The sequence below is a fragment of the Staurois parvus genome, unplaced genomic scaffold, assembly GCF_062004578.1.
Source record: "Staurois parvus isolate SC_StPar_1 unplaced genomic scaffold, SC_StPar_1.0 ptg001068l, whole genome shotgun sequence".
In the NCBI taxonomy this organism is placed as follows: Eukaryota; Metazoa; Chordata; class Amphibia; order Anura; family Ranidae; genus Staurois; species Staurois parvus.
In genome coordinates, this window is record NW_028318864.1 from 358,927 (window position 1) to 418,350 (window position 59,424).

The window sequence follows — 59,424 nt, forward strand, 5'->3', positions numbered from 1 at the left end:
CTTCTGTCAAGGTGATTGATTAAACAAGTTGTGTAATGGCTGAAAGAGTCCTTAGATCTGGTGAGTGAACTGGAAGTGTCTGAAGGAGTCATTAGATCTTGTAGATTAGCTGGAAGGGATGCCACTTAGGTTCAATCTGTTGAAGAGGTTGAATCTGTTTTCCAGCTCTCCTCCATATAACACAAGACTTCAGTCGGTTTGCTCCTCTGACTGTAGTCCACAGCTAAGAGACATCCGAACATTCTTTGCAGACATGTGGGCAGTTTGTTCCATGATGCTGGGGGGTCATCACAATGATTATTATTTTGCCAGGCAACAAATCTGCTGAATCTTTTGTCTTAAACTGTGGCCACCTTCCAGGGAAATTTTCCTGTGATCAGGCAGTAGAGGAGCACTCCAAAACTCCATACATCCAGAGTGGAGTCTACAGCCAGTTCTTCCTGTCCAGTGAGTTCACACATCTCAGGGGCCCTGTAGGAGGTGCTGCCAGACTTGGATCTAATCACTGTTCCTTTCATACCAGTAAGGCCAAAGTCAGTGATTTTCACACGACACTCCTGGTCAAATACCAAAATGTTTTTACATTTTATGTCCATGTGCACCAGTCCTTTCTCGGCAATAAATTCCAGAGCACTGGAAATCTGCATGGCACATCTTTTCACACTGTCTTCTGGAAGTCCAACCTGGAATATAGAAAAAAAAAGTTATTACCCTGAAATAGAATGATCCAGAAAATTGCTAAAATTCAGAATCAGCTGGAATCAGACTTACATTGAGTACAATTATAGAGGACAGGTCACCAATTGGTGCCGCCTCTAGGCCAAATACGAAGTGGTCTTGGGTCTTGAAGGCCATGCCAAAACTCCTGATGATGTTGGGATGAGGAGAAAGGTAGGAGGACACACTGAACTCTATCAGAAATTGCCTTTTACTTGTTCTTTTCCATCATTTTCAAAGCCATCTTCTGATCTGTAAATAGGACATGATTAGATTGATATTAAGCACAGCATTTGTGTACATTTATATTTAAATCATGTTATGGATATGGAGAGATGTATAAAATTAAAACATCCTGTATAACTGGCACTTACTTGTTTCTTTGTCCTCCACCAGCAGCACTGAACCGTGTCCTCCACTTCCAAGTTCCTTTATGAGGTGGAATCTCTCCTGTAAGTCTATCTCCTGTAGACCTTGTGATGATGAGGAGACAAGTCCTTTCAGAAGAATCTTCACATCGTGGGCAGCAGAAGCCATTTTGATCTGGAGAAGACAGAACAGTTTTTAGCCCTTATTCAAATAACATCTCAACCCCCCCAAATAATATGTAAAATATCCTTCTCATAATACAACCAAACACACCACATAATAAAACATATACTAAAATATTGACTTAAAGTCTTCATTTGTACCAACTATATGTACAGGCTGGTAGGGAATGAGATGAAAAATAGGATTGATAGTAAAAGCTCCAATTAAATTCTGATTTTCATAAACACAACTGAGGGCCGATATAAAACTACAACATTACTATATACAGCTCAGTTATATTTGTGTATTGATTGACAAGTGTCATTCTATAATAGTGAGGAAGTAACAAAACATTCCTTATAATAGTACGAATATAATGACTTACCTTAGGAAATGTTGGGATCACTCTTCAATGTATCCTGCAAAGTGTTCCTCTGTTATCAGGCTCCACTGATTTCCAGGTGAGATCTTCAGCTATTCTCCAATGTCACCATAAATCTGGTGTTGAAGAGGAGTGAAAGAGGGAAGAGAAGGTCACCTTTAAATGGGAGTTTAAATGGGGGGGGGGGTGGTTGTAAAGTTGAAGCATTCTGTTTGGCTGCCTGGGAATTTACATAAGTTGTACAAGTAAGCCAACCTTGTGTTTGCCAATTTGCATTTGAACTGATCACTTGTAGACTGTAATCAGAATGTGAGAATGAATACAAAGAAACAAGGAAGACTTGAGGTTCAGGAGTATCAGCGTTTGCTGGGCTATAGATGATCACTTTATATACAGTATTCCATTCTACTGGAATATGAAATGACATTTTTCATTTTGCTGTGGAGCTCCTGGTGAGAAGGTTCGGTGTGTGAAGGTGTACTCAGGTTCTGTGACTTTCCGGCCACAGCAAAATCCTAGAAGGTGGAAAAGACATAAGCAGGAATCTTCTGGTATCGGATTTTTAGATATATTGTTAGTTTAGGATAACTACAAAGTGAATGGTAACATTTATCAAAGCAAAGGATCTTAGTAAGTTTAACCGCTTCCCGACCGCCCTATAGTAGAAATAGCGCTACAGGGCGGCACGTGCGTAAAATCAAATACCACCAAAAGAAAGCTCAATTCATGGGAAAAAAAGGACGCTGAGAGTGTTTTACTATGGGGCTGTGTGTGCGTCACTGTAATCACACGAGCTGACAGGGAGGAGAACTGTTAGTAAACAAAACCGTTCTCCTTCCCGGCGGAGATTCTCGGTAATCATGGGGTTCCGGCGAGTAATCACCAGCCAGGACCTGGTGATTGACAGCCATGGTCCCTACCTGGAAATGCAAAATCATGTGTGTGTGTATGTGTATATATATATATATAATGTGAATATGTTCACCCATGCTGCCTTGTAACAGTAACTTCTACAGGGCGGTCAGGAAGCAGTTAAACTGGGTGTTTAATTTCTTCCCTCTGTAAAATACATAACATGGGACCCATCCAATGATTTTTATTATGTGGCCCTGCTCAGAATTTGCAATAGACGGCTCTTGCTAGGGCCCGCATTTACGGCAAATTGCAGTCCATGCCTTTTATTTCCTTTACTCATTTCGGCTTCATCCATAGGAATGATTCGGGTCATGCTCATAAGTTTACATACCCCTGACAGAATTTGTTAGATACAGACCATTTATAAGATATGCATTCATGATCAGGCCAAAAACACCACCAATGTAGTTCACAGAAACCACTTCCCATCCGTGAAGACACCACAGGAACAAAACACAATCCCTGTGTCTATGGAACACGTTCCTTCTGTTTGGCCCCCAACCACCATACACTAACTCGGGGACAAGGTCAGCCAACCACAGACACATACTGATCCATAGATACCCGGTCACTACAAGCTGACCAAACCAAATGAGGACACCTAGAGTCATGACTGCTTTATACGCCTCCACATCTACACTAATATACCTTTTAGGTCAGCAATTTCTTCCATATCCACTGGAAAAGGATCATTTAGATCTGTATCTCTCTCTTCCCAATACTCCTCACATCCCTCACCCCTCCCTACAACATAGGCACAGATAGAAGCAGATGTGATAATATGTCCCAACCTCTCGGCTATGGCAGCCTGACCATTGAAAATTGAAATAGTTTGCATTGTGCATAATCTGTAATGTTTCCCTTTTTCCCCGGGGTGGGACTAGGACCACTTTGTGTAAACCTATGATGTGATTTTGTTCAGTTTTCGCTTTTGCTATCAATTCTTTGTTTTGTGTCACCTTCAGATTTGTAATTCTTAATTTTTAAGACTTTCCTCCTGGGAGGCCTTAACAATAATAATACTTTAACAATACCAGGTAAAAACCCTTTACATTTACTCTTTTTTTTTTTTTTCATTCTCCGATGCCCTAATATTTGGTTAATAAGTTTTCCTGCAACCACGGGTTTCAGGAAAGAAAATCGCTTGATTCCCATATTAACACAATCAGTGTTGATGGGAGAATCCCTTCCATGGAGCTATTGTGTTCTCTCGGTGGGGATAGGGGGTGGGGGAGTCATCCCCACTAGGAGAACACAGTGATTTCTGCTAGCGGCTATATTAGCCTCTAGCAATGATCACATGGAAAACCCGACAGGTTGGTTGTACCCAATTTGATCAATCAATCAACTTAGGTACATTCAGCCTGTCTATACATAGGTTACATTTTGGCCTTGAACCATCTGAGATTCGAACCTTCTATGGCCGGCTTTAGTTACAAAGCTTTCCATGCTAGATATGGCAGCCGTTTCCAGCAGATGGTGCCCAAAGTTTCCAAGTAATTACCTTAAAACTTTTCAAAGCTCCACTAACAAGTTGAGAAAATGCAAGAAAATAAGTGATAGAAAAATAAATGACACAATGACAAGCCATTAGTCTGAGACTACAATATTCAGTACACCCAAGGTGTTGGAGCACAGAAATTTACCATAACAATAAGATCTACCCTGAATGGTTTCAGCCGACACCCAACAGACAATACACAGAGGAGGAACTGAAGGCAATGGTGATGGGATTTGGTAATTACAGTAAACAAACAATAATAGAGGTGAACACCCAGACACTCAGCAGAAACAATTGACAATGACAATGGCTACCATTTCCCCCAACAACAATGTTTTGTATTGTATACCAAAAGAACCCTAAAAATACTCCATACTCTGGTCCACTGACCACACACAGCTTTATACACTAGAAAGTTTTTACAATGTACAGAGAAAAAAATAAAGCTATAATTTATCTGCAACATCTGTATTCACTTTATTCATTTTCTACAAAGTTCCACTTTTCCAAAAATGAGGATGCTAAAATGTGTGCATTACCAAACATCCTCCCTGCTACATTTAGCTTTAATTTCATACAAATACAATGCATGTCAATAAAACAAATCACAATAAACTAAAACAAGTTTTTAAAAAATAAAAATCTATCAATTCATGATTTTTTTTACCTTTTATAATAATAACATAAACCAAAAAATATAAAATCAATTTCCTCTTCAGTTTACTATTATCCCTATTAAATTGACCAGCTTCAAATATTTCTTCCAATATCCTTTTCCTGAATATGGCAATCCAGCAATCTAGTAATATAGAAGGTAATTATCAAGCATGTTCTACTATCCAACCTAATGCAGAGTAGCTGGTTATTTCCTGCATTTCCTCCACATTTGGTCTATGATTCCCTATGCCTTGCTCAATAAAGTACTGGAAGTATGGGGCACACTGGTGAGGCCACCTCCTTACCTTTACTATGGCACCCCAAAAACACTTCATTACCCTTAGGAGAGAAGAAAATCTGGATTTTACCAACATCAGGGGGTTTATTAACCTTTTCAGTTAAAATAATTTGACCCCCAATGTGATCTGGACTTGTCACAATGGAGTACTCTCTACTTTCGGTTTTGTGACCTTAAAGTGAACATTTAAAGTAAAGTAGATTGTGGAGACAAAATACAACAAATACAAACCAAACATGACAATAAAGACATACATTTCACCATCTCAGGGAAAGTTCCTTCATCTCCCCAATGAACATATATGTGATGAGCGCAGTGCTGAGTCTGAGCAGTTCCACATTACTAAAAATGACTAGTGATGAAGCCCCATAGCAGAAAAATGTATTTTGGCCTCAAACTTTATATGTAAATACTCTGCTTGTAAAAGATTAGTATTTATCGTAAGAATCTGCAGAAGATTTTTGAAGCTTTTAGTGATGGAACATCTTTGTTAAAACCTTTAAAGAATAACTTTCCTTTCAGGGTCCAATCACAGCTCAGCATTCCAGCCTTTGTCAGTTCATATATATTGCCCCCTTTATAGTCTCAGGTGGGTGGAATTCTGTGTTGATTTTAGATTGTACATTTATGATTTATATATGGATGCATGTTTATATTTCATTTATTTAGACAGATATTTTATACATAAACTTTTCATGGCTAAATTGGGTCAATGTGATATTTTGCATTTTTGTAAATTTATGTTGAGCAATTTAATAAAAATATATTATTGAAAGAATATTAAGACATTTTATACATTATCTCTATAAAGCTTAGCATCTAGAAACTGTTTCCTTGGTTAATTAAATCATTTAAAATTAGTTTCAGAGTAATTTTCCCGCCCTCATCACACTGGCACAGCATAAACAATCCCCATTCATATGGACCTACCTGCTCCACCCTTCAGGAGCCCATTCCAAAGTCACCAATCATATGTTAATGAGCAGCTCCTCTGTGTTGGCCAATCAGAATCTCATTTAACAAATTCCTTTTTCTCCTCACATATATACCAGACCTCCAGTTCTTACTTTCAGTGACTCTCATTTTGCTTGTAGCAAAAGTGATTCATTTCCTCCATTGACTGCTTCCCGCCAGAATTACTTTTCAGAAGACCACATAGATTTCCTCCGTGAAGACCGACTTGGAGACCATCTATACCTTCATTTCCCAAAGTAAGTCATATAGAACTTCATAGTTTTATAATCCTCAGTTTTATCCTTTTCTAGGGTTTTTCTACTATTAGAAGATGTACTTAGCAGAAAGTTAGATAGTAAAACTGTTTAATGTTCTCTATTTTTCACACTTACCTGTTATTTATTGTCACACAAATAGGCCTTTTATTTTACAGATTTATATATTGATTAAATCTCCACATTATCTTGCAGTCATTTATTTTTAAAATATATTCAGCCTTAAGCTTTACATTCAGATGTTCATTCTTCTTGTACCCTTGAAATAAAATGAAACAATTCCATCCTCGGTTGTGTGATAGATGGTAGATTAGCAGTTGCATGTTAAATACAAATTCAAAATCAAAAGTATCACATTTTGCAGTCCTGTAATTTTGCCATTCCAGTCTGTCTTTTTCATACATGGAAGTGTTTTCCTAATTCTCTCTTTCATCATATTTTACAATGACAACCTAACAATACAGATTTCTTAGCAGAAAGTTAAATAGAAAAAAACCTGTTTTTAATTCTCCCAAAATTGTAATTATTTTTTTCTTTTTCACTTTCCTGTTATTGCCTTACAAAAGGGATTAAATCATTGTCTTTTGTTTAGAGATCCATAGATTGATGGAATATCCACATTAACTTGCAATATGTTGTTTTTACAATCTACCCAACCTCATGCATTACATTCAGATGTTCTTTCTTCATGTTCCCTTGAAATAAAATGAAACAATTCCATCCTAGGTTGTCTGGTAGGTTGTAGATTAGTAGTTGCATGCTAAACAATTCAGTACCAAAAGTTTTTTTTCTTTCCTAAGTTTCAAATTTTGCCGTACCTGTCTGTCTTTTTGTACACTCCATTGTTTTCCTATATTTCTCATTCATCATATTTTACAATGACAACCCAGCAATACAAATGTTGTACCAAACAGGTTAAATAAAAGAATGTTTTAATGTTCCCTGAATTTAGATGATTTTCTCTTTATTTCCCTTGCCTGTTATTACCCTACAAGAAGGATTAAATGATTGCTTTTTGTTGAGCAATCCATAGATCGATGGAATATCCACATTGTTCTGCAATATTGTATTTCTACAATCTACCCAACCTCATGCATTACATTCACATGTTCTTTCTTCATCTTCCCTTGAAATAAAATGAAACCGTTCCATCCGAGGTTGTCTGAGAGATTGTAGATTAGTAGTTGTGTGTTAAACAACAATTCACCATCAAACGTTACTACACCATTCCTGTCTGTCTTTTTGTACATGCAACTTTGTTTCCCCCCTAATTTTCTTTGTTTTTCCAAATTCACCAATAAAAACCTGTTTTAGCAGTAAGTTAAATAGACAAACGTTTTTATGTTCCCTCAATTAGATTTTTTATATTTTATTTAATTTACCTGTTATTGCCCTACAAGTACAAATACATTATTTTCTTTTGTTTAGAGGTCTGTGTATTGATTATTTTTTTAGAATATAACCAACCTCATACATACATTGAGATTTTCTTTCTTCATGTATCCTAGAAGTAAAATTATACAGGTCTTCTTAGGTCATCCTAGATTGTCTGTTAGGCAATTTTCAGTTTGGTTTGAAAGCATAATCCTGCAAAAACATTCTTGTCTTTGTAGTAATCGGGTTCCAAATTCCACTGTTCCCATTTGTCATATTTAGTACATGTGGGGTTCTATTTTCTCTTCCACTATATTGTTACAATGACATGCTTACATAACATTGACTAGAATGTTGGCAACTCTGACCAGCAACTCAATACGATGGCTGTAGCTAGAGGCCAACTCCAGCCAATCCCATTTATTTGCTTGATTTATAAATGAGTTATAACTTCTGTCAGGTTTTTATTACCACCTGGGTCCTTATTGGGAAGATCCACTAGTGACCCAATACTGGGACACACATGGCAATAAACACCTGACAAAGATATGAGTCTGAGTGCCCAAAATATCTTGTCCTATGACATGCTCAGATCTTTTGTTGTACTTTGTGCTTCACATTTAAATATACTGTGTGTGTGTATATATATATATTTATTTTCTGTTTATCTTCATGCCTTGCTAGTCTGGCTAGAGTATTCTATGGCAATCTTTTTCAACCAGGGTGCCCAGGTACCCTGGGGTGCCTTCTGGGTTCTTCAGCGATGCCTCGGTAGAATTGCCCCAAAAACTGTAAACAAGACAGTAAGTGGATCAGTCCTGCATTTTTGTTACACAAACCACAAATTTGTATTGTGCAGCATTACAACCTTGGGTTCTGTGGGGTCCAGCCGCTGACATCCTAACAACGGATGATGTAATTGGTTGAAAAGGAGGACATCAGTCACCTGAATTGTAAAGGGTGCTTTAACTGAGAAAAGGTTGAGAAACACTGTTCTATGGTGTATGCATAGCAAGACCAGTATAGGTCCATGATGAGGGACCCCTTGTATTTTCCTGTTACTATATAATGCTAGAATGCAGTTTTTCATTGTCCAGTTATACCTGACTCTGGAATATTTCCTATTGTGAATTGATGTTGGTCACCTTTGGAAATAGCCACCAAATCTTCTTTCAGTTTATGTATCTGTTATTAATCTTTAATAAAAAGATCATGGGACAAAAAAAATTACAAAACCTAATAAAGGTTTTCATTCTCCCCCCACTTGTGCCTCTTAAAGGGGTTTTGCTGACCACACACATGAAGTGAGGGAAGATCGGATGTCAGAGATGGCAATAAAAAGATGTTCTAACCCTTTTCGGTTTTTGTCCAAATTCTTTGGTTGGATTTGTGCTTGAAGTCTCAGGAAGTCACATATCTTTAGTAAATAATTTTACTGTATTACAGCAAAGTAAAATCAGGGACTTCCTAGGATGGCATCTAAGGACAGAAAGTCAACACCCAGCTATAAAAGATATTTTCATAAATGTTAGTCATATCATGCAAAAGTTTAAAGATTCACACATGATGTTCAATACAAAAACTTTTGTATGATGTGACTAATACATTTGGAATTTGTATCCCTATGTTTTGAATTGATATCCCTGGCTGCCATCCTAGGAGGTCCCCGGTTGTTACCTTGTTGTAGACATTTGTTGGTTTGGAATGATGGCACTCTCGGTCCTTTGCCCAGTGCCATTCTACATCACTCCTTTCTCTCTTTGGAATCTATAAAATAATTGGACTTCTTACATATAACTTGTATGTATCAGAGTAAGGGTTCGTGTCCATAGAATCAGTTTGATGTCCATTTGAGACCCTTCTAAAATAATTTATAATACTGTATATTGACAGGTGAATTTGATTGGCTTCAAGTGGGTTTTGCATTACCATAGACTTATATAGGAAAGCAATATCCACTTGCTGTGAATAAAAGCTCATCAACATAAGCCCAACATGTATTTAATAAGAATTGTAAGCATATATCAGCTTTAAAATGTAAAATAACTGTCTTTAGTTACAATACTACCCCTCCCCCCACCTCTAATGAAGGTGACTATTAATAACAGTAACTGGGTGATATCCAGAGAGATGATTAATGCCGCTTACTAATGATTAGTGCCAAATGAAACTCATTTGTATGTTTTGATGTTGTGATTCCAGAATGGCTTCTAGCATTGTAGAAGTAACCAAGAACACTGCAAGGAAACTTCTTGAGCTCATCGCCGAAACCTCCGAAATCCTGAGGATGATGGAAGTCACAGACCACTTCCACCCCATCAAAGAGCTCGGGACAGGATCGTATGGAAAGGTTCTCTTGGCCAAACATCGGGGTTCAGGTAAATTTGTAGCCTAATTCATGTAAAGAGAATGATTTACAGAATCAGTTGTGCTTCTGAATGAGTGGAAATAAACTAAGGAGAAGAGTAACTAGCAGGTAAAGGTTCTTCGGTTGCATGGTGCAACAAGGGGGATCATACTGTAGATATTGCATCATCAGAGGAGGGGAGACTATAATGAGCAAGTCTGCCATAATATACAAGACTGATATTTACATATTCTAGTTAATGCTCTGGGCACCCTCTGCAGATTTAGTTCTATTTAGAGATCAGATATCTAAAGGATCTTTACTTCTAATCTGAGATATGAGTGTGACATCCAAGATCTAAGAATCAACAGAATGCTTCGGCTGCAGAACATTTCCAAACCTTTGAGCAGCATTTTTTAAGTTTCTAATTTTTCCAAGCCCCCCTTGCTTCCAGTTTTTGAGTGATGATTATGGATCTTAATAAGTCAGAGCTTTTAGATTTGCAGAAACTTTTAACTAACTTTAGTAGGTTTTTAGTAAGCTTCATAATTTCTCTAATGTTAGGTTTATGATACTCATTGTCTTTTTTTGTCTTTCAACAGATGAGTTGGTGGCTATGAAACTCAGCAAGACTGTACAAGAGGTAAGGTGGGTTCAATATGTTGGGTAACATTGTGCTATATTTGTGTCTAGTGACTAATTTTATCTTTTTTTTCTACAGGTTGGTTTAAATGAAGATCTTGTAAAGGGTTTTGTTCCACAGGTAGCGAGTGCCTTAGACTTTATGCACAGCAGAGGAATGGTCCATCGGGACATTAAACTGGACAACATTTTGCTCATGGACATTGAATGTAAGGAAGTCAAATTAGCAGATTTTGGACCGACGAGGCTCCGGGGCACTCAAGCACCATGTATGGCCTGGTCCATCCCATATACCGCTCCGGAATTGTGCAGCTTAAAAGAAGGGGATCAATTGCTGCTGCACCCGAGCATTGACGTGTGGGCGTTTGGAGTCCTGTTGTACACAGTTATGACCGGCTCATTTCCTTGGGAAGAAGCAGAGGGTCATGACCCCATGTATCGGGAGTTTGCTTGGTGGCAAATGAAGAAAGACCTAACCTTGGCACCAGGAAAGTGGCAACAATTCTCCATTGAAGCCAGGCAGATGTTCTGGGACTTGTTGGCCCTCAATGCCTCTGAGAGGTGTTCTGCTATGGACATTTTAAAATATGTCCACCTGCCATGGACAGCAAAAATGCCTCCAGAGAATCTAACCAGGAAAACGGTCATACATGTGATATAACAGAGTGCATGATGTCCATTGTGGAGCCTCATCAAGTGCTGCCTCATACAAGACTCATGTCCTAGGGGAAGGTAAGAGTCTAAATCTTAGGACTGCTGGCGTTTTCTGTAGCTGGTCACATGTTTGCTTATCTACTGTAATTGCTGATTTCAGGAATACTAACTCATAGCATAGGAAAACCGTATATAATGAGCCACAGAAGCACAGATCTAATTGGACCACATGTCCACTTCTTTCCACCACAGTTCTCAAAAGCAATTTCACTATTCAAACATATACCATTCTAAAGCTATAACACCGATGTATGCTTACATGGTACCTACACTAATTACACATTCATTCTATTTGGCTTTAGTCTCCCAATGCTTCCCCTGCCTAAGAAAATATTATATGGTCAAATTATGGGACCCTCTGCTCCAGGGCCACAGAGCAGCTAATGGCATGGTTATACTACATAGAAATTACATTGCACTTCTTTTCACCATTGATTTTATTGTTCTCCTTAAATGGCCCTAAAACTCATTTCCAGTTTTATTCTTTCATGTGGTAGGAGGGGGGGCCTGTTTAAAAAAACAAGCAATGTTCACCCTCCCCAAGCTCTAGTGCTGCCCCATATTGTCTTTGCTCCAGATTCGGTCTTTTCCAGGATTTGACACCCAATGTTATGCAACATCTTCTGTGAGCTGACAGGAAAATGATTCAGGGAGCCAAGCTCACCGCATCACATGAGCCCAGTTCTCTGCAGCAGCATTCAGGACCTGTTCCCTGCTGGAGGATAGATGAGGATGGGAAACACATGTGAATCATATGTCCAGCCCGGCCAGCAAGAAAAAAGACAGATTTAAATAAAGCTCCTAAACATGTGTACTATATTAGAACAAATTGACATTTTTTACATTTTGTTGGTTTTCTTTTCACTTTTTTTGTTCATTGTCAAGTGTTTCGGAATGTGTGTTCTGCAATCCTTCTGTACAAGGCATATATGGTAAGTATAATATTGTCATAATAAATGAAGACTTTAATGACTCTATTGCAGTATGGACTGAGGAATCCTTGGATACATTGATGGAATGATGTTACATTACCACGCCTGAGATCAGCAAGCCCCCCCCCCCCAGCTGCATAGTGTAGTAACTTTTGCTAATCTGTGGTTACTCCTCCTGTGCACTGGGTGGTGCTGTTGTGCTTCTTCACCTCTGGTTTATTCAATATTGTATTATTATGTTTATACAGCAATATGACTATTACTAATACTACTATCACTTTATACTACTTTACTACTTCTGCTGCTATTACTCCCACATGTATGGAAAACCTCTATTTCTTGATGTTCCAGTGTTCACATTTAGATTTTTCTTTTTTTTTTTTTCTATTAACATTATTTTGAAAACTTTACACTATTACCTAGCAGGAGAAATGAGGGGCTCCACTGATTGATACTTTCCAACCGTTCCCGATTTGGCAGGGCATGCCCATTTTTTAGTTTATTGTCCCATGACGGTTGTGTCTGGGCTGTGTCCTGGGATCACAGCATGAGGGTCTGATGGTTTCAGCAGTAACAGCATCAGTGTTGGCTTCTAGTCCTGATCCTTGTTTGCCCACATTCCCAGCAGCTGTGCCCACTGATCTCGCCCTTTACCAAGTCACAAATACCAGTGTATTGCATGCTATGCCAGATGGCCCTTCTGGCCAAATTAGGAAAATGATCTGATCTGGTGGAGGCTCTTACTGACTTCATGGTTGTGTCCGTTTTAGAAGACACAGCCTTGGTTGCCAGCTAAGGGTTATCAACAATCTCCTGCAAGGAAATTTTTTTTCCCCCAATGTGCTCACCCAAGTTGTCAATCCAAATATTCAGGTTGTGAGCCACACATGCAGCTGCCAAGGCTGGTGCCACAGAGGCAGAACTTGCTTCCTAGATTATCCTAAGGAGGTCCTCTATCTTCCCATCCATTAGGGTTAAGATGAAGGTTTAGTCTGGATTTTCCTTTAACAAACACCCAAACCTTTCCCCAAGCATCATATGTAGGAGCTGTATTTCTAACAGTCCTACATATGACAGCTTCCCACTGTCACAGGATTTTAGAAACCACTGCTGTCACAGGGAATACTAAGCCATGTGTGTGTGTGGGGGGGGGGGTGCATATGAGGACCACTTATTTTATAGGGGGTTTCCAGGTTTCAATAAGTATCTGCAGAACCGAACAACCACTAATCAGGGTTGTGGGGAAGAGACCCTTGTCCTCATGTATTATAGGGATAAAGTGCTTTGCTAAGGGTTCCCCCTGGCAAGGCACCCCTGAATGTTGAGGGCATGTGGCCTGAGGCTGAGATTTCTTTTTTCTGATTCCTTCCTCTGATTAAGGTCCTTCAAGGATTGATTTATGTAAAAGGTCCTCCCCTTTTTGGCCTAGCAATCATGCAGGTCTTTGCAAAAGCCCAATGAAAAATATTGTTTTCTGTGTGCCCTGTTCACACCACACCATCTGCACATGACATTAGCATCGTGGTGTGAACAGGACACATAGAACGCAATGGTTTTCTTTATACCCATGCAGAGACCTGAGAGGTGCATAAAAATATGTCAATGCACATGGTGTGAGCGAGCCCATAAGGTACACCCAAAGCAACACCGTATCCATGAAGTCTTCAATAAAGAGGTAATGAGGTAAGCATTAGGAATGCCATTCCACAACCATATGGAGGGACAAGAACCTACCAATGAAGGGTAGCCTGGGGAAAGAGACAAGAGGGAAGTGCACAAATCTGTGCTCCCAATGACCACTGGCCCAACAGCCATCCGGTAAAAAAAACAAAACCTACATCACACTTTATTCCTGTTGGCAGTATACACAATCAGAACTGGAGGGGTGGGTGGGATATTGTATGCTGTCTTGTATTTCCTGTTGAAAGTAGAACCATTCATCTCTGGTTGGACCTTGAAGATGAGGATATACCCTGAAAACTTGTCCTGAAAGTTGAATGTTAGTGCAAATAAAAAAAGTATCCAGGACAGTACTCAATTGTTCTTGTTAGCAGAAAACTAAAAAAAGAAATGTGTGGGTGGGCAAGACTTTAAGGCCTTAGATCACTTTTCACAGAAAAGCACAGGGGCAGCTGACAGGCATCGTGAGGCCATACTGCTTCTTCCTGAATGTTTTGGGCTGTCTTGGACAGTTGAGGAAGTATTTGCAATGGTATTTTCAACTGCAAGCCTAATGTTGGACAGGCAGTTGCAGCACAGCTCTATTCACTTGAATAAGTCACGTTCAGTGACAGTACTGCCTACTGAATGTGATTTAGGGAGATAATTTCGGATGCTGAGCCCCACTGAATCAATGGGTTTGGGCATTTTCAAAATGGAGGTCATTGGTGGTCAACTTCTTCTTCCTGGTTCCCTGTGCCGGCCCATTTATGTCCTGTTTTATAAAACATTCTTAAGTTAATTAATGTAATTATTTCTAAGAACACAATTACTAGTTCTTATAATATAGATGGACAGCATAAGAATAGCAATGTTAGGTGATCGGGCCCCATATTGATGTGGGAGGGTGTGACCTACTGTTGGGTCCATCCTTCTCAGCATAGTCTATTTGGTAGGGCATCTCCCACTCCAGTACTGTATATGCATTTTGGTATGTAGTCAGTGGGGTTGCTGCATTGCTACGTGTCCTCTTTCACAATTCTAGTCATTTTGATTGTAGAAGGTTTGCCAAAACCTCAGGGGAACATCCCCTTCTCTTATTACTGCTTGGAGCCACCTTTGTGGGCCGAGGCCTGGTTATGTCCCCCTCCCCCCTCTTTTTGTACTTCTAATTTGCATTGTTTATTGTAAACCCAGCTATCTGATTTTTTTTTCCTTTTTTAATGTCTTGTTGATTTGTTTTTTGTCTGCAGTTATTTTTGTATTCTTTGTATTGTATTTTGTAATCTCTTAAATTCTGATCAATAAAATATTATGCAAAAAAAAGGTCACATGCCTGAAGAAGGGGCCTTGCATGGCTCAGAGACCAGGATGTTGTTATGGTGTGATGTGATCATTTAATAAAATGTTTGGATGCTTTTTGGAGATCCTTCATGTGCTTCCGGCATATCTCTTGTTCTATTATATCTAAAGGTGAATTCCCAAAACATAACCTACTTGGGGTACTTGACAGCTAAGGTTGGGAACCATTGCTATACACAAATTTTGCTAACCCCAAAAAATTAATTTCACTCTGGTGACCGTGGGTTACATTTGGCTTCCATATCCACTTCCCTCAAAAGAACCGTACCTGTACATCCTCTGGTTGAATTTGGTATACTGGGGTCATGGCTGGAGCTCCAGTCATGACCCCAATATCTTTTTTTTTTTTTTTCAGCCAGCCATGTGAAATAAAGTGATCCAAGTGGCTAATGAATCACTGGATCACTTTCACATGCAACTGAAGGGGGCCCCCCCGCTGCCTTCTTGGGCTCTCCCATCCCACCAGGGAGCTCCACACTGAACTCGCAGGTTTTGCCTGCCAACTATAGAGATTAGAGATGAGTGAATTATTCAAAAATTCGATTCGGCTGATTCGCCGAATTTGAGGAAGAAATTCGATTCGATGCGAATTTATTCGCTACGAATTTAACTTATAAAAAGGGTTTCTAGGCTTCAGAGAGCCTTTATATTAGTGCAGAACACTGTACCTTTAATTTAAATGCCCTTGGAGATGAGGAAGGAGAAGGAGAAGGAGAAGGATGAGAAGAAGGAGAAGGAGAAGGATGAGAAGAAGAAGGATGAGAAGAAGGAGAAGGAGAAGGATGAGGAGAAGGAGAAGGATGAGAAGAAGGAGAAGGATGAGAAGAAGGAGAAGGAGAAGGATGAGAAGAAGGAGAAGGATGAGAAGAAGGAGAAGGATGATAAGAAGGAGAAGGAGAAGGATGAGAAGAAGGAGAAGGATGAGAAGAAGGAGAAGGAGAAGGATGAGAAGAAGGAGAAGGATGAGGAGAAGGAGAAGGATGAGGAGAAGGAGAAGGATGAGAAGAAGGAGAAGGAGAAGGATGAGAAGAAGGAGAAGGAGAAGGATGAGAAGAAGGAGAAGGATGAGAAGAAGGAGAAGGATGAGAAGAAGGAGAAGGATGAGAAGAAGGATGAGAAGAAGGATGAGAAGAAGGAGAAGGATGAGAAGAGGAAGAAGGATGAGAAGAAGTAGAAGGATGAGAAGAAGGAGAAGGATGAGAAGAAGAAGAAGGATGAGAAGAAGAAGAAGGAGAAGGAGAAGGAGAAGGATGAGAAGAAGGAGAAGGATGAGAAGAAGGAGAAGGAGAAGGATGAGAAGAAGGAGAAGGATGAGAAGAAGGAGAAGGATGAGAAGAAGGAGAAGGAGAAGGATGAGAAGAAGGAGAAGGATGAGAAGAAGGAGAAGAAGAAGGATGAGAAGAAGAAGAAGGATGAGAAGAAAAGAAGGATGAGAAGAAGGAGAAGGATGAGAAGAAGAAGAAGGATGAGAAGAAGAAGAAGAAGGATGAGAAGAAGGAGAAGGATGAGAAGAAGAAGAAGGATGAGAAGAAGAAGAAGGACGAGAAGAAGGAGAATTCCAAGCCGGCAAAAAGTGTATCTGCAGAGCTCCGCTATTTCTTAGCGGAGCTCTGCAGATACACTTAGCGGAGCTCTGCAGATACACTTTTTGCAGGCTTGGAATTCTTCTTATTTTCATCCTACTTCTTCTTCTTCATCCTCATCCTCAGAAGAAGAAGAAGAATGAAAAGAAGAAGAAGAAGAATGAAAAGAAGAATGAAAAGAAGAAGAAGAATGAAAAGAAGAAGAAGAAGAATGAAAAGAAGAATGAGAAGAATGAAAAGATTCTTCTTCTTCTTCTTTTCATTCTTCTTCTTCTTTTCATTCTTCTTCTTCTTCTTTTCATTCTTCTTTTCATTCTTCTCATTCTTCTTTTCATTCTTCTTTTCATTCTTCTTTTCATTCTTCTTCTCATTCTTCTTCTTCTTTTCATTCTTCTCATTCTTCTTCTTTTCATTCTTCTTCTTCTTCTTTTCATTCTTCTTCTTCTTCTTTTCATTCTTCTTCTTCTTCTTCTCATTCTTCTTTTCATTCTTCTCATTCTTCTCATTCTTCTTTTCATTCTTCTTCTCATTCTTCTTTTCATTCTTCTTCTTCTTCTTTTCATTCTTCTTCTTCTTCTTTTCATTCTTCTTTTCATTCTTCTCATTCTTCTTTTCATTCTTCTTCTCATTCTTCTTTTCATGAAGAAGAAAAGAAGAATGAGAAGAATGAAAAGAAGAATGAAAAGAAGAAGAAGAATGAAAAGAAGAAGAAGAATGAAAAGAAGAAGAAGAAGAAGAATGAAAAGAAGAAGAAGAATGAAAAGAAGAAGAAGAATGAAAAGAAGAATGAAAAGAAGAAGAAGAATGAAAAGAAGAAGAAGAATGAAAAGAAGAATGAAAAGAAGAAGAAGAATGAAAAGAAGAAGAAGAAGAATGAAAAGAAGAATGAAAAGAAGAAGAATGAAAAGAAGAAGAATGAAAAGAAGAATGAAAAGAAGAAGAAGAAGAATGAAAAGAAGAAGAAGAAGAATGAAAAGAAGAATGAGAAGAATGAAAAGAAGAAGAAGAAGAATGAAAAGAAGAATGAAAAGAAGAAGAATGAAAAGAAGAAGAAGAATGAAAAGAAGAAGAAGAAGAATGAAAAGAAGAATGAAAAGAAGAAGAAGAATGAAAAGAAGAAGAAGAATGAAAAGAAGAATGAAAAGAAGAATGAGAAGAATTAAAAGATTCTTCTTCTTTTCATTCTTCTTTTCATTCTTATTCTTCTTTTCATTCTTCTTCTTTTCATTCTTCTCATTCTTCTTTTCATTCTTCTCATTCTTTTTCTCATTCTTCTTTTCATTCTTCTTCTTCTCATTCTTCTTCTCATTCTTCTTTTCATTCTTCTTTTCATTCTTCTTCTCATTCTTCTTTTCATGAAGAAGAAAAGAAGAATGAGAAGAATGAAAAGAAGAATGAAAAGAAGAAGAAGAATGAAAAGAAGAATGAGAAGAAGAATGAAAAGAAGAAGGAGAAGAATGAAAAGAAGAAGAAGAATGAAAAGAAGAAGAAGAATGAAAAGAAGAATGAAAAGAAGAAGAAGAATGAAAAGAAGAAGAAGAATGAAAAGAAGAAGAAGAATGAAAAGAAGAAGAAGAAGAATGAAAAGAAGAATGAAAAGAAGAAGAATGAAAAGAAGAATGAAAAGAAGAAGCAGAAGAATGAAAAGAAGAAGAAGAAGAATGAAAAGAAGAATGAGAAGAATGAAAAGAAAAAGAAGAAGAATGAAAAGAAGAATGAAAAGAAGAAGAATGAAAAGAAGAAGAAGAATGGAAAGAAGAAGAAGAAGAATGAAAAGAAGAATGAAAAGAAGAAGAAGAATGAAAAGAAGAAGAAGAATGAAAAGAAGAATGAAAAGAAGAATGAGAAGAATGAAAAGATTCTTCTTCTTTTCATTCTTCTTTTCATTCTTATTCTTCTTTTCATTCTTCTTCTTTTCATTCTTCTCATTCTTCTTTTCATTCTTCTCATTCTTCTTTTCATTCTTCTTTTCATTCTTCTTCTTCTCATTCTTCTTCTCATTCTTCTTTTCATTCTTCTTTTCATTCTTCTTTTCATGAAGAAGAAAAGAAGAATGAGAAGAATGAAAAGAAGAATGAAAAGAAGAAGAATGAAAAGAATAATGAGAAGAAGAATGAAAAGAAGAATGAAAAGAAGAATGAGAAGAATGAAAAGAAGAATGAGAAGAATGAAAAGAAGAATGAGAAGAATGAAAAGAAGAATGAAAAGAAGAAGAAGAAGAGGAATGAAAAAAAGAAGAAGAATGAAAAGAAGAATGAAAAGAAGAAGAAGAAAAATGAAAAGAAGAATGAAAAGAAGAAGAAGAAGAAGAATGAAAAGAAGAAGAAGAAGAAGAATGAAAAGAAGAAGAAGAAGAAGAATGAAAAGAAGAATGAGAAGAATGAAAAGAAGAATGAGAAGAATGAAAAGAAGAAGAAGAATGAAAAGAAGAAGAAGAAGAAGAAGAAGAATGAAAAGAAGAATGAAAAGAAGAATGAGAAGAATGAAAAGATTCTTCTTCATCTTCTTTTCATTCTTCTTTTCATTCTTCTTCTTCTTCTTTTCATTCTTCTCATTCTTCTTTTCATTCTTCTTTTCATTCTTCTCATTCTTCTTTTCATTCTTCTTTTCATTCTTCTTCTCATTCTTCTTTTCATTCTTCTTTTCATTCTTCTTCTCATTCTTCTTTTCATTCTTTTTCTCATTCTTCTTTTCATTCTTCTCATTCTTCTTCTCATTCTTCTTTTCATTCTTTTTCTCATTCTTCTTTTCATTCTTCTTTTCATTCTTCTCATTCTTCTTTTCATTCTTCTTTTCATTCTTCTTCTCATTCTTCTTTTCATTCTTCTTCTTCTTTTCATTCTTCTTTTCATTCTTCTTCTTCTTTTCATTCTTCTTTTCATTCTTCTTCTTCTTTTCATTCTTCTTTTCATTCTTCTTCTCATTCTTCTTTTCATTCTTCTTCTTCTTTTCATTCTTCTTTTCATTCTTCTTCTTCTTCTTTTCATTCTTCTCATTCTTCTTTTCATTCTTCTCATTCTTCTTTTCATTCTTCTCATTCTTCTTCTCATTCTTCTTTTCATTCTTCTTCTTCTTTTCATTCTTTTTTTCATTCTTCTCATTCTTCTTTTCATTCTTCTTCTCATTCTTCTTTTCATGAAGAAGAAAAGAAGAATGAGAAGAATGAAAAGAAGAATGAAAAGAAGAAGAAGAATGAAAAGAAGAATGAGAAGAAGAATGAAAAGAAGAATGAAAAGAAGAATGAGAAGAATGAAAAGCAGAAGTATTCCAGTACAGCAAAAAGTGTATCTGCAGAGAGCTCCGCTATTTCTGACAGTTCTCTGACAGTTCCTTCACATTTACAGCGGTTGAAACATTGTATCTATTTCCGAATAAAAACATCTGTATCCTAAATGGAAACAAATAGATACAATGTTTCAACCGCTGTACATGTGAAGGAACTGTCAGAGAACTGTCAGAAATAGCGGAGCTCTCTGCAGGGACACTTTTGCCGGCTGATCGGGAAAAATCCGATTCGCGCACCCGAAGTATGCTAATATTCGGATTCGCTGCAAATCGAATTTTTCCTGAAATTCGAAACGAATTCCACTTCGCCTGGTTCGATTCGCTCATCTCTAATAGAGATAATCAAAGACCAGAACATCCCCAATCATTTCTATGATCTAAGAAACTGGAAGCAACAAGTATTTTGTCATTTCTGGTTTTGGTTTAATGTAAACAAGCCATTACCAGCCTGTGAAAGCGTCTGATCACACCAATCTCAGTCTGATCAGATCTTTTTAAGAGCAGAGAAGAGGTCTGGGGTCTAATGGACCCCGTATGTCTCAGTAGAGAGGACCTGTCACTGCCCATGCTATCACAAGGGATTTTGTTCATCCTTTGTGATAGCAATAAAAGTGATTTAAACAAATGAAAACAAATAAGTATTAAAAAATAAATAAATACAAAAATAAAAAAAACACTTCAATACCAGAATCCCCCCTTTCCTGCCCAGGCCAATTTTCAGCTCTCAGCCCTGTCGCACTTTGAATGACAATTGCACTGCAACACTGTAGTCATTAGAAACTTTTTTTAGACAGATACAGCTTTCTTTTGGTAGTATTTAATCACCAACGTTTTTATTTTTTTCTAAAAAAATGAAGAAAGACAACATTTTGAAAAAAAAATTTCTTAGTTTCTGTTATAACATTTTTGAAATAATTGATTTTTTTCCTACACTGATGTTTGCTGATGAGGCTGCACTGATGGCTATTGATAGGCGGCACTGATAAGGGGGTACTGATGGGTACTGATAGGCGGTACTGATGATTATTATTATTATACAGTATTTATAAAGCGCCAATAGTTCGCTCAGCGCTGTACATTACAAAGGGGGACAGAACATGTGACAGAACAATACCAATACAATGCAAAACATGAGGGGATCGAGGGCCCTGCTCTTTCGAGCTTACAATCTAGGAGGGAGGGGATGGTGGCACAGGAGGAGAAAGCTGTGGGGGATGGAGTGGTAGGAAGAGTGGAGGAGGTCGGCAAGTTAGCAGGGGGTAGGGTAGGCTTTCCTGAAGAGGTGGGTTTTCAGGGTGCACCTAAAGGAGAGGAGAGTAGGTGATAATCTGATGAGTTGGGGCAGGGAGTTCCAAAGGATGGGTGACACCCTGGAGAAGTCCTGGAGGCGGGCATGGGAGGAGGAGACCAGGGAACTAGAGAGAAGGAGGTCTTGTGAGGAGTGGAGTGTGCGTGCTGGGCGGTACTTGGATATTAGGTCAGTGATGTTGTTCGGGGTAGTATGGTAGACAGCTTTGTACGTCAGTGTTAGGATTTTGAATTTGATCTGTTGCGCAATCGGAAGCCAGTGGAGGGATTGGCAGAGGAGGGTGGCGTAAACGGAGCAGTTGGAAAGGTGAATGAGTCTGGCAGGATGGACTGAAGCGGGGATAGCCAGCGGCGAGGCAGGCCAGTGAGGAGGGAGTTGCAGTAGTCGAGTCGCTTCAACAAAGTATTGCACACAGACTGGGAACACCTATGTATTTTTAACAAATTGCAAAGATTTCAAAATTTAACTTCTTTGACATTGTCATTATGGGGTATTTGTAGGATGTTGAGGGGGGGAAAGAATAATCCATTTTGGCATAAAGCTGCCACATAACAATGTGGCAAAAGTTAAGGTGAATTGAGGTTTAGGGGTAAGAATAGGTGGAGTTTTGTGAATTTCCTCTAGTCAGCCTGTGAGGCCTAATTGGATGACATCCTGCAATATAGGAGATCGGACAAAACACCAAGTGTATGCTGGAATGGTCTCCATTTATTACAGATGTGACATGTATATAAAAACAGAAGATGCAAGGCATCCAGTCTTTGGTCAGTAGTCAGTGACAATGTTAAGATGCTGGTGACAATCAGGTGGTGGTGACTATCAGTGGTCATGTTTGACAGCTCTTAGGTTTTAGTGTAATTTTTAATTTCCACGTTCATGATGTAATGTCTTGAGACTTGGCACTGATGTTTGTGGTCCTCAGTTGTGACTCTCAAATGCATATTAACAATAAGAAATGAAGAGCTGAGATTAACTTGGACTAGCATATAAAGTCCTTAGTACATAACATCATTAGTTATTTTAATGGCATACAAAAACATATCAAGGTATGGGAGGGGAGTGAGGATGAATATGATGGAAAAGGATAATTTGGGGCACCTTTTTGGAGGGGTCTTTTGTTTCTATAAAATGCCACTTTTGGTTAACTCTAAAACCATTTTCTCTAAATCTGTATGAAAAATAGTCCTTGATTAAATAGTTTTGACCGTGTGAATTGTCCTTAGGACAGTAAGCCCCCCCCCCCTCCCCCATGCTGTTCTTTTATAACCCTTTACCTATTAACCCAGAAAATGGCTATTTTGATTCGGCTACCATTGATTTCAATGGGGTTCACGTTCACCACCTGGTATTCTTTGTAGTTCCCAAAACCTGCTAGAACATATTCCAGGGTAGTTTGACTCATCCCTAACGCTGCTGTTACCTTAAAATTATATATAATAAATGACCATAACAATCGAGCTAAAAACTACAAGAAAGTGAAAATAAAAATGAAACTCCTACCCAAAACATTAAACCAAACTAAAACCTTTTTGGCTTGGTGTAAAGGATTAAAAAAAACAACCTAGTATTGACATAATGCTAAAACACCCCAATCAGGTTAAGGGGGCTTAAACTCGGCTCTTCCTTGCCATAGATGACCATTTACTGCAAAAGTATCAATAGAAAAATATATACAGCACACAATATAGTAATACATATAGCAATGAATGCAGTTTATAGCACAATACTGGAAGCACATGACATTAACCGGTCTTTCCCTTCAACAAATGTCACTCACACTAAATCCACCCACACTGACAAATGGGTGCTGTGAAAGCGGCCTTAGTGTGGGGGTGCAAACTTTAGTGACAAACACTGACAAATGTCTTGCTCCTAACTAGAGGTCAAGTATGACCTTGGCCAACGATGGCCCAAGCAATGCATTGTGGGACATTTGGTCAGGGGATTCTAGCCAAACAATGTTCAAATTTTCTATGAACAGCCAAACTGCAAATGTTCAGTTTGAACCTATGCTAGGACCAAATGTTATCCTCCTCTCTACTCTTCATGAAGATTTGTCTGCTATTCCTGAAGCCTATCACTTCCAGGGCCATCCTAAAATTGATACACTGATCCATAATTATAAAGACTGCAAACCATGTAAGCAAAACATCAACAGTGTTCTAAGATTTAAGTGTTCAGCTAGGACAGGAGGCTTGTACAGTTCCCCAGAGTGGATTCAACAAGTTGGTCTCTTGATGATTAGGTGGTTGAAAGGACTTATGCAATTTCTACCTCAGCTCCAATAGTCAGGGAGGTTGTCTTATGGTCGGGTATAAGACATGTGGCAGCACTGGCAGTAGCTCTGGAATGGACATCACTTGCTCTATATGCCATATGTTCTGTATAACAGTACTTTTAAGGTCTTCTTCTGACAGCAATTCTGCTTTCCAAGGCCGATGATATATTAGAATGTCCCTGGATGAATACCTTTCAGAGACCCCAGGTCCCAGAACATTTATTTGTCTTCAAGAGACTTCTTCCACTTTTCTGGTGCTAATGTGAGATCCTTTGACTTGCCACCAAGCAAAAGTCCCTATACATTGGGTCACAGCCCTCTGTGCCTTTCCAAGGGAATGAGCTAGTCATAGCTGTGTAAATGACACCAAAGGTCCATGCATCGATACTTTGGTGTAGATGCAACTGTTCTCCTTGTTTCAGGCTACATTATTCTAGAGCTGTGTACGGTATGAACCAGGACATAGATGGTGCTTCTGTACCTTGGAGCCTTGCCAGTCCAAAATCTGCCTCTTTGATCATATTACATTCAAAGTCCATTAGCAGAATAATGTCCAGCTCGACACGGATCATCCCTTTGCTGTGCATGTATTCTAATGTACTCGCTATCGGAGGAATGCATCGCTTCACAGTATCTTCATTTAAACAACCTATTAAAATGACAAAATTAGTTACAAGATGCCAACACAGCAAAGTATGGATAGCAACAGGGAAAATGTAATCCAATAAATCCATCGTACCATCCTGAGAAATATTTGCTCAAAAGGATGATTAAAGGAAACCTGTTTGTATACAATTGTGAGAGCCGCCATTGATGGTGCAAGATACTCAAATACTTTAAGGACAGATTTAAGTCTTAAAGATTTATTCTTTTCATACAATTTACGTTTGGCTTGGCCTCCTGGACAAACATTCTCTGCTTATATGAAAGACAACTTCATGAGTCCTGATTATGTTTGGGTGGCCTCTGAGGCTGACAGGCATCCCATATTTAACTAGCCCATTAGCAGAATATTGTCCAGCTTGACACGGTGGATCATCCCTTTGCTGTGCATGTATTCCAATGCACTTGCTATCTGAGGGAAAACCTCGCTTCACAGCAACTTCATTGATTGGACATGATTAGGAAAGGCATAAACCTGTCTATAGAAGGTCCCACAGTGAATGTCAGAGCACAAACCAAGGAGTTGTCTGTAGACCTCTGAGACAGGATTGTATCAAGGCACAGATTGCTAGGACCAAATGTTATCCTCATCGCTACTTATAAAGATTTGCCCCCACTATTTATTCCTGAAGTATCACTTCCAGAGACATCTTAAAGATGTTCTAAGATTTAAGTGTTCAACTAGGACAGGAGGCTTGTACAGTTCCCCAGAGTGGATTCAACAAGTTGTCTCTTGATTATTAGGTGGTTGAAAGGACCTATGCAATTTCTACCTCAGCTCCAATAGTCAGTGAGGTTGTCTCATGGTCAGGTATAAGGCATGCGGAATCACTATCGGTAGCTCTGGAATGGACATCACTTGCTCTGTATGCCATATGTATTACAGTAGGTCTTGTAAGGTATTCTGAAAGCATTTCTGCTTTCCATGGCAAATGAAGATATTTTAGAATATACATGGCTGAGCACCTCTCAGAGGCATTGAGGGCCAAAAGGTCCCAGAACATTTGCCTTAGAACTTCCTCCACTTTTCTGGTGCTGAAGTCAGATCCTTTAACTTGCCACCAAGCAAAGTCCCTATACATTGGGTCATGGCCCTCTGCTCCTTTTTAAGGGACTGATTCAGTCATGGCTGTCTAAATCATGACACCAAAGGCCCACACATCAATGCTTGGGTGTAGAATCAATTGTTCTTGTTTCAGGCTGCACAGTTCTGGAGCTGTGTAAGGTATGAACCAGGCCATAGATGGAGCTTCGGTACCCTGGAGCCTTGCCAGTCCAAAGTCTGCCACTTTGACCATATTACATTCAAAGTCCATTATTAGAATATTGTCCGGCTTGATGTCACGGTGGACCATCCCTCTGCTGTGCATGTATTCCAACGCACTCACTATCTGAGGAACACATCACTTTACAACATCTTCATTTAAACCAACCTATAAAAGAAACCAGGACAAAATTAGTCACTAAACAGACATGGAAAAATGTAATCATATAAATGCCCATCTTGTCCATCATACAGGGACATAGAATATTAGCTCACTACACTCAAAGATGCTTAAAGGAAACCTGTTCATATACAAACATGAGAGCTGTTGTTGGTGCAAGATCCTTAAAGACTTTAAAGAAACTAAAAATGAAGTCTCTTAACTTAACGATTATTCTTTTCAAACTTGCATTTGGCTTTATTGGAGTACAGAGTTCCAACTGTTGCCACCTCCTGGACAAGTGCATATTCTCTGCTTCTATGAAAGGCAACTTCCAAGGTCCTGATGTTCGGATGGCCGCTGAGGCTGACAGGCATCCCATATTCAACTAGTCCATTAGCAGAATATTGTCCAGCTTGATGACACGGATCATCCCATTGCTGTGCATGTATTCCAACGCACTCGCTATCTGAGGAACACATCACTTCACAGCAACTTAATTTAAAGCAACATATAAAAAAAGGACAAATTAGTCACAAGATGCCAACATAGCAAAATATGGACTAGAACATGGAAAAATTTAGTAAAATAAATTGATCATACCATCATGAGACATAGAATATTTGAGGAACACATTGCTTTACTGGATCTTTATTTAAACCAACCTATAAAAAAGAAAAAGTGACAATTAGTCACTAGACACCATATGTACTGTATAACCGTACTTGTAAGGTTTTCTGAAAGCAATTCTGCTTTCCATGGCAGATGAAGATATATTAGAATGTCCATGGCTCTGCACCTTTCAGAGGCATTGAGGGCCAAAAGGTCCCAGAACATTTGCCTGGCTTCAAGAGAACTTCCTCCACTTTTATGGTGCTAATGTCAAGTCCTTTGACTTGCCACCAAGCAAAGTCCCTAGACATTGGGTCACAGCCCTCTGCTCCTTTCCAAGGGAATGACCTAGTCATAGCTGTGTAAATGACACCAAAGGCCCATACATCAGTGCTTGGGTGTAGATGCCTGAAACCAGAAGAGTTGCTACATTATTCTAGAGCTGTGTACAGTATGAACCAGGACATAGATGGTGCTTCCGTTCCTTGGAGCCTTGCCAGTCCAAAATCTGCCTCTTTGATCAGATTACATTCAAAGTCCATTAGCAGAATAATGTCCAGCTCGACACGGATCATCCCTTTGCTGTGCATGTATTCCAATGTACTCGCTATCTGAGGAATGCATCGCTTCACAGTATCTTCATTTAACCACTAGCCTACTGGGCACTTGTACCCCCTTCCTGCCCAGGCCAATTTCCAGCTTTCAGCGCTGTCGTACTTTGACAATTGTGCGGTCATGCAACACTGTACCATATGAAGTTTTTTTTATAATTTTTTTTGTGACAGAGCTTTCTTTTGGTGGTATTTAATCACCTCTGGGTTTTTTTATTTTTTTCTTAAACCAAAAACCACTGAATTTTGAAGAAACGTTTTTCTTAGTGGTTATAAAATTTTGTAAAGTGATTTTTCTGCTTTAATGATGTGTGCTAATGAGGCTGCAGTGATTGGCACTGATAAGGAGGCACTGATAGGTGGCACTGATTGGCATTGATGGATGACACTGAGAGGCAGCTCAGATGGGAACTGATATGTGGCATTGATATGCACTGATGGGCACTGGCACGTGGCACTGCTGGGGCTACACTTATCAGTGCCCTGATGATCAGTGTACATGTCCCCTCCACGAAAAGCCGATTACCGGCTCTCCTCTCAAGCTGTCAGCATGACAGCTCAAGAGGAGAGAAATGCTGATAACCGGCATTTCCGTGTTTACATGTGATTGGACACAGCTGATCACATGACCAAGCCAACATCTTCGGCTCTTTCCTTGATTGGTGATCCGCTGTGTCCGAGGGACACAGTGCATCGCCGAGCATGCACGGCGAGAATAGGAGGACGTCATGACGTCTTCTCAGAACGAGAGAACCACCTTGCGTCATTGGACTATATGGTGGGTGGGAGGTGGTTAAAGAGCCTATAAAAAAAAAAGACAAAATTTAGTCAAGATGCCAACATGGCAAAGTATGGATAGGAACAGGGAAAATGTAACCCAATAAAATCCATCATACCATCCTGAGACATAGAATATTTGCTCAATACACTCAAAAGGATGATTAAAGGAAACCTGTTTATATACAATTGTGAGAGCCGCCATTGATGGTGCAAGATCCTCAAATACTTTAAGGACACTAAGAACAGATTAATTAAAGATTCTTTTCATACAATTTACATTTCTCTTTATTAGAGTGCAGAGTTCCAGCTGTTGCCACCTTCTGGACAAACATTCTTTGCTTATATGAAAGGCAACTTCATGAGTCCTGATTGTTTGGATGGCCACTGAGGCTGATGGACATCCCATATTCAACCAGGAAGTTGTGCATTGGAACCCGATGCAGAATCTTACTAAAAGCTCATTGAAGTGTGCTGAAAGCTTGATTAAATCAACAGCAATGACCCATTAAGATCCATAATCACACCAGAACTTACAAGAATGCTGCTTAAAGGAAGGTTAATGCTTTGTAAATGCTTCCTGTACACAATGCTGAGGCTAAAGCTGGTCATAGATGGTTTGATTCTTGACCAGTTCAGCAGGGACCGGCCAAGATTTAAACCATGTATAGGCAGGCTGAATGTAACCAAGTTGATCAATCATTCAACTTGGGTACGACCAATCTGTCTAATTTTACATTTGATTATTGCTGGTGGTTATAGCTTCTAGAAATGACAGTTCTCCTGGGGACGGCACCCCCTGACCTCCGCTGGGGGAGCTCAATGGCTCCACAGGAAGGAAATCAAATGATTGTGAATATAAAGCTGGCAATTTTCTCCTTGTAACAAACTAAGGGTAAACAATTTGTGTACACATGGCTTCAAAGTCATCTTGTTTGTCTACAGGTAAGCAATTCTATTGATTCTTGGATGTCAGATTCTGCATAAATTTTTTTATCTTTTTTTCCTTTTCCATAACAAACATGCCTCTTCCAGAGAACGACCTGCTGGCAATTTGGAATTAGAAAAATTAATGATGAAATATTCACGAAATTATAAAAGTGTGAAATGATTTATATAATTACGGGCTTCACCCATGATGGGTGAAGTCTGGAGTGGTAGCAAAATGAGAGGGATGACTCCATGCGCTCAACATTAGTAGTGGCTTATTTGGGACCTGAGATTTTTGGAGGTAGAGTGATATTTAGAGGAAAACTACCTCCACTCCTGACTAGACTGGAGGAGGACTGAGACTGGAGGAGGAGACTTGAGAAGGAGTAAGAATATAGGTGGGAGAATTGAGTATGGAGAGAGGAGAATGGAGGATTAGAAGTAAGAATAGAGGAGTTTTGTGGATTTTCCCTAGTCAGCCAGTGAGGCCTAATTGGAAGACATACTGCAGTATAGGAGATCAGACAAAATGACAAGTGTATGCTGGAGTGTTCTCCATTTATTACAGATGTGACATAAATATATAAAACCGATGCAAGGCATCCTGGCTCTGGTCATCAGATGTTTGACAATCAGGTGGTGGTGGTGATGATCAGCGGACATGTTTGACCGGTTTGGGTCTTAGTGGAATTTCTCATTGTCGGGATACAGTTTTCATACCTACGCTTATGATGTAATGTCTGGAGACTTGGCCCTGATGTTTGTGGTCCCGGGTTGTGACTCTCAGATGCATATTAAATATAAGAAGGTAAGAGCAGAGGTTATCGTGAGGAGCTAGATTATAAAGTCATTTAGTAATTAAAGGCTTGCAAAAATATCAAGGTATAGGAGATGGAGGGAGGAGTGTATGAAGATGGGAAGAGGATAATATTTTGGGGGATCTTTTTGAGGAGTCTGCATTTCTTTTCTTTTTCTTTGAAATGCCATTTTTGGTCAATTTTAAAACCATTTTTCCTGTGTCTCAGTTTACGGTTCTTGATCAAATAGTTTTGAACATGGGAACTTATGAATGGTCCCAAGGACAGTGCCCCCATGCTGTTCTTTTATAACACTTTACCTATTAACCCAGAAAATAGCCATTTTGATTTGGTTACCATTGATTTTAATGGGGTTCAAGTTCACCATCCGGTCTTCTTTGTAGTTTCCCAAACCCTGCTTGAACATATTCCAGGTTAGTTCGACTCATCCCTAATGCTGCTGTTGCTCCCTTAAAAGTTTTTTAATGACCATAACAAACTCCTAACCAAAACATTATATTAAACCTTTTTTTGGCATGGTGAAAAGGATAAAAAAAACTACTTCCTATTGACACAATGCTAAACACCCCAAACTTTAAAAAGCAGTCCTAAAAACTGTTGGGTCTGTTGCAGTGACTACAAGGGGGCTTATACTCAGCTCTTCCTAGCCATAGATCACCATTCACTGCAAAAGTATCAATAGAAAATTATATACAGCACACAATATAGTAACACATATAGCCATAAATACTGTTTATAGCACAAGACACTAACCAGACTTTCCCTTAACAAATGTCGTCCGTCCTTCACCCACACTAAATCCACCCACAGTGACAAATGGGTGCTGTGAAAGCAGACTTGGTGTGTGGGCACAAGTTTTTTTTTACAGTGACCAACACTGGCCAATGTCTTGCACCTAACTAGAGGTCAAGTATATGACCTTGGCCAACGATAGCCCGAGCAATGCATTGGGGGGGAATTCTAACCAAACATCCTTAAAGTTCAAATCTTCTATGAACAGCCAAACTGCTAATGTTCAGTGTGAACCTATGCTAGAACCACGTTTGCCTCAACTCTACCTACAATATGAAGATTTGGCCACATTTTATTTTTGAAGCATATCACTTCCAGGTCCATCTTAAATTTGATACGTTGATCCATAATGATCAAAACTTTAGATAAGCAAAAAAGTGTTCTAGGATTCAAATATTCATTCTTTCAACTAGGACAGAAGGCTTGTACAGTTCCCCAGAGTGCATTCAACAAGCTGGTCTCTTGATTAGCCAATCGAATGACTTATGCAATTTCTACCTCAGCTCCAGCAGTCAGTGAGGTTGTCTCTTGGTCAGGTAGAAGACATGCGGCAGCTCCAAAATGGACGTCACTTGCTCTGTATGCCATTTGTATACCAGTACTCCTTTTTGTAAGGTTTTCTGAAAGCATTTCTGCTTTCCATGGCAGATGAAGATATATTTGAATGTCCATGGCTGAGGACCTTTCAGAGGCTTTGAGGGCCAAAAGGTCCCAGAACATTTGCTGGCTTCAAGCAAACTTTCTCCACTTTGCTTGGTGGCAAGTCAAAAAAGATCTGACCTTAGCACCAGGAAAGTCCCTATACATTGGGTCATGGCCCTCTGCTCCTTTCCAAGGGAATGATCCAGTCATGGCTGTGCAAATCACGACACCAAAGGCCCACACATCAGTGCTTGTGTGTAGAAGCAATTGTTCTTGTTTCAGGCTACAGTTCTGGAGCGGTATGAACCAGGACATGGGTGGTGCTGCAGCTACATAGATGCCTGCCAGTCCAAAATCTGCCACTTTGCTAATGAATGTCGAATGTAATATGATCAGAGTTTTGTCCAGTTTGCTGTCACGGTGGACCATCCCTTTTGCTGTGCAAATATTCCAACGTATTCACTATCTGAGGAATTCATCACTTCACAGTATCTTCATTTAAAAGAAATCAGAACAATTAGTCACTATACGTCAATATGGCAAAATAGACACCAACATGGAAACATGTAATCAAATAAGAAGCCTCTTATCCATCATATAAACATATTAGTCACCATTGATGGTGCAAGATCTAGGACTATTGTCCATAACATTGCTCCACAGCTGAGAAAGTTACATGCCTATAAATCAAACCATCTCACCAACTTACTGTAATGAGTGGGGAGTTCTAAAAGCTCAAAAATACTTGCAGTCCAGACACTTTTCACCCCCTTCCTGCCCAGGCCAATTTTCAGCTTTCAGCGCTATCGCATTTTGAATGACAATTGCACGGTCATGCAACACTGTACCCATATTAAATTTTTGGCTTTTTAGACTGATAAAAATCCCAGTGGTGAATAATACAAAAATAGTTTTATTTTTGCAAATCTCATCCCAAATCTTGACCAAAAAGTATTTTTAGTTAAACAAACAAAAAACCCAAATTAGTTTATAACCAAAAACTTCATAATTTTTTTAAAACAATTTTATATATACCTTTAACATGGTCACCCTAGCAGTACAGTGTCACCATAGTGACACTGTGCTAATAGGGGGGTGATTATTATTCTTTTTTTTTTTCAGTAAAAGCAATTTATCTGGCTACATTCTTGCAACCATTTGAGATCCTGAGCTGTGATTGGTCACAACTTGTCACATGGTACAAGGCTGTTGATAGCCCTGTACCATGTGACCTCTGTGATCATTCACAGATTTCACTAGTAAGCAATGATGTCAGAAGTGACATCTTGCTTACTACTTTTCATGTGATCACTGATTGGCCAATCAGTGATCACATGACTGGGACCTCACAGAGGTCCCATACAGTGAGCCCAGGGAGCACACAACCTGAGAATGGAGGCGCCATTTATGAATGGCAACCTGCTCCTGCACTTGTCCCATCTGGCCATTTATGTACATGGGCCAGACGGGAAGTGATTAAGCACAGACATTAAATCTTTTCTAACTCATATATTTATTTTTTCTTTCTTAAAAACTTATATTGGGCTTTATTAGGGAGTAGAATTCCAGCTGGTGCCACTTCCTGGACAAACTGTTTAAAGATTCAGCCAATGTTAAAGGGGCACTCCGCAGAGGCTGCTGGTTCCAGGTGTGAGGCTTGTCATATTTCATCAAATTGAGACAAGAACTCACTGGTGAGCAGAGCTGACAGATGACAGCCAGGTAGGCACTCAAACCAGATGCCATATGTACTGTATAACAGTACTTGTAAGGTCTTCTGAAAGCAATTCTGCTTTCCAAGGCAGATGAAGATATATTAGAATGTCCCTGGATGAACACCTTTCAGAGACCCCAGGTCCCAGAACATTTATTTGGCTTCAAGAAAAACTTCTTCCACTTTTCTGGTGCTAATGTCAGATACTTTGACTTGCCACCAAGCAAAAGTCCCTATACATTGGGTCACAGCCCTCTGCTCCTTTCCAAGGGAATGACCTAGTCATAGCTGTGTAAATGACACCAAAGGCCCATGCATCGATTACTTTGGTGCAGATGCAACTGTTCTCCTTGTTTCAGGCTACATTATTCTAGAGCTGTGTACGGTATGAGCCAGGACATAGATGGTGCTTCCGTACCTTGGAGCCTTGCCAGTCCAAAATCTGCCTTTTGATCATATTACATTCAAAGTCCATTAGCAGAATAATGTCCAGCTCGACACGGATCATCCCTTTGCTGTGCATGTATTCCAATGTACTCACTATCTGAGGAATGCATCGCTACACAGTATCTTCATTTAAACAACCTATAAAAAAGAGTCAAGATGCCAACATGACAAAGTATGGATAGCAACATGGAAAATGTAATCCAATAAATCCATCATGCCATCCTGAGACATAGAATATTTGTTCAATACACTCAAAAGGATGATTAAAGGAAACCTGTTTGTATACAATTGTGAGAGCCGCCATTGATGGTGCAAGATACTCAAATACTTTAAGAATTTAAATCTCTGTCCTTAGTGTCCTTAAAGATTATTCTTTTTCATACAATTTGTTTGGCTTGGCCTCCTGGACAAACATTCTCTGCTTACATGAAAGGCAACTTCATGAGTCCTGATTATGTTTGGGTGGCCTCTGAGGCTGATGGACATCTCATATTCAACCAGGAAGTTGTGCATTGGAACCTTTTCCTTGCTAAACAACTTCACAGCCACTAACTGACCTGTCAGAAGATAATTAGCAACATATACCTGATGCAGAATCTTACTAAAAGCTCATTGAAGTGTGCTGAAAGCTTGATTAAATCAACAGCAGTGACCCATTAAGATCCATAATCATCACATCAAAACTGGAAGCGGGGGGGTCGGGGGGGGGGTGCTATAAGAATGCTGCTTAAAGGAAGGTTAATGCTTTGTAAATGCTTCCTGTACACAATGCTGAGGGGCTAAAGCTGGTCATAGATGGTTTGAATCTTGGCCAGTTCAGCAGGGACCGGCCAAGATTCAAACCATGTATGCGCAGGCTGAATGTACCAAAGTTGATCGATCATTCAACTTGGGTACAACCAATCTGTCTAATTTTACATTTTGATTATTGCTGGTGGCACCTCCTTACCCACGCTGGGAGAGCTCAATGGATCCACAGGAAGGAAATCAAATGATTGTTACAGGAAGAAAATTGCTTCATCTATTGCCAGCTTTATATTCACAAATGAAGGGTAAACTGTGTGTGTGTGTGTGTGTGTGTGTGTGTGTATATATGGCTTCAAAGTCATCCTGTTTGTCTACATGTGTTCTTCAGAATACACTACCAAATGCCCCAAATATTAAAGGAGATGACATATAAACCATTGTGTCCTAGTCTCACTGAGACCATGAGGTTATGTGATATCTCCATTAACAGGTGTAAATTATCTTCTAATAAGAAATATATTTAGTTTGTGGGTGTAATGTCTGCTTATCTGTTCATGGTTTGATTTGTCTGTAAGCTGCCAAGCAGGGTATTCTATTCATTATGGGTGGTACTGTTTCTTGAATGGCATGACAATAGGCTGAGGGCAATCTGGTGCCAGGATAGTGTTTATCTGAACAATGGATTTGAAGCTGATATCTGGAATTGATTCCTATTCAGACAAGCACTAAGGGTGGCTGACCTTCATCACACCCGCACATGTATGATTTTCTCCAAAGGGGCCCACCTGCTGGAGATAGTAATGGAAAGTTGAATGATTCAGCAGGGACCAGCAGAATTTTGATCTGTAACCACTCCTGCTTCATAAAAGTTGATTTATAGATTTCATTCTGTTGCATGGGAATGTTGGAAAACCACCCAAGTTGCATGCAATGTTGTACTATGTAACAGCAAGTGCAAAGGTGCTGAACCTGCCCAATCTACTCTGGCTCACAAAGTATACCCTCTTCAATTGCTCATCCTTGCACATTTCATTATCACCAACATCCTCAGGGGTATGGAGGAAGGGTAACATAAGTGTATTTGTGTGGGTTGGCCCAGCTGTATGAGCGGCGTCTGCATAACTGACTCACTGCTCTATTATCCAAGTATAGATAAAAGCATATCTAGAGGACCACAGAGGCAATATAAATAACTAGACTGTAAAGTTGTTTAGACAATGCATTGAGTGGTAGAACCTCAACTGGAGAACCCCATATATCCATTATACTTGTAAATATATGGAATATGTAAAACATTTAAACTTCAATGCACTGAAGACCAGAGAAAAATATGAAATTTATTATAAAAATATGTGTATACAGTGCATCCAGAAAGTATTCAGAGCTTAACTTTTGCCATGTTTTATGTTAGCCTTATTCCAAAATGGATTATTCATTTTTCCTCAAGTTTTAATGACAACGTGAGATTTTTTAAAAAGTCTTTTCTATTTATTTAAAAAAAACTTGCCTTTGCCATGACACTGAAAATTTAGATGTGGTGCATCCTGTTCCCACTGATCATCCTTGATGTATCCACAACTTGATTGGAGGCCACCTGTGGGGAATTCAGTTGATTGGACATGATTAGGAAAGGCATAAACCTGTCTATAGAAGGTCCCACAGTGCATGTCAGAGCACAAACCAAGCCATGAAGTCCAAGCAATTGTCTGTAGACCTCCGACAGGATTGTATCAAGGCACAGATTGCTAGGACCAAATGTTATCCTCATCGCTACTTATCATAAAGATTTGCCCCCATTATTTATTCCTGAAGCATCACTTCCAGAGCCATCTTAAAGATGTTCTAAGATCTACAGTTGTGTCCAAAATTATTCAACCCCCACTGAAATTGAGTGTTTTGGCCAGTTTGACATTGCTTTTGATCATTCAGTCATCTTGCTTACATTTACATTAAAGAGGCACTTGTAGGTCAGACAAATATAACATAACAGTTATAATGAAATAACCACAAATGTCTTTTCTGTGCTCACAGCATTATCAGTTTTATTCAACCCCCAAGTGACATTCAATCTTAGTACTTAGTACAGCATCCTTTTACAGTTATAACAGCTTTTAAACGTGAAGCATAGCTTGACACAAGTGTCTTGCAGCGATCTACGGGTATCTTCGCCCATTCTTCATGGGCAAAGGCCTCCAGTTCAGTCACATTCTTAGGCTTGCGCACTGCAACTGCTTTCTTTAAGTCCCACCAGAGGTTCTCAATCGGATTTAAGTCTGGTGACTGCGATGGCCACTCCAAAATGTTCCAGCCTTTCCTCTGCAACCATGCTCTAGTGGACTTGGAGGTATGCTTGGGATCATTGTCCTGTTGAAAGGTCCAACGTCTCCCAAGCCTCAGGTGTGTGACGGACTGCATCACGTTTCCATCCAATATCTCCTGGTACTGAAGAGAATTCATGGTACCTTGCACACGCTGAAGCTTCCCTGTACCTGCAGAAGCAAAACAGCCCCAAAGCATGATTGACCCTCCACCATGCTTCACAGTAGGCAAGGTGTTCTTTTCATCATAGGCCTTGTTCTTCCTCCTCCAAACATAGCGTTGATCCATGGGCCCAAACAGTTCTAATTTTGTTTCATCAGTCCACAGAACACTATCCCACAACTTTTGTGGTTTGTCCACATGGCTTTTGGCATACTGCAGTCGACTCTTCTTATTCTTTGGAGACAGCAAGGGGGTACGCCTGGGAGTTCTGGCACGGAGGCCTTCATTACGCAGTGTGCGTCTTATTGTCTGGGCTGAAACTTCTGTACCCACATCTGACAAATCTTTTCTCAGTTCCTCAGCAGTCACATGGGGACTTCTCTCCACTCTACGCTTCAGGTAGCGCACAGCAGTCGAAGTCAGCATCTTCTTTCTGCCACGACCAGGTAGCGTTTCAACAGTGCCCTTTGCCTTGAATTTGCGAATGATGCTTCCTAAGGTGTCTCTTGGTATGTTTAACATCTTTGCAATCTTCTTATAGCCATTGCCCTTCCTGTGAAGAGAAATCACCTCTTCTCTTGTCTTCCTGGACCATTCTCTTGCCTTCACCATGTTTGTAACCACACCAGTAAATGTCTAGAAGGAGCTGAGTATCACAGTCATTTTAAAGCTGCCTAATTGGTGCTTATTATGCTTGATTGCTGCTCGGTGACATCCACAGGTGTTTTCAATACCTGATGGAAAGCACCTGTATGAACCTCTGTTCTTCAGAGTGGTAGTCTTTAAGGGGTTGAATAATTGTGGCAATGAAGAAACCACATAAGAACCATTTACTACTGTATTACATAAACAATTGATGTCATTTTAGTTGCATTTGGGTAGTTACAACGTCCTTGTAGGATTTGATTCTGAATACAATTCCAAATGTACACTATAGTCCCTAAACCCCTTTACAGCATTGGGGGTTGAATAATTTTGGACACAACTGTAAGTGTTCAACTAGGACAGGAGGCTTGTACAGTTCCCCAGAGTGGATTCAACAAGTTGTCTCTTGATTATTAGGTGGTTGAAAGGACATATGCAATTTCTACCTCAGCTCCAATAGTCAGGGAGGTTGTCTCATGGTCTGGTAGAAGACATGTAGCAGTAGCTCTGGGATAGATATCACTTGCGCTGTAAGCCATATGTATGACAGTACTCCTTGTAAGGTTTTCTGAAAGCATTTCTGCTTTCCATGGCAAATGAAGATATTTTAGAATATACATGGCTGAGCACCTCTCAGAGGCATTGAGGGCCAAAAGGTCCCAGAACATTTCCCGTAGAACTTTCTCCACTTTTCTGGTGCTGAAGTCAGATCCTTTAACTTGCCACCAAGCAAAGTCCCTATACATTGGGTCATGGCCCTCTGCTCCTTCCCAAGGGACTGATTCAGTCATGGCTGTGTAAATCATGACACCAAAGGACCATACATCAATGCTCGGGTGTAGAATCCACTGTTCTCCTTGTTTCAGGCTGCACAGTTCCGGAGCTGTGTAAGGTATGAACCAGGCCATAGATGGGGCTTCGGTACCCTGGAGCCTTGCCAGTCCAAAGTCTGCCACTTTGACCGTATTATATTCAAAGTCCATTATCAGAATATTGTCCGGTTTGATGTCATGGTGGACCATCCCTTTGATGTGCATGTATTCCAACGCACTCACTATCTGAGGAACGCATCACTTTACAACATCTTCATTTAAACCAACCTATAAAAAAGTGACAATTAGTCACTAAACACCGACATGGAAAAATGTAATCAAAGCCTATTTTATCCATCATACAGGGACATAGAATATTAGCTCAATACACTCAAAGATGCTTAAAGGAAACATGTTTGTATACAAATATGAGAGCCACTGTTGATGGTGCAAGATCCTCAAATACTTTAAGGAAACTAAGAAGATTTTAAGTCTTAAAGATAATTATTTTCAAACTTTCATTTGGCTTTATTAGAGTACAGAGTCCCAACTGTTTGTCACCTTCTGGACAAGTGCATATTCTCTGCTTGTATTAGAGGCAACTTCATAATTCCTGATGTTTGGATGGCCACTGAGGCTGACAGACATCCCATATTCAACTAGTCCATTAGCAGAATATTGTCCAGCTTGATGACACGGTGGATCATCCCATTGCTGTGCATGTATTCCAATGCGCTCGCTATCTGAGGAACACATCACTTCACAGCAACTTCATTTAAAGCAACATATAAAAAAACAGGACAAAATTAGTCACAAGATGACAATATGGCAAAATATGGACAGGAACATGGAAAAATGTAGTAAAATAAATCAATCATACCATCATGAGACATAGAATATTTGAGGAACACATCGCTTTACTAGATCTTCATTTAAACCAACCTATAAAAAAGAAAACGGGACAAAATTGGTCACTAGACACCATATGTACTGTATAACAGTACTTGTAAGGTTTTCCTAAAGCAATTCTGCTTTCCATGGCAGATAACGATATATTAGAATATCCATGGCTCAGCACCTTTCAGAGGCATAGAGGGCCAAAAGGTCCCAGAACATTTGCCTGGCTTCAAGAGAACTTCCTCCACTTTTTCTGGTGCTAATGTCAGATCCTTTGACTTGCCACCAAGCAAAGTCCCTAGACATTGGGTCACAGCCCTCTGCTCCTTTCCAAGGGAATGACCTAGTCATAGCTGTGTTAAATGACACCAAAGGCCCATGCATCCATGCTTGGGTGTAGATGCCTGAAACAAGAACAGTTGCTACATTGTTCTACAGCTGTGTACAGTATGAACCAGGACACAGATGGTGTTTTCAGTACCTTTGGAGCCTTGCCAGTCCAAAATCTGCCTCTTTGATTACATTCAAAGCCCATTAGCAGAATAGTGTCCAGCTCGACATGGATCATTCCTTTGCTGTGCATGTATTCCAATGTACTCGCCATCTGAGGAATGCATCGCTTCACAGTATCTTCATTTAAACAACCTATAAAAAAGGACAAAATTAGTCAAGATGCCAACACAGCAAAGTATGGATAGCAACAGGGAAAATGTAATCCAATAAATCCATCGTACCATCCAGAGACAGAGAATATTTGCTCAAAAGTATGTTTATATACAATTTGTGAGAGCCGCCATTGATGGTGCAAGATTTGCAAATCCTTTAAGGACAGATTAATTCTTAGATTATTCTTTTCATACAATTTACATTTCTCTTTATTAGAGTGCAGAGTTCCAGCTGTTGCCACCTCCTGGACAAACATTCTCTGCTTATATCAAAGGCAACTTCATGAGTCCTGATTATGTTTGGATGGCCGCTGAGGCTGATGGACATCCCATATCCAACCAGGAAGTTGTGCATTGGAACCTTTTCCTTGCTAAACAACTTCACAGCCACTAACTGATCTGTCAGAAGATTATTAGCAACATAAACCCAATGCAGAATCTTACTAAAAGCCCATTGAAGTGTGCTGAAAGCTTGATTAAATCAACAGTAATGACCCATAATTGTCACACCAAAACTGGAAGCGGGGGGGGGGGGTGCTTTAAGAACTTACAAGAATGCTGCTTAAAGGAAGGTTAATGCTTTATAAATGCTTCCTGTACACAATGCTGAGGCTAAAGACGAACATATGGTTTGAATCTTGGCCAGTTCAGCAGGGACCGGCCAAGATTCAAACAATGTATAGGCAGTCTTAATGTACCAAAGCTGATCGATCATTCAACTTGGGTACAACCAATCTGTCTAACTTTACATTTGATTATTGCTGGTGGTTATAGCTTCTAGAAGTAACTGTTCTCCTGGGGACGGCACCCCCTGACCCCCGCTGGGAGAGCTCAATGGTTCCACAGGAAGGAAATCAAATGATTGTTACAGGGAGAAAATTGCCAGCTTTATATTCACAAACTAAGGGTAAACAATTTGTGTACACATGGCTTCAAAGTCATCCTGTTTGTCTACAGGTAAGCAATTCTATTGATTCTTGAATGTCAGATTCTGCATAATCTGAACAAACATGCCTCTTCTACCAGAGAAAATTACCTGCTGGCAATTTGGAATTTTTTTTTTTAAATCTTTGTTCTGCTCGTTCCATTGGATTGGTTGTGATGGCTCTGATATGATTTAGAAGCATAACTAATACTAAGTGTTGTCTTTACACCAATTAAGCTGAAAAGTTTACCTGAACCCCGATGTTTGGCCAGGAGAACCTTTCCATATAAACCCGTCCCAAGTTCTTGGATGGGGTCAGTGTTCTGAAACCTCCCATCAGGTTGTCAGAGGTTTGAGAGATGAATTGAAGGACATGCTTTTTTGGTTTTAGTCACCACCTGGATGTGAGAAGCTACTCTGCAATCATAACAAAAGGGAAATACAGTTCCTCTTGACATTGTTACAAACCGCATTAAACATCCCTCTGGATATTGCCCAGCATCTAGGGTCAGGTTTATGTAGGAATATTTGTCCCAGTTGGGGAGCTAACATGTTCTAGGTGTTAAATCTCCTTAACTGGGAGACATATAACAAATTAAAAGCCGACATAGATGACAAACCAATAAATTAGTTTTTGCTGTAGCTGAGCTTTCACTGTTTCCTAACCACCCTACAGCAGATATACAGCTACAGGGCAGCACGGGTACACAAGATTGTCAGTTGCCCTACCTGGGCTGCCATTTGTAGCCTCAGCTGTCAATCACCAGGTCCTGGCCAGTAATTACTCTCCGGCACCCAGTGATCACCGAGTAATATTGACTGGGGGGGGAACTGTATGAAGGTGAAGTGCACACACTGCAGATAATGTGCAGCACGCAGTTAACCCTTTGATCGCCTTAGATGTTAACCCCTTCCTGCCCAGTGCCATTAGTACCGTCAGTGCTTCTTTTTTTTTTTTCCCTCACTGATCACTGTATTGGGGATGTCAATAACAATTGGTTCTCCCAAGTGTAAGACTGCCCACCACAGTCCTGCTATCAGTTGCTGATCCTCTGCAAATTCTTGTGGTATATAATCTTTTACAAACTTAGGATTTACGTATAAGGTATAGGAGAGGCTAAATACAATTTTTTTTTTTTTTTAGTAAATTTTTTACTGCTCACTCAGCACTGCACTCATACATATATATGTTCATTGGAGAGATGGGAAGGAACGTTCCTTGAAATGGAGAAATGTCTATCTTGTCATTTGTTTTTGTTTCCACAATCTAATTTACTTTAAATGTTCACTTTGATGGCACAAAACGTTGTGCCATTAATGACCAGATCACATTGGGGGGCCAAATTACTGTTTAACTGAAAAGATTAATAAACCCCGATGGCAAAATCCTCCCTCCCCCCCCCCCCCTCTAATGGAAAGTCTTTTTGGGGTGCCATAGTAAAGGTAAGGAGGTGGCCTCACCAGTGTGTCCCATACTTCCAGTACTTTATTGAGCAAGGCATAGGGAATCATAGACCAAATGTGGAGGAAATGCAGGAAATAAGCAGCTACTCTGCATTAGGTTGGATAGTAGAACATGCTTGATAATTACCTTCTATATTACTAGATTGCAGGATTACCATATTCAGAAAAGCATTTTGGAAGAACCAATCAAAGCTGGTCAATTTAATATGAATGTGGAAATGTTTTTGCTTAATTTTATTTATTTTGTGGTTTATTTTCTTTATAAGCTAAAAAAAAATTGTGCCAGATTTTAATTGAGTTTTTTTTTCCATTGAAATGTGTGTATGAAAGAGAACCTCCCTGCTACTTACAGCTTTTAATACACATTTTTAACATTCTTTTTAAAACATGGAACTTTATAAAAGATGTCTAAAGTGAACAGATAAAAGTACTAGTTACACTTGTCAGTAACTGTTTCTGGGAAATCTTGCATGATGGCACACACGAGATGACGAGCTCCTCCTGACAGGATCATATTACATTCAAAGTCCATTAGCAGAATATTGTCCAGCTTGGTGTCATGGTGGACCATCCCATTGCTGTGAATATATTCCAACACACTCACTATCTGAGGAACACATCGCTTCACAGTATCTTTAGTGACTAATTTTGTTGCGATTTTTTTTTTTTTTTTTTTAGTTTCAATAGACACCAATATGGAAACGTAATCAAATACGCCTGTCTTATCCATCATATAGAGTAGACCTATTAGTCACCATTGATGGTGCAAGATCTAGGACTATTGTCCATAACTGTCAAGGTCCTACCTTTTCCCAGAGGTTTTGTTACTCCATGTGCTGGCATCCATCTTGGATTTCTGCTGAGCATGGTGGGAATCTTTTATGCCTTCAGGTCTCTGAGGTCCATCCCCCAGAGGGGTGTGGCTGAGTACATATAAGCCTGTGATCCGCACATGCTCTTTGCACTTGTGTCTTGTGTCTTGCTACAGCTCTGTGTATACGCTTGTGACTCTTCTGGTATCTGACTCGGCTTGTGATTAAGACCAATCTCTGTGTTTTCCTTCGATCTGACCTTCCGTTGCTGAACCCGGCCCATGACCTGTGATTCTCTGTCTACTGTTCTGTACTGTTTTGTCCTGTTGTTGTCGACCCGGCTTGCCTGACTACGCTATTGTCATTCTCACCAGCTACACGCCATTGGCGGCGGCCATTACCGCAGCCGGGGTGTCTCGGGGGGGCCACGACCTGGTTCCTGGCTGCGTCAAGTCCATCCCCACCATCAGGGGCCCTGGTGAAGGGCAGCCTGGGACTTGGACTCCGCGCCCTGAGGGACTTCGGTCTGTTGGTGGTGGTTGTCGTCAGCCAGTGCGTTACCCTGCCACTAGGCCTGCCTGTCCATTCCACAGCCCTGCCCTGACATTAACATTGCTTCACAGCTGAGTCACATACCTAAAATCAATCTCACCAATTTATAGTATTTAAGCGTTACGGGACTCCCCAATCATACAGTAAGGAAATTAAGAACATGTTAGATCTTTTCTTACCTGAAATGGTGTTTTTGTATAAAAAAAAAACTTACATTAGGCTTTATTAGGGAGTAAAGTGTTTCAGTTGGTGCCACCTCCTGGACAAATTTGGTTTGAAGATCCAATTGAAGTTAAAGGGGCACTCCACATAGGTGCTGGTTCCAGGTGTGAGGCTTGTCAGTTTACAGCAGACTTGAGACAAGAACGCACATTTTGAATGTTGGTATATAAGCTCAGAAGTCCAGGTTTGACTTGAATACCCCTCATATTATATTGTACAATGAATTACACATGAACTGATTTGACAATTCCATCAAACTATAATAAATTGGGTAGATAACTAGCCAAAGAGCATATCCAATATTAGAACTTCTGGGGATTCAACAGTTTCTGTCAGGTGTCTCTCTTCCTTTCTTCTACTTTCTTATTCTACTTCCTTCCATTCTGTATCATCTATGAATCCTTCTTTTTTTTTTTTTTTTTTTTTTTTTTAAATTCCCCCAAAGTCCCTAATATCTTTCATGACAGTGATTTCATGGTAACTCAAGCTTCCTTTTGCTATGACTATCCAGTATTTAAGATCTCTCCCTGGTATTTGAAGTCATTGTCACATAATTTGGAACATTGAAAAGACATATAACTCCATCCATGATTAAGGATCCTCCTGCGCTTCTATGGACAGTTCCCCCTCCTAATAAGTAAGCTGCTGACACTCCAACCAATAACCTAATCAGTGTAAGAATCTGTATACATTAGTGTAGCGCTCTAAAAAATGTCATAAATACCATAAATAAACTAAAAACAATATTAAATAAAATGTGAATGTGACCAGTGCTGTAATCTTCACAGTGCTCTTATGCCACTAATAGCACTAAAATATAGACAAAACCAACAATATCAGAATATACAGTAAAAATATATAATAAATGTGACAAGTGCTGAAGTCTTCTCAGTGCTCTAATAACACTGAGTAAGAAAAAAGACCATAAATCTAAAAATATAAAATAAACGTGATAGTGTCACTCCAAACAATAAATAAATCAAATAGGTAACAGGTGACGGTGCCACTTCAACTTCATTCAATGTCCAATTTTTCTCATTAACATTCGTCTATTTGAAGTGTTCTTGATAACCATGCATAGTGTGTATAGGTAGTGCCACACGTGAACCAACACACTTCTTATCCACTTTGGCTGAAATGCCTGCTCACCTCCTTCCTGTGACCCCAAGGGGCCCACAAGCCTTTAGGATCACCCTGGATCCTCAGGATTCCTGGTATTGGCACCTTCCTGATATTCCTCCTATCAGGTCTCCTCCACTCCTTCACTGCTATGCCTCCCAGGTTCCTCACCACCGGTTGTCTGTAAGCTCTCTCTCACAAAGACAGTGAGTAGAAAAACAGATCCTCCATTGTGTAGTATTTTCAAATCAATAGGGTTTATTCATACATAGTAGTAACAGGTGACTTACATTCGGTTTGTACAGTCTCAGTGTATTCCTCTCAGGGTAAACTGCAACCTCTTAGTAGTGACTTCCTGATAACCAGGAAAATGGCGTCCCACACCGGAAGTGCGACACTCCGGATACCGGAAGTAGCGTCTACGTTTTGCCTACGCGTTACGTCACGTACCTCGTGACTTCTTCTGGGTATCGCTATGGAGACGCTGCCTCCTTTTATAGTGCGGTGGAACCAACTATCCCGCCCTTTAATCCCGTTCTAATTGCGGCCGCCATTTTCTTGGAGCCTATTTGGCAGAGACATGCATAGTAATCCTCTGCTAATACGAAAAATCCTCTTGTAAATCCTAAGATCGCAAACTTACACATATAAAGGCTATCTACTGCAGACTAGCCCCTATATAACGCATCTAATGCAACTAACTTTAATAATAATACATAATTAAAATCCATATGGAGTATATAATAAAAACTATATATATAAAAAAAATATATATATATAAAAAGAAAAAAGACCCCCATTAGACTAAATGAGAGACCCATAATGCACCCTGGTCTCCCTATCCTATACAATGCCCAGCTCTATATTAAAGGGTAACTCCTATATTAAAATCTAAAGATCATGAAAATGCATAAATATGGTAGAATTAGTAAAAAACCAATCTCTCTACATACCATAGATTAGTAGAATAAGATATGAGTAAATACTAGTGCTAAATATGATAAAAACATCCTAAAATTATAAAATAAACATAAAAATATGATATATATGCACAATATACTCCTTTCACTACACAACTAATCAAAAATACATACGGACTACCTGAGTATGTAGTTACCCCATAATTTACAATAAAAAGTCAATAACAGTCATAACTTACAAACTCGACAACCTAATCAGTTTAATAATCATTGATAAAGGAATTAAGATCAAACTCTACATTTAGGCCTCTTGGAACTAGCGTTCTCATGTCATGTATCCAGCGTGACTCAGCTTTTTTTTTTTTCTTTTTATATATATATATTTTTTATATATATAGTTTTTATTATATACTCCATATGGATTTTAATTATGTATTATTATTAAAGTTAGTTGCATTAGATGCGTTATATAGGGGCTAGTCTGCAGTAGATAGCCTTTATATGTGTAAGTTTGCGATCTTAGGATTTACAAGAGGATTTTTCATATTAGCAGAGGATTACTATGCATGTCTCTGCCAAATAGGCTCCAAGAAAATGGCGGCCGCAATTAGAACGGGATTAAAGGGCGGGATAGTTGGTTCCACCGCACTATAAAAGGAGGCAGCGTCTCCATAGCGATACCCAGAAGAAGTCACGAGGTACGTGACGTAACGCGTAGGCAAAACGTAGACGCTACTTCCGGTATCCGGAGTGTCGCACTTCCGGTGTGGGACGCCATTTTCCTGGTTATCAGGAAGTCACTACTAAGAGGTTGCAGTTTACCCTGAGAGGAATACACTGAGACTGTACAAACCGAATGTAAGTCACCTGTTACTACTATGTATGAATAAACCCTATTGATTTGAAAATACTACACAATGGAGGATCTGTTTTTCTACTCACTGTCTTTGTGAGAGAGAGCTTACAGACAACCGGTGGTGAGGAACCTGGGAGGCATAGCAGTGAAGGAGTGGAGGAGACCTGATAGGAGGAATATCAGGAAGGTGCCAATACCAGGAATCCTGAGGATCCAGGGTGATCCTAAAGGCTTGTGGGCCCCTTGGGGTCACAGGAAGGAGGTGAGCAGGCATTTCAGCCAAAGTGGATAAGAAGTGTGTTGGTTCACGTGTGGCACTACCTATACACACTATGCATGGTTATCAAGAACACTTCAAATAGACGAATGTTAATGAGAAAAATTGGACATTGAATGAAGTTGAAGTGGCACCGTCACCTGTTACCTATTTGATTTATTTATTGTTTGGAGTGACACTATCACGTTTATTTTATATTTTTAGATTTATGGTCTTTTTTCTTACTCAGTGTTATTAGAGCACTGAGAAGACTTCAGCACTTGTCACATTTATTATATATTTTTACTGTATATTCTGATATTGTTGGTTTTGTCTATATTTTAGTGCTATTAGTGGCATAAGAGCACTGTGAAGATTACAGCACTGGTCACATTCACATTTTATTTAATATTGTTTTTAGTTTATTTATGGTATTTATGACATTTTTTAGAGCGCTACACTAATGTATACAGATACATATAACTCCATCCAGTTCAATCAATATGTGAAGGTTTTTTTTTTTTTTTCTTCAGTTAACACACTCGGCTAGTACAAATTTATAATGAGTCACATTTTTACTGCTCTACCAGTAAAGAGCCCTTTCCTCAATCTCTAAGGTTACACCTAATCTCAAATCATGGCCAAGTATCTTCTTCGGGGACCTTAAATGTAACATTTTACAACAGTTACTGGAGTCACCTTTTGATGTTTTTGTACATTGTATTCATATCTCCTCTTAAGTGCCTCTTCTTCTCCAAAGTGAAAAACTGTAATCTGTCATCAATCCTCATAGCTGAGGTCCTCCTTATTCATTTTGTTGCCCTTCACTGAACCCTTTCTAATTCAACATACAGTCAGGTCCATAAATATTGGGACATTGACACAATTCAAACATTTTTGGCTTTATACAGCACCACAATGGATTTAAAATGAAACGAACAGGATGTGATTTAACTGCAGACTGTCAGCTTTAATTTGAGGGTATTTACATCCAAATCAGGTGAACGGTGTAGGAATTACAACAGTTTTCATTTGTGCCTCCCACTTGTCAAGGGGCCAAAAGTAATGGGACAGAATAATAATCATAAATCAAACTTTCACTTTTTAATACTTGGTTGCAAATCCTTTGCAGTCAATTACAGCCTGAAGTGTGGAACGCATAGACATCACCAGACGCTGGGTTTCATCCCTGGTGATGCTCTGCCAGGCCTCTACTGCAACTGTCTTCAGTTCCTGCTTGTTCTTGGGGCATTTTCCCTTCAGTTTTGTCTTCAGCAAGTGAAAAGCATGCTCAATCGGATTCAGGTCAGGTGATTGACTTGGCCATTGCATAACATTCCACTTCTTTCCCTTAAAACACTCTTTGGTTGCTTTTGCAGTATGCTTTGGGTCATTGTCCATCTGCACTGTGAAGCAGCGTCCAATGAGTTGTGAAGCATTTGGCTGAATATGAGCAGATAATATTGCCCGAAACACTTCAGAATTCATCCTGCTGCTTTTGTCAGCAGTCACATCATCAATAAATACAAGAGAACCAGTTCCATTGGCAGCCATACATGCCCAAGCCATGACACTACCACCACCATGCTTCACTGATGAGGTGGTATGCTTAGGATCATGAGCAGTTCCTTTCCTTCTCCATACTCTTCTCTTCCCATCACTCTGGTACAAGTTGATCTTGGTCTCATCTGTCCATAGGATGTTGTTCCAGAACTGTGAAGGCTTTTTTAGATGTCGTTTGGCAAACTCTAATCTGGCCTTCCTGGTTTTGATGCTCACCAATGGTTTACATCTTGTGGTGAACCCTCTGTATTCACTCTGGTGAAGTCTTCTCTTGATTGTTGACTTTGACACACATACACCTACCTCCTGGAGAGTGTTCTTGATCTGGCCAACTGTTGTGAAGGGTGTTTTCTTCACCAGGGAAAGAATTCTTCGGTCTTCCGCCACAGTTGTTTTCCGTGGTCTTCCGGGTCTTTTGGTGTTGCTGAGCTCACCGGTGCGCTCTTTCTTTATAATAATGTTCCAAACAGTTGTTTTGGCTACGCCTAATGTTTTTGCTATCTCTCTGATGGGTTTGTTTTGTTTTTTCAGCCTAATGATGGCTTGCTTCACTGATAGTGACAGCTCTTTGGATCTCATCTTGAGAGTTAACAGCAACAGATTCCAAATGCAAATAGCACACTTGAAATGAGCTCTGGACCTTTTATCTGCTCATTGTAATTGGGATAATGAGGGAATAACACACACCTGGGCATGGAACAGCTGAGAAGCCAATTGTCCCATTACTTTTGGTCCCTTAAAAAGTGGGAGGCACATATGCAAACTGTTGTAATTCCTACACCGTTCACCTGATTTGGATGTAAATACCCTCAAATTAAAGCTGACAGTCTGCAGTTAAAGCACATCTTGTTTGTTTCATTTCAAATCCATTGGTGTGGTGTATAGAGCCAAAAATGTTAGAATTGTGTCAATGTCCCAATATTTATGGACCTGACTGTATTTCCTGAGATTTGGTAACCAAAACTGAATAGAATTCTATGATGCATCACTAGAGGGATCACCAGCAGGAAGGAGGTCCTGATTCCCCAATACTGATCTTCAGTTAGACCTCATTTAGAATACTGTGTCCAGTTCTGGAGACCTCACTTACAAAAAGACATCGATAAGATAGAACAAGTCCAGAAACGGGTAACAAAATGGGTGAAAGGTCTGGGGGATAAAAAATATCAAGAGCAACTTCAGGAACGTAACATGTCCAGTCTGGAGGAAATAAGGGAAAGGGGAGGTGTGACTGAAACCTATGAATACGGTTCAGGAGAGCAGGATTTTCAACATGAAACAAAAATCAAGAACACGGGAACATGACCTTAAACTAACTGGAGGAAAGTTCCAAACTAATCCCACAAAGTGGTGTTTTACTGAGTAGTTGATGCTTGGAATAGACTTTGGGCAGAGGTAGTGAGCCAGTCAACAGTAAATGGCTTCAAACATGCTTGGGACAAACACAGATCTATATGCAGCCAAAAACCAATGAAATAAAGACCTTAGGTACCCTATTGCAGTATGGACTTGATGAATTGATGGAATAATTCACTACTGAGCCTGAGATCAGCAAGTCCCCCACCGGCTGTATAGTATCAACTTCTACTATTCTGCAGTTACTCCTCCTGTGCATAGGGTGGTGCTCTTGTGTATCTACACTTCTGGTTTATGAAATATTATTATTTAAATGTTTTACCAGCAATACTATTGCTTTTACTACTTCTTACAACTAGTACTACTACATGTCTGGAAAACCTTTTTTCTTCTTTGTTCTGGTGTTCAGGTAATGTGGGTCCAATATGTTGGGTAACATTGTGCTATATTTGTGTCTAGTGATTTATTTATTTTTTTTTCTACAGGTTGGTTTTAAATGAAGATGTTGGGAAGCACTTTGTTCCACAGGTAGTGAGTGCATTGGACTTTATGTTCAGCAGAGGAATGGGACATTAAACTGGACAACATTCTGCTCATGGACATTGAATATGAGGTCAAAGTAGCAGATTTTGGACTGACCGAGGCTCTGAGGCACTCAAACACCACCTATAGTCGGTTTCATACTATACACTGCTCTGAACTGTGCAGCCTAAAAGAAGGGGATCAATTGCTGCAGCACCCGAGTATTGATGTGTGGGCCTTTTGGAGTCCTATGACCAGCTCATTCCCTTGGAAAGAAGCAGAGGGCCATGACCATGTATCAGGACTTTGCTTGGTGGCAAATAAAGGATTTAATATTGGCACCAGGAAAGTGGCAACAATTCTCCACTGAAGTCAGGCAGATGTTCTGGGACTTAATGGCCCTCAGTGCCTCTAAGATTCTGCTATAGACATTTTAAAATCTTTCCACTTGCCATGGAAAGAGTAAATGCCTCCAGAGAATCTAACTAGGAATACGGTCATACATGTGATATAACAGAGTACATGATGTCCATTGTGGAGCCTCATCAAGTTCTGCCTCATACAAGACTCACATCCTAGGTGACGGTAAGAAAATTAAGACTGCTGGCTTTTTCTGTAACTGGTCACATGCTTGCTTATCTACTGTAATTGTTTTCAGGAATACAAATTCTGTGTAGGAAACCATATATAAGCCTTCACAATTCTAATTGGACCACGTCTTTTCCACCACAGTTCTCAAATGCAATTTCACTTTGTGTGTGTGTGTGTGTGTGTGTGTGTGTGTGTGTGTGTGTGTGTGTGTGTGTTATTTATATATTATATTATATTATTTTTTTTCTAAAGCTATAACATTGATGTATGATTACATGGTACCTACACTAATTACACATTCATTATATTTGGCTATAGTATCCAAATGCCTCCCCTGCATTAAAAAAATGTCCAATTATGGAACCCTCTGTTCCAGGGCCACAGAGCATCTAAATGGCATGGTTATACTTCATAAAAAAATTACATTACACTTTGATATGAGGGGGGCCTCAGGAGCTCAGGGAAATAATTCAGGGAGCAAAGTTTCCCTCACCCCATGATCCCAGTTCTTTGCAGCAGCATTCAGGACCTGTTTCTTGCTGGAGGATAGATGAGGATGGGAAACACATGTGAATCATATGTCCAGCCCGGCCAGCTAGAAAAAACAGGTTTAAATAAAGCTCCTCCCCACATGTGTAGGTGGTACTGGAATTGGACTTTAAGGTACATTTACACGATCATGTTGCAGTAATGCAGAGTGAAGCAGCATGTTTAGTGTTGGTGTCTGCTCATTCATTCTAAATGCCACCAAACACACAAACATTGATATAAACTGCCAGATATATTAAAACAAATTGACATTTCTAAAATTTTAGGGTTTTTTCACTTTTATTGTCCATTGTCAAGTGTATTGGAATGTGTGTTCTGCAATCCTTCTGTACAAGGCATATATGGTAAGTATAATATTGTCATAATGAAGACTTTAATGACTCTATTGCAGTATGGACTGAGGAATCCTTGGATACATTGATGGAATGATGTTACATTACCGAGCCTTAGATCAGCAAGTTCCCCGCAATCTGGACAAGCCCAAAAGATGTGTGCCAAGGTGCCTACTCCTCCCATGCACCTGTCAGACAGATTCGGGTTGATCGCATGAAGCACTTCAGGGGTCTTGTACCAATGTATCCATATTTTATATACATTTTCTTTGTACACAACAAGAGGTCTTTGTAACACAGTCCCAGATTATCTGCCAACATTTCAAAGAGATTGGGCATTGACGTTAATCTTCCCATCTCTTCATATACCAGTGAGGGTTATCGACGAGAACCTGTATTGAGGAGTAGTTTATATAAAGAGGTAATACGATGTTGTTGGGTTGGACCTTTAGCAGCTTTCCTCTCCCAATCTTTAAGTCGGTCTAGTGTTCGAGTTCAAGGCATGGAAAGTGATGGAACTGTAAATGGGTATATCTGGCTGATACAGGTATTGTGGATTTCCACACCCCAATCTCCTCAAATGACCAAATCCTACGTGAAACCGGATTGATCAGATGACTGAGTTGAAATATCCCATTGGTTGCCCAAGAGCTCATCTGTGGGTAAGACAGACTATCTGGGAGCTCCGGATTATACAAAACCTTCAACAATGAGGAGCACACAGACAATAACTGCTGGGATTTCACACAGGCTGACCAAATTTTGAGGGTGAATTTCCTAGATTAAAGCATGGGGGGAGGAGGACACTGGGGTAATGCATAATGAAAAGGGCGTAACCATGAAAGTGTGGATCAGATATGCTAATGCAGCCTCTGCTCCTCTATTCTGGGGTTTGTTGGGTGAACCATGATAGTTTGAGTGGTTAAATAGTATTTGGTAATATCTGGTACCCCTAGACCCCCCTTTTTTTTTTTTCTCCCCTTTTTCTCTTTTGGGACTTTTTGTGGCACAATTTTACTTGTATGTAAAAATAAGAATGTCAAAAATTTTGAATTATTGAAATTTACCAATCTTAAAAAATAAACAAAGCTACAATACATATTGTGGTTGTGTCCTCAAAGATGGTATTGCAAATCTAGTCATGGATGGTTCGCACTTGAAGCATTTCAAGATCAACCAAAATCTCTTCTTCCTCCAGAAGTGCTCAAGAAGGCATGACGCCTATAACAAACCTATATATCAATATACATGACACAATCTAATTATTATAAACAGTTCGGTAATTTACAATATGGTTCTACACTTACATGATTCCATGTGAGGTAAAAACAGCCAGGAAATGTAAGAACTAATTGTTATATGAACACAGCCACAGATTTCTCATATCTCAGGCAGAAATGATGAAGCAGAAATTAATAAACTGAGACCAGTGGATGATAAATGCCTCCTGAAGGGGCCCAAATGCACCAACAAGATCACCTGCTGGTTGGTCCTGCTAGGGCAGCGCTGCAATATGGATAATGAAAAACAATATTAATATCAGATATCATCAACCCTAGAAGAATAATTTTAAGTTAAGAGCTAAATGCATTTACTATGAGTGCAGAGCGATGACCACAAGGAATTTGAGAAAGTGATGGCCTGATAAAAATCAGGACTGAGATGTGAAAAACGGCCCGCTATGGGACAATGTACCTAAAGAAAAAAGCAAGTGTACAAATCATTATAGGCAAATGAGAACAAAAAAATATAAATATAAGGAGCCAATTACGCCATGATGTCACGCCACCAGAGCCTCGTGGAGCTCTGGTGGCCATCTTTGATTGTGGATGGTTAGTCCTGACATCTCATCTTATGTTCCTTCTGATGCATCGGTTTTACTTTTACTCCTGAATAAATTTATACTTTTACTACACTATGGGCATGTCCTTGTCTAAACTCCCTGGTGGAGTATTAAATTTTGGATGCCCTGCTAAAGACACAGATCCATCCCAGTACCCAGAGAGGGAATCTCTTGCATACCCAAAGAGCAGCACCCGCTCAGCCCTTAAGGGGAGCTCTGACTTTCTTGGATCACTATTAAAGCCCCAGGATCCTTTGATGTACTACCTACCCTTCAGAGGGAAGTCGCCCCATCACATGGCTTATCCTGAGGACATCTGGATATATGTTTACAGGCGCATTTTAAATTGCGCATCTGGTGAGTGCGCAATTCTTCCACTACTGCACAAGCACTGGCTTACCAGGGAAACGGGCACCTTAAGCGCACTAAAGTCACCTTTTGAAATGTTTGATAAAGGGTAGTAATAAAAGTTCATAAATCAGCAATAAACAGTTTCTTTTATTATATCTTTAATCGTTCAATAATGGTGCAGCGCTAGATACTGTTTTTTTTATTGAGGTTTTATCTTGGTTACCTTTTGTGCATAGCTGCTTCTCCCCCTTTTTTTTAATTTTTTTTTTTTTGCACTAACATTTCTACCTTTTTTTTAGAATTACAACATTGCTTCCTTTTATCCGCTGGCTTTATGGTAATGTCATGATTAGCAGCCAAATCTCACAAAACTTGTTTTTCTTTTAAAGAGGTTGCCCTAAAGAGGACAATTTCCAAATGATTTCTTGGCTTGTTAATGTAGAAAAAGCTGCAACATTGAAGTTGAGGCTTAAAGAGGGAAATTTGTCTTTTTTTTTTTTTCTTTTCTTTTCTTCAAATTTGTCCATGTTGGTGTTAGGACAGAAGCCAAGACCCTTGTTAAGGTTACTAATTTCATGTTCAGATAAACTATAACTTGTAAGATTGATGCTCATTTCATTGTCCTTAATTGATATGCTGGAATCATCCGCAATCAATTTCTGTGACCTATGTTGGAATAATTGTGGTTTGGTTCTAAAAAAAAAAAAAAACCCTTCCTTAGGTGTGTATATAGTATTTTCCTGGACTACGTGGGGATGAATGTGAGGTATTGAGTGCATGTGCAGTAGATGGAGTAGCAATGCAATCATCAACATTTACATTGCCACCTGATCCGGTCCCTATTTGGAACATTAGAAGGTGCTTGATCAGTAATGCATTTTCTTAGATGATTGTTCGATCAGCCCATCGCCAGGGGGACTTTTTCCCTTTTTTTACAGGATTTTTTTTTAACGTGTTTGAATTTTGTGAAATGTTGGAAATATTAGATGAGGCCAAGGAGGAGTCTAAGTTATTTCTACCAATCCTAGGGTTTGAATGCCATTTTCATTAGCTTTATGATCACAAAATGTTGATTTTTTTTTTTTTTTTTTTTTTTTTTTTTTTTGATCCCTACAATTTTTCTCTCCTTAACAATTAAAATTTCTTTGGTAATGTTCTATGTGTTTCAAGATCACTTTCAAACTGGAAACATTTATGATTGTTTAGTAAATAACTTTGCATGTATATCAATTTCTTTTAATTTATGATTATACTCATCAATCAATAGACATCATATTTTTGTGTGTGGTGTTTTTTTTTTTTTTTTTTTTTTTTTTTGTTTTGTGTTTTTTTTCTTTCTCATTCCTCTAAAGTTGAACTGACATTTTTCCAAGGTGGAAGGATTTGAACTTGGGATTGATATCCTCTTTTAATGTAATTTTCAAAAGATTGTACGTGCCAAAAATAGACCCTTTTCTCTAAAAAATTTTACATAATTTAAAAAGGCTGAATTCAGAATCCTTAAATTCCTTCTGCCCAACCACAAGTCTGTCTGTTTATATACTGTGAATTGCATTATTATACATGTGCATAATTTAACTTTTTTTTTTTTCTTTTTTGCACCCATTTTTAAATCATCATGACCTACTACAAAGGTAAAGAATGGGAAATCCTTGTGTCCAATCAATATGAGGATTCCAGCAAAAATAAATAGGATACTCCATACTATTTGCATTTCCACCCTATGGGCCATTGGAAGTTCCTCTGTATTGTGGGTAGTTGATATGGTCATGCTCATGGAACGTATTCAGTACACATTACTGGACAGGATGTATTTATTCAACGGAAAATGGGATGGTTGGATGACGCATTGGCACTTAACGATAGATGAAATCTCTGCTGTACCATTATTTGTCTTTTGATTCTTGTCAGTTATGTGGTTTAATCTGCCTACAATGTTGACTTCCTCTTTCATGTATTTGTTTATTTTTTTTTTTGTAATTCTTTATTTAATTGTAAATTATTTATGTGCATTTTTCCTGCTGTTCATTCTACCTCATGTATGATGTGCAGTTTTTGTAGTCTTTCAATAAAAACATTTGTAAACAAAATAGGAACTGAATTGGGTATGACACAAATTTTTTTTTTTCTTTACTTAAAACTTCTTTAACATGTTTAGAAATACTGCATTATAACAAAACCAAATCTGTGGCTATTTATAAAGGATTTACTGCAAAAGTTTGCTGGACATTCATTCATCTGTAATTTTATGCCACTAACAGGATTTTTTTTCTTTTGGAAAAATGCAGCAGATGGATATTTAACCGTCATCTACATACAACATAAAAGATGTCAAACTAAGATTTGTCCATTGAATTTAAATTCAGAGGATTCGCCCATCATTTTCCATCAAGCTTCACTCATGAGCAGTGAAGCATATAATCCATGAAAGTGACAAATTCTCATCAATTCCTATAAATTATACTTCTTCTAGTTAAACCATTACATATCCTTGTGATCAATACAATATGACTGTGTTCAGTGCAAAAAAAGTGACTTAGTGCAAAAGATCCACTTCCTGGAATCCAGCCAAAAAACAGCTGGTATTCGTGTTTCTCCACCCCCACGAGGATATGCAATGAATTATTTATAAGTATCATTTATATGGTTTAATACAAATTTGTCATTTTCATGATTTGATTATATGCATCTCTGAATTAACTGAGATGTTACAGGGCTAGCACAGCACATTTGATCTGATAATAGTTGGGTTGTTGGTGTTTATGGCAACTCTTGTAGCAGTTGCTAATGTAAGCAGTTGTGTCCCTTCCTATGCTGAGATAATCCTGCAAATTTGTCATTACCAAAGGTCCACAGTGGGACCAGGGGTGGACTGACCATTTGGAAACTTGGGCGCTGCCTGAGGTCAGTAGGGGGCCTCATGAGATGCCCCTGGTACACTTTTGTTTTTTTTCTTAGGCTTTTTTGAGCTTGGGCAAGGACACAAGGACCCCATGATCCACTATTGCCTGGGGGCCCCATGAGTTGTCAGTCCGCCACTGAGTGGGGCACCCTTAGTTCCAACAATGGAGGTTGGCTTCCATAAACAAGGCCATTGTGATAGAAACTATATCATCAGTTATATCTCAGCCAGGTGTTCTACCTCTTCTTTAACGTCAATTCACAAGCCCATCACCATTGATATGATCAGTTCTGTCCTGGGGGTGACATTTCTCTTTTATTCTGCAACTACATAGTCATTTGTCATAGAAGGAAGAAAAACCAAAAGCATATTCTAGTGAATATTACAATCTGTGTTTTTACATTTACCTACATTTCCGATTTTAGGTGCTTCTTTTAGTGACCATCTCCATGCAGTAGGCCTCCTTGATGAACAACAGCTGACATGAGAGGGAAGCTACACAGCAAGTGTATTGATTGTATTCAGTCTGTTCAGACAGGTAGAACAATAATGAGAAGAGGTGAATTACAACAAATATGATAAGATGGAATCAGATTCTCCTTATAATGAGCCAATATGACTACCTTCCTGCACCCCGGTCTATTGTTATGTCATACAGTATCACCTGTAATTAATAGAATATCGCCTCTTGGCAGCTTACATTTAAATCAAACAATTCCCATCTATCTTCAGAACCCGGACATACAATATAAGACATATTACACAACCACATTGATCAAACTCTAGCTAATATATATTTCTCAGTACAAGAACTATTGATATCTACCAATGGAGATTTCACATAAACTCATATTGTAACAGTCACCCCCTTGTAGCCAGTAAAACTAGACCACACATGTAATAATGTTTTATATGCAATCTCCTTTACGATTTATAGTTTTTTGCCTTTGTATTCTGAAGATGCTTTAAGCACAAAATGATATCTACTGGCACATTGGACCCCTTTGGAAGGCAGCAGGGAGGGGGACTAGACCCCATAGCCAAGCAGATTGGACCCCATTGGAAGGCAGCATGGAGGTAGACTCCAGTACAGCTCTGTGATCTCTCCTCCATAGATCTGGATCTCAATATCTGTAGTCCATCATTTGCTCTGGATGTACTAAGTTCATAATCACAAAAGAAAAAAAAAAAAAAAATCAGTTCTCAGTAGTCCAATAATAAATGAGTCTGAAATGCTGATCTGATCATGTTGCACTTGTTTCTTGAACATCCTTCCATAATGATTTTAGTTTGGTAAAGCTGACTTAGTAAAGTCCTTTGGATCAGCTTTCCTGGCTTCCTGAAATTATACTTTATTAGCGTGAGCACAAATTATTATTATCATACAGGATTTATGGCGCCAACAGTTTGCTCAGCGCTTTACAATATAATGGGAGACAATACAGCAACAATACAGTTCAATACAAGAGGGATAGGAGGCCCGGGTATCCAAAGATACTCATTCAAAGATCTTCTTTTTGACCCTTTAAATATTCACATTGCTCAACCAACCAACAGCAGCAAATGTTAGTCTAGTCTTTCCATCACATTTACTGAATTTTCTCGATAAGCCTTAATTTCACATCCTCCTGTGTCTGGTGCCATGGGCTTCCTTCATTACTTTTATCATTTCAGTCCTCTCTTCAACTTTACCAATCTTGTCCAACTTCTCCATAAAGCTCAAAATTTTTAGTAGCTATTCAACAGTACACCACCACCAAATAAAAAAAACGTATCCCACAATGTTCTAAGACTGGAATATTCCATACACAGGATTGAGGCACAAAATTTAGAATAACAATGGTGTCTACTTTGAATAGCCAACACCTGATAGTCAATAGACAGAGGGGACATGATGAACAATGGTGATGGGATCCTGTATGTACAGTAAGCATGGAATGAACAATAGTACAGGTGGACCCCCCAGGAAGACAATAGGAACAGTAAACATTGGCAGTGTTATGCTAATAACTACCACAACCAATTCAACAGCCAATGTTAGGGGGGCAGTACACCTCAAAAGTCATCCTCAACTTATAATAATGTATTCTAGATGTAACAGATATTAAAAACACAATCCAACAAATACGTATCTGCTAAACTGAACACACATACACAGCTCCATACCCTAGAATGATCAGCTTTCCTGGATTCCTGAAATTATACTTTATTAGCGTGAGCACAAATTATTATTATTATTATACAGGATTTATATAGCAGTTTGCTCAGCGCTTTACAATATAACGGAGGACAATGCAGCAACAATGCAGTTCAATACAAGAGGGATAGGAGGCCCGGGTATCCAAAGATGCTCATTCTAAGTTCTTCTTTTTGAACCTTTAAATGTTCACATTGCTCAACCAACAAACAGCAGCAAATGTTAGCCTTGTCTTTCCATCACATTTGAATTTTATCGAAAAGCCTTAATTTCACCTCCTCCTGTGTCGGGTGCCATGGGCTTCCTTCATTACTTTTATCATTTCAGTCCTTTCTTCAACTTTACCAATCTTGTACATCAACTTCTCCATAAAGTGCATACGTTTTAGTAGCTATTCAACAGTACACCACCACCAAATAAAAAAAAAAACGTATCCCACAATGTTCTAAGACTGGAATATTCCATACACAGGATTGAGACAAAATGTAGAATAACAATGGTGTCTACTTTGAATAGCCAACACCTGATAGTCAATAGACAGAGGGGACATGATGAACAATGGTGATGGGATCCTGTATGTATAGTAAGCATGGAATGAACAATAGTACAGATGGACCCCCCAGGAAGACAAAAATTCGGTAAAAATATTAGAATATAAAAAGGGTAGCTTAAGAAATGGAATTACGTGGGCCATTGTAAG

At 39.1% G+C, this 59,424-nt stretch overlaps 3 protein-coding genes across 3 annotated transcripts; 1 reads left to right on the forward strand and 2 right to left on the reverse strand.

Moving 5' to 3' along the window:
- Positions 1–338: 338 nt before the first annotated feature.
- On the reverse strand, positions 339–855 carry LOC149440577 (serine/threonine-protein kinase SBK1-like). Its single transcript, XM_089658437.1, has 2 exons — positions 772–855; positions 339–683 (listed from the first exon to the last, which is right to left on the reverse strand). The coding sequence occupies exons 1-2, from the start codon at positions 853–855 to the stop codon at positions 339–341; spliced, it is 429 nt and encodes a 142-aa protein (XP_089514563.1).
- Positions 856–1,641: 786 nt separating this feature from the next.
- On the forward strand, positions 1,642–11,254 carry LOC149440578 (serine/threonine-protein kinase SBK1-like). Its single transcript, XM_089658438.1, has 5 exons — positions 1,642–1,709; positions 6,096–6,212; positions 9,807–9,982; positions 10,554–10,594; positions 10,673–11,254. The coding sequence occupies exons 1-5, from the start codon at positions 1,642–1,644 to the stop codon at positions 11,252–11,254; spliced, it is 984 nt and encodes a 327-aa protein (XP_089514564.1).
- A 14,936-nt stretch (positions 11,255–26,190) lies between these two features.
- LOC149440579 (serine/threonine-protein kinase SBK1-like) lies at positions 26,191–38,040 on the reverse strand. Its single transcript, XM_089658439.1, has 3 exons — positions 37,542–38,040; positions 33,572–33,702; positions 26,191–26,271 (listed from the first exon to the last, which is right to left on the reverse strand). Exons 1-3 carry the CDS (start codon positions 38,038–38,040, stop codon positions 26,191–26,193), a joined length of 711 nt encoding a protein of 236 aa, XP_089514565.1.
- Between the last annotated feature and the right edge of the window lie 21,384 nt (positions 38,041–59,424).

What these genes read in the sequence shown, in the direction of transcription:
- LOC149440577 (XM_089658437.1), bottom strand. Translation starts at nt 855, where the DNA reads ATGGCCTTCAAGACCCAAGACCACTTCGTATTTGGCCTAGAGGCGGCA. An exon ending in CCTCTATAATTGTACTCAAT is followed by an intron (nt 684 to 771) that starts GTAAGTCTGATT and finishes TCTATATTCCAG; the next exon opens with GTTGGACTTCCAGAAGACAG.
- LOC149440578 (XM_089658438.1), top strand. Translation starts at nt 1,642, where the DNA reads ATGTTGGGATCACTCTTCAATGTATCCTGCAAAGTGTTCCTCTGTTAT. An exon ending in CAGGCTCCACTGATTTCCAG is followed by an intron (nt 1,710 to 6,095) that starts GTGAGATCTTCA and finishes TTTTGCTTGTAG; the next exon opens with CAAAAGTGATTCATTTCCTC. An exon ending in GGCCAAACATCGGGGTTCAG is followed by an intron (nt 9,983 to 10,553) that starts GTAAATTTGTAG and finishes GTCTTTCAACAG; the next exon opens with ATGAGTTGGTGGCTATGAAA.
- LOC149440579 (XM_089658439.1), bottom strand. Translation starts at nt 38,040, where the DNA reads ATGGTCCACCATGACATCAAACCGGACAATATTCTGATAATGGACTTT. An exon ending in ACATATGGCTTACAGCGCAA is followed by an intron (nt 33,703 to 37,541) that starts GTGATATCTATC and finishes ATCTTCTGACAG; the next exon opens with GTCAGTTAGTGGCTGTGAAG. An exon ending in CTCATGAAGTTGCCTTTCAT is followed by an intron (nt 26,272 to 33,571) that starts GTAAGCAGAGAA and finishes TGTGTTCCTCAG; the next exon opens with ATAGCGAGTGCGTTGGAATA.